This window comes from Dasypus novemcinctus, chromosome 4, assembly GCF_030445035.2.
Source record: "Dasypus novemcinctus isolate mDasNov1 chromosome 4, mDasNov1.1.hap2, whole genome shotgun sequence".
NCBI classification, from domain to species: domain Eukaryota; kingdom Metazoa; phylum Chordata; class Mammalia; order Cingulata; family Dasypodidae; genus Dasypus; species Dasypus novemcinctus.
In genome coordinates this window covers 156,943,333-157,015,421 of record NC_080676.1, presented here as the reverse complement: position 1 = coordinate 157,015,421, position 72,089 = coordinate 156,943,333, and the positions used below count along the sequence as shown (strand labels likewise).

General features: G+C 39.3%; 2 protein-coding genes across 4 annotated transcripts in view; both read right to left on the bottom strand.

Moving 5' to 3' along the window:
* The window catches only part of CHAF1B (chromatin assembly factor 1 subunit B), a 24,492-nt gene extending 19,679 nt beyond the window's left edge, over positions 1-4,813 (bottom strand). Inside the window, exons 1-5 of the mRNA XM_004474489.3 lie at positions 4,730-4,813; positions 4,033-4,211; positions 3,272-3,404; positions 1,619-1,736; positions 1,139-1,242 (exon numbers count right to left, since the gene is read on the bottom strand). Of these exons, the coding sequence (XP_004474546.1) occupies positions 1,139-1,242; positions 1,619-1,736; positions 3,272-3,404; positions 4,033-4,158 (481 nt within the window). The 5' untranslated portion in view covers positions 4,159-4,211; positions 4,730-4,813. The remainder of the gene's footprint in view (positions 1-1,138; positions 1,243-1,618; positions 1,737-3,271; positions 3,405-4,032; positions 4,212-4,729) is intronic.
* A 14,050-nt stretch (positions 4,814-18,863) lies between these two features.
* Positions 18,864-66,046, bottom strand: MORC3 (MORC family CW-type zinc finger 3). Of its 3 annotated transcripts, none has more exons than XR_011648719.1 (17): positions 65,894-66,013; positions 56,931-57,003; positions 56,037-56,169; positions 54,929-55,143; positions 53,107-53,254; positions 52,190-52,340; positions 50,164-50,292; positions 49,859-49,978; positions 48,790-48,887; positions 37,656-37,760; positions 35,645-35,767; positions 35,463-35,537; positions 34,882-34,927; positions 33,740-33,906; positions 25,066-25,954; positions 23,079-23,901; positions 18,864-20,367 (listed from the first exon to the last, which is right to left on the bottom strand). XR_011648719.1 is itself a non-coding variant. In XM_071214958.1 (17 exons), exons 1-17 carry the CDS (start codon positions 65,930-65,932, stop codon positions 20,214-20,216), a joined length of 2,823 nt encoding a protein of 940 aa, XP_071071059.1. In that variant the 5' UTR covers positions 65,933-66,046; the 3' UTR covers positions 18,864-20,213. The 3 variants fall into 3 exon arrangements, 2 of the variants coding, with proteins under 2 accessions (XP_071071059.1, XP_071071058.1); XM_071214958.1 differs by having other exon boundaries at positions 23,079-23,236; positions 65,894-66,046; XM_071214957.1 differs by lacking the exon at positions 65,894-66,013 and adding an exon at positions 65,148-65,798 and having other exon boundaries at positions 23,079-23,236.
* Between the last annotated feature and the right edge of the window lie 6,043 nt (positions 66,047-72,089).

Here is a 72,089-nt window from a genome sequence, read left to right as displayed (position 1 = left end):
TCCGCCATCCTTCCCCTGCTCCTGCAAGCAACTCCTGCCCCAGGGCCTGTGCATCTGCTGTTCCCACAGACTGGAAGCACCGCCTCACCCCAAATCTTCTCATGGCTTGCTCCCAGACTTCATCCAGGTCTCTGTTCAAATGCCACATGGTTACAGCTTTCCTGACCACCCCGCACTGTCTATCCATTTCACTGCTCCTATCACTACCTGAGACATTGTCTGAGGATCCCACTAGATACAGCCCTTTTTGTGTTATGTTTCCAGCACCTGCCATAGCACCCAGCTCATTGGCAATGTTCAAAGTCATTACAATTGGCTTAAGGAGGGTGTTGGCTGGACAATCCAAAAGGAAGATGAAATTACCCAGGACAATGGCTAGAGGTGGGGTGGAGAGGATGACAGTGACACCGGCCCTCCATCTTGCCAGAATGTTGGGGGCTGTTTAGGAAGTGCATAATAGAGACAAGGTGGGGTAGAGGTTGCTTAGCTGGATGGCATGGAACAAAAAAGAGGAGTGGATGAAAATGGACCGATGCAGTGCTGAGGAGAGGAGAAAGCTAACTTCTTTTCCAGACTCCTGACCAGGGCACTTGGGTGATGGGAGAGAATTAGCAGCCTTCAAGGAGTCTGGGAGAAAAAGCAAGATTTAGTCAAGTCTAAACAAGGAATTACCACGTACTGGCTTTTGGCATTTCACTTCTAATGTTTCTATGGCTCCTCAGCTGCAGAAGAGGTTCTTAAAAAAGCGGTGGAAAGGCCCTTTGCTCTCAGAGGCTCTCCCTGGTCTCCTAAAACACCTGACCCCAGCTACCCCACCAATGGCACTCAGGACTCTGTTAGTGATAACGGCTTGTTAATCCTCCCGAGATCATGAGCTCAGTGGAGGCAGAGACCAGGCCAGTCCTGCTCACATGTGGATCCCCACGCACTTGCCATCCACCTTGCTTCAATGCCCTGTAACTCACAACACCACTGCCGGCCTTGTACATTCTGACTCGGGCCCTGAAAAATTAGTTGGGTCCCTACCCTGTAGAGCCAGCCACTTATTTTAGCTCACTAAAGAAGTTTTTTCTTCTGGACTTTAAAACTAAAGCAGTTAAAGTTATGAAACACTTGGAATATTCCTTCCCCCAGTTACCTTTACTAACATCCCAGATGATAGCTGTGTTATCCACAGAGGCGGTAGCCATCAAATTCCCATCAGTTGCCCAGCAGATATCATATACATCTTCTAAGTGGCCCCTGGAATCCAAATGAAAGAGGAAAAGAGGCAATTATTGTCTCAAGGAGAGAAATGCTATCACAAACCTGAAGGCACACTCAGGAGCCATGCATTAAACATTTTAGAAATCACCACTGAAATAAATTAGCCACACCTATAATCAACTACTTTCAAGGCTGTTTCCACATCTTAAAATTGATTTCATTTAAGGAATATTTTACATCAGAAACCAAGAAAATTTGTGTTAGTTATGGTTTTCATCCTTTGAAACTATTCTCTGATGATACTTTTGCATACATGAAAGTTAAAATTAAGATAGAAACATCAAATGCACGTGCAGGCTCAAGCCCTAAGCACACAGGGCTCAATCACCCCACAGACCCTCGGGGGGCTTACCTCAGGGTTTTTACAACAGTCCAATTCTCCTTATTCAGCTGAGCCTCATCCTCATCCTGAAAAACAATCTGTTCTGGCTCCTTGTTATCATTCACCTTCCACAACAGAATGACAGCATCTGTGAAATGATCCAATTGAAGATAAACCATAGTCTATTGCAAGGTTGTTCGTTTGGGCTTTTAGGGTATTAAACTGCATTTCTGTCATTTGATAGACATCATGGTCACAGTAACTTACTTCTAAGAATGTGGACAGGAAAAATAGGTTTGTCTCCTGAACTAGAACTAAGAAATCAAAGTCATACCTGATCAGAATACAAAGTCACCTGAAACAGAAGGGTTCCCAGGCCAGCAGAGCACCACTGCAAGTTAACTGACTACGAAAACAAATCTAGGGCAAAATCTATAAAGGGTTGAATAGGTGAAGAAAAAAAAAAAAAAGCCTCCAATGCAAGGGTTAGCAAATCATTCCTAGCTGTGTAACCTGAAGCAAGTCACTTAACATCTTGATGCCTCAGTTCCCCCACCTGTAAAATAGGGTACTAATAGTATACCTGCCTCACTGGGCTGTGGTTAGAAGCAGGTGAGCTAATATGCACAAAGCATGTACAAGACAAGGCCTGGTACACGGCAAGCCCCCCAGAAGCCTTAGCTATTAACTCCTTCTGCACACATCAGACACCTTCGCCTGTCATCAATCCTCTGAATCTTCTAACTCCCCACATCCTGCCTCCATGCTCACGCCATAACCTTCTCATTATGCTTTGGCTTCCCATTTAGGAGCGCCCACAGGAGGAGAGAGAATGAGCCAGTTAGTGGACAGATGTCTTCTCATTCTGAATAAAGTGGGATCCCGGTTGTATACCTGGGTCTGGTGAACTTAGATGAGAGATCGGTGCTTCCATGTGCTGACTAAAAGCAGCTTTCAGGCTTTCGGGGCTGAGGGACTTTGCAAAATGCATGCTGGCCTGTGCAGTCTCACAGGAGACAGCCTCTGGTCCTGTCCACCTTTCCCCTACACACACACAGGCACAGCAAACACACTCTGGACATCAAGGCGCTGAAGCCAAGACCCAACCACATCTCTTTTCCTCCATCTACGAATAAAAACTAACATTTTTTTATTTTTTTTACTAATTTTAAGGCTGTTTTAATGTGAAGCATGATAAAAAGACAATTTTTCTGTATAGCTTTATCCCATTTAAACACAAGCAGAAAATTTGAATCACTCTATTCCCTTCAAATACATCTCACAGGGCCATTTTAAAGATAGTCTAAGTCAATTAGTTAATTACTTAATTAATCACACAGAGACACAGAACTGACTCTGTTCACTACAGACACCAAACTAGCAATCAAACCTAGCCAGAACGGTCGCCTTGGGACTTAGGGAGAACTGCACACATCTTTCCTCCTTATAACCAGCCCAAAGGGCACAAGTGGGAAAGGAACCATTTTCAGACCCGTCTTCTCAGGTTAAGCATGCTGTCCCCTCACTCTGACACTCTTCCCAGAATCTTATTTTACTAAACTAAGTGATAGCTTGAAGGGAAAAAGTCACCTCTAAAATAAAAAGTATATCCAGCTCAACTCTATTTGACATGAGACATATAGATATCTGGTTTCTACAGAGTTTCTGCAATACAATACTCACCATCTCCACCCGACGCTAAAATTTCCCCATTTGGAGAAAAACGCACAACGTTGACGGCTTTGGTATGACGAGCAAGATTGGACAAAAACTCCACAATGGCCTTTCCATCGGGTCCTTTCTCTACTTTCCAGATCTGTTTGTATCAAAATATTCATTCAGGAAAACATACACTGAGCAGCTACCATATTGTACATGCTAAAACAGTAACAGCCTACTGTTTTGAAAGGTAAAATGAAGGAACCCCTCTTGTCTGAAACATAAACCAAGAGCACCATTGCCTGCTGTCTTCTTCCTACCTCTTTCTAGTGCCAACTGTTTCCCAAAAGGAAGCTGGCTTGGGATTCTAAAATAACGGGGATCCAGTTAGATCAACCTAGGGAACTTTATTCAAGTTAGAAAGTGGTTCTCTTGCTTTCCTTGTTCACTCAAAGCCCTGAGAATTTATTCTTCTGGGCTAGATGGCCAAGTAGTTTGTTTGTCAACAGCAATTGTTTTGTTTTGTGGTAACGTATATACACATGGGTAACTTATTTCCCATTTTAACCATTTTTAAATGGTTTAAGTGGTATTCCCTTCACAGTGCTGTGCTGTGTCACCGCCAGCCATTACCAAGGCTTTTTCACAACAACCTCCCGCCAGCACCTCTTCCCCCGCCCCAAGTCAACGCTAAGCCACTTCCTATGGACATTATTAAATAAAATTATGAAGGCGGCTGCTTCGGGGAGGGTCTCCCTGGGTTTTCTAGCTCCGCCCCAATTCACCCGCACTGCGGTGTCCACGCCCGCGGACGCCAGCCTGTGGGTCCTGCCGGCCGCCCCGGGCTGGAAGTCCAGGCTGTACACCGGCTCCTTGTTGTGCCACGCTATTTCACACGTGATGACTTTCATCCTCCCGGGCCTCGAAGGGCAAGGGAATTCCTCGCGCAGCGTTCTTCTTCCCGCTGGAAAACACCGAATCAGAGCCCTGGAGCGGCCGACAGCACGTCCGGGGCGCCTCCTCCGACCCAGGAAGCCGGCGGACGCTGGAAAAGCACGCGATGGCGGCGGGGGCGATCCTGCTGACCTCGGAGCGGGCACCTGGGGAGGCCCACTGCAGGCCCGGGGGAGCGGCGTGAAGCCCCCGGGCTCGGGCAAGTGCGGGTCCCAGGCGAGCTGCGCCCCCCGCCCCGCTCGGTGGGGATCGGGGCGCTGGACAGCCAGGGGCGAAGCTGCAGGGGAAGAAGCCGGGGTCGCGGGGCGAGGGAGAGGGGACCCCCTTCTCAGAGCCGGCGCTGGGCCCGGGCGGCAGAGGCGGGGCCTGGCGGGAGGAGGCCGCGCCGGGGCCTGGGCGGCACCGGGCGTCCGAACGCCGCGCCGCCTCGAGCCACGCCGGCCCCCGCGGGTGAGCCGCCCCGCGGCGAGCACCTCTCCTCCCCCGGCGGACGGCAGAACCTGGGGGCCCGCAGGGCGGGAGCCGTACCTGTGGGAAGCGCTCAGCCAGCGGCGCCGCCGCCTCCAGCCGCCGCGCGCCTTTTCCCGCGCGCCGCAGGCCCCGCCCCCGGGTGGGCGGGACTCCCTGGCGCCCCGCCCCGTTGCCGGGTCCCGGCCCCACCAAGCCCCGCCCCGCCCAGGCCGCGAAAGCTGGTCCCGCGCTGCCCAGCTCCTCCCCTCCAGGCCGAGGCAGGGGCGGATGAATGGGTGAGTTAGTTCCTCGATTCACTCGTCCAATCACGTATTCCCCTGTTAATTTATCCTTTTAGCAAACAGTTGCTGAGCGCCTGCTGTAAGACTCTAAGCTGGCGCTGGATACCCAGCGGAGAGCGGACGCCGTCGCCGACGGGCCCTCAGGGTATTAACAGTCTGGTAAAAGGAAAAGAAGGGCCCCGCACCCCCAATGCCACAGGCAGGACGGGTGGGGAAACTATAAGTGCGGGTCTGCCCAAGGCGCGCAAATTGCAGAGAATATATGAGACATGTACACTGCAGCAGGCACCATCCTAGTCTCTGGAGTTTCAAACAATAAAAAAGAAACTCGGGGGAGCAGATGTGACTCAAGCAGTTGAGTGCCACCCTCCCACATGAGAGGTGCCGGGTTGTGTACTTGCTAAAGAAGACAAACAAACAAGGAGCAGACAATGAGGAAAAAACGAGCAGACCAGCAGCCAACAATGAGCAAAAACAAGCGAACAAAAGAGGGAGCCATCTGAAGGGGGAAAAAAAAAAAAAGAAACTCCGTCTTCGTGTTATAATAAAAGATAAAATGAAAAAGAGGGTGAAAGGAGCGAAGTTATTTTGGATTTGAAGGCTTCGAGGAAGCTTGAAGAGAAGGTGGCATTTAAAGCGGGCTTTGGGGGATAGGATTTGGGATGAGCAGCTCTGGTAAATGGGGATTTCAAGCTAAACCAACTCCAGTAGGGGCAGCAGAAACACAAGGGGAGAGTTGTGGAGGATGGATGGGGCAGTGATCTGGCCTTGGCATGTGAAGGAGCAGTTCATATGGACATCTGGATTTCAGCAGCAATTTTAATTCTCATTCTAAATTAATTAGAATCCTGGTTGTGTGCATGAGTCTGGTGAGCTTGACCAAGACCTGGCTGGCCCTGACATGGACCTGCTCTCCATGTGCTGGCTAAAGGCAGGTTTCTGGGCCTAGGCGTGCCAAGAGCCTTTGCAACTTCACAGGAGACTGCCTGCGGACCTTCCTCAGGTGACTTCCCGCTCCTCACCTTTCACAGACAGACACACACACACTCTGGAAATCATAGTACTGAACTCAGTCAGGATTCTTTTCTCCTTCTGCAAACAAAAACTGAAACATGTTTTTTCTATATTGGCTTCCAGAACGTCTTGGAGAGTTCAAAGCTGTGGGGTTGTTTAGTACCTAGGGCAGAATTGGTTCACATTTTGTACTTATTAGCAGATGTAGTTAAAATCACTTTTCAAAAACAGAATTTAATAATTTAAGGTGTGACCATAAATCAATCAGAAGCAGAGATAGATGCAGCAGGCCTTTGAAATGGGATAATTTTCCAAATGAGACTTAATTTATCTTTGGGTTTCCTACTGATGTGGGCTATGGGTGGGAGGCTCTTTGTCTCTTCAGAGATAACCTAAGCTGTCTGTAACTTGGGGGTGTTAGATAGTAAGAGGCTGCAGTCCTGCCCTTGGTGACCATGGCAACTATTCCAGTCCCAGGAAACAGTTTCACAATGCAAGGTGTATAAACTTTAAGTATTCAGGGGAAATGCAAACCAAATATGCTAAAAGCTTATCTAGAATGTATGAAGTCCATTCTAAAAGCCTACCTAAGATGAGGAAGATATATGCTAATTCAAGCCTATTGAGAACTGAAACAAAAGGGCCATTTAACCTTTCCTCTCTGTATAAAAGAAACTTGAAAGTCTTGTTCCCGGGCTCGGGTTTGCAACAGGAAGCTCCTGAGTCCCGCCGGCCATCAATAAACTATTTTTCCTTCTCAAAATCATTCCTGAGTCCTGGCCTCTCTACATGCAAATAATTGAACCTCTCTCAAATTCTACAACGCTACAAGGCCAGGAGATGCATAGCATTTATTTGATAAAAGGAACATACTTGGAGGTTCATCCAAGAAGCCAATTCTTCATGGCATTTTTAGGAAAAGGAAGTGATAACAGCACACTGATAACACTCTGTCCCATCTACAGTGTCTCAAATGCCTCCATCACTGAGTCATTCTGAAAGATACTCCACCAAAGGAGTGAAAAACGTCACAAAAACAAAGGGCAACCGCCCATTTAGAAAAAGAAAATTAGGGAAGTGGACTTGGCCCAATGGATAGGGCATCTGCCTACCACATGGGAGGTCCGGAGTTCAAACCCCAGGCCTCCTAGACCCAGTGGTGAGCTGGCCCATGCGCAGTGCTAATGCGCGCAAGGAGTGCCCTGCCATGCAGGGGTGTCCCCTGCAAAGGGGAGCCGCACGCACAAGGAGTGCGCCCCATAAGGAGAGCCACCCAGCGCAAAAGAAAGTGCAGCCTGCCTGGGAATGGCGCCGCCCACTCAGATAGCTGATGCAACAAGATGATGCAACAAAAAGAAACACAGATTCCCGGTGCCACTGATAAGGATATAGAAGTGGTCACAGAAGAACACACAGCAAATGGACACAGAGAGCAGACAACTGGGGGGGGGGGGGGTGGCAAGTAGAAGGGGAGTAAAAATAAATATAAAAAAAGTAAAAAAGAAAAAGAAAATTAATTACAAACCCACATTTTCTTCAAGTTGATCTTGGTTAAGATCATAGTACAAAGCAAGAGCCACAGCTTTCAAGCATTTCACAGGAACCGCATTTCACAGGAACCCCATAAGAGATTAGGAAGACTGATGACTTTGAATATAAATTTAATCACTAGCAAGGTTGGGGTAAAAGTCCTTTTGGATCAGGTTCATATTTATTCTGTATCTTATTACCATGAAATTGAGTCCCAGCTACTTTGCAAAAAATTCTGTGGTTCTAAAAGGCTCATTGTTATCTATTACACAACAAAACACTGAACCTTGAACCTAAAATTGTTTTACATGTTTGAAATGGGAAATTGCATTTCCTCACAACTCATTAGAATGTATGCATTGGAAATTAATTTACTTAATTTTAATGCAAACTCAGTTCTATAATGATGAATGCCTTCTCTATGACTACGTTCATTTTATTTATTAAGAGGCTTAGATTTACTTTTTGGTCCAGAAACAATGAAGACTTTTGTCTCTTTGGTCTGGATTCTCTCCCTCCTAGCCAGTTTATAAAAATTAACTTTGGAACCAGAAATTTCATTTTAAAAAGCATTATATATATTTTTTCCTCTCAGCCTAAGTGATACTAATGACATTCCTTTTGTGAGGCATGGCCAATGTCCAAAAGGTCAATGAATACATGGAAAGCACTAAGCCAGTGTGTCTCTCACTGTTTATGAGAAACTGTATATAAATACAATTTAATCTATTATGGATTTTCTGAAAGGTAGATTGTTTGAGTAGTGTTACTCGCCAGAGTAATACAGGGTTTTAGCTTCTATGAAGCAGTAAGTCAAGCAAAATATGCCATAAAAAAAGGCAAAAACTGTCAAGTGGTACACATAAAAAAAGAAATTAAAATGGCCAATAAAACATATATGTTCATCCTGAGGCAAAGAAACACCACGTGCCATTTTTAATGTATTAGATTAGCAAAAATAAGCTTAATGGAGAGTTAGAGAAAAAACATTTTCATACTCATTACTCATCAGTGCAAATTCCTGCAACCATTTTTGGATGCAAAAATGAAAAGTTAGAATATACACTTGAGATAACAATATTCACTGCAAGGAATTTGCACACTGGACATACTTGTAAAAGTGTGTATTTCTTAATTTTCACAGCAGCGTTTTCTGTAGTAACTAAAGAGAAATGAGGCACCAATTATATGATGTACCATTATTGTGAAAAATTAAAAGAAATATATAATCCAATATTAATATAAATTGAATGCATATATATGAATGCGTTATTTGTATTATACAGTCAATGTTTTCTGGAATGGCATATAAAAAACAATAGTAGATACCGGTTTAGGGAGGCAGTGGAGGAAGTAAGCCTTAATTTTCACTTTATACCATTTTGTTCCATTTCCATTCCTAACTCGGGCACTGACTCTGAGAGAGAGAGAGAGAAAGATTTGAGTTTGACAGTTGTCAAACAAGAGAAAGCAATAGTTCAATAGTTCTCAGCCCTGATGGTGCTCTGGAATTACCTGGTGTGCTTTAACATATACTGACACCTGGATCCAACCCCCAGAATTTGATTTAATTTTACACGGTGCAGTCACAGGCACTGGGATTTTGAAAACTCTCCAGGTGGTTCTAATACACAGCCAGTAATGGATGCTTAAATTATTCCTTGAGGACAGACATGACCCCTGTGTGGTAACAAGAACCAAGCATCTGGACTTCCATTAGACGAAAATGGCAGCAAATGATGCTTTGGGGAGCCATTCCTTAAAAAATCTTGGACAAGCTAGCAAAATCTGGCAAAGCCATCTTCCTCAGGACTGGAAAACAAAGGATTGCAGTAACCAGGCAAGTGCAGAATCAAGAAAACACAAGTTTAAAATGGTAGGAGATACCAACACCAAAGTGCCTTTGTCAACCCTTCCATGCCCTCCCAGGGGTGTGGAACTAGCCTGCACTCCCATAATGGGTCTCTAGCCTCATCCAGAGGGAACAGGGTAGCTTTTAAGGGCATCCTGCCGTTCTAGTGGGTCGGTGTCAATCTCTCAGTGGTGGCCTGAAAGACTGAACCAAGAAACTCCTCTCTGGCTCCCTCTCCCAAAACCTGTCCTACAGGCAGAAGCAGCTTACTGACAGCTAGGGCAGTGTGAATCAGAGCTGCCTGGAGCAAACATTTGCCTGCTTTAAATCAAACAGCAGAGTGCCCAGGAGGAAGAGAAAGTCTGTTTTTGTAGAGCAGAGGAGACATTTGAATTCCTGTAAACAGGAAATTCCTAGGGCCTGGAGCAAACACAAGCTCCGGACAGAAGGCAGGTTCAGAAAAGATGGAGGAGAGCCTGCACACAGCATTCATCACGGGCTGGTCTTCCTGATAGGAGGGCTAACCTCTGAAGGAGAGCACCAGCCAAGGCAGAGCCAATTTGCAGACTATAAAGATGTTTTTTGCTTTAGTTTCTTTGTGCTTGTTAGCTCCTGGCACTCAAGGAAATCTCTTGTCATATCACTGGCTGGACATGGACTTAAAGAACAGATGAGGCAGGTTAGTACAGGGAAACGAGAAGACGAGCCACAACATGGCCGAAAATCAGCATGGCTGTGATACCCGACTTAGACCTTGACCTGGACGTCCCAGTTGGGACTCCTTCCCAGCTAATGGGAGGCCCCAGATATTCCAAACAGACTCACCATTGGCCCCCACCATTGGTGGGGTAACCAATAACAGCTGGAGCCCTCCCCTTATCACTAGCAAGGGGAGGAATAATTAATAACTTAAAAGGTGACCACACAAGCTAAAGCCTGCTCTCTCTGCCTAGAGAAGCTCCCATCACATGTCAGTGTGTGTTTGTCTTTCTCTCCCATTTCTCAACAAATTCTGTTCATTTCCCCCATTTTCCAATAAGTTCTTTTTACTGGCCTAACTAAACTGGCATGTTTTTAAATTCTTTTATGCAAAATAGCCAAGAACCTAAAGGAATCCAACACTTCCCCACTTCATTTGGTGAACCAGCCAGGATGAAGCAGGGTAGTAAGATAGGGAATAGATGGATCTGGAACCTGGCAGAGTTCATGTGGACACCTGGAACCCCCAAGAAGGCTGCTGGAGGAACTCCACCCCCTGGGATTCTGCTACCTAGAACAAAGACTTCTTCCTGGGAACAAAAAAAAGTCCCGGATGCTCTCTAGAAACTTTATCATTGGGTCCTCACTAAGGAATTGACTGGTGGGGTAATCAATCCAAACAGCAAACAGCTGGAGCCCCCTCCCTTTCCATTAGCAAGGAGGTGGAATAATTACCAATTTAAAAGCAAACTACGAGGTGTGACCTCTCACTCTCTCTTACCCTGCTCTTTTGCCTGCTGAGCTGTCCTGCCCTGTGTGTGCCACTGTCGCCATTTTTCCTCCAACACGAGGCCACGCAGGTAAAACTGGGGACTTATACTGTATAACGGGGAATTGTAGCTTGTAAATTAGCCCTTTTCATCCCTTTTCACTTCCTCACTAGCTGGGACCCCTGCTCTGTTATTTTCTGTTATTGTCTCCCATTTCTCTTCCCTCCCTACCTGAATAAATTACTGGTCTAACTCACCCGGCATGCTGTTGAAATTCATTTCTCCAGCATAGCCAAGAACCTAGATAGAATCTGGTAACAAGGAGACAGAAAGATAACTGGTGCTCCCCAACCCCCACCTGAGACTGGTGAGTTTTAAGGCCTGTGTGTCCTCCCACTTAAAAGAGGGTTCCTGAATAGGCTCCCACAGGACATAAACTCGGTTTTTCCAGACTTCGGCTTCACGCCGTGTAAATCCAAGAAAGTTCTAGGTGGCAGGTGAAACCATCCTTGAGACCTGACTGGACATGTGGCCTAAGTCCAGCAGGAGTCTACCGGGAACTTACTAGGTCCTCTTTGTGAGTTTCGAATGGCTTTCACCCATTGTTATCATTTCCTTAGGCCGTTAGTTAACTCCTCTTAATTAGAATTGCCTTTAATCTTCCAACTATTGCTGTCCTCATTTTGGGCCTGTGAGATGCTTTAGAGTGTCTTAGAAACTAAAAATGCATTTTTTAGGCATGAACCCCACCCTTGGTAGTGACCTGGGATTGGGGGGGGGGGGTACACGACACACCTGAGGCTGCTTGTCAGCAAGTCACATGACAATTAGTCTCTAGTTGTTTTTTGTTTTGTTTTTAATGGGCTTTTAATGTCAGGTTTAATGGTAGAACTTGGGCCTGGGAGGCGCCATGGGATGAACTCGCTTGTGGTTAACTCCTAAGACCTCTGCAAATTTCCAGGATGCTGGTTTGGTAAGCAATCTGTTCAGTCAGGTCTAGCAGAGGGATGCCCCAGACTGACAAATGCGTATTATCCTCCTTTAGGATAATGGGCAGCTCTTTCATCATTCCAGCAGACTCCCCATTGGGGTGCCTTCTCAGAAACTGGGATGATCTACCTACTGATGGTCTAAAAAGAAAGAGGCTAATCTTATCTTTTCCTGCCACACTACATGGCATAGCCGCAGTATGGGACCTTGAACTCCAGTTAAACCTGTGTAAGAGAAGAGCAGGCAGACAGATCTGAGGGCCAAAGACCACGCAGTCATGTCTTAAAGAGATGAGGAAATGGAGGAAATGCATTCTACTGACTAAGCCTCTCCCCTGTAGAATAAGGAACCTCCTCATGCGCCATCAATTAAGATTAAAATGTTCCTAACTATTCCTAGCTCCCTGCCTTTTCCTTTGTAACACTCCAATCCTTACAGCAACAAAAGCCCTCCCAAGGCTTCACCCCACCCCTTGCCAGGAGGTTAACTAATGAGAAGCAGCCCCAAATCATGTCCCATCAGGAAAAGGGATTCTCTGGACCCCTTACCTCCACACTTGCTAGCTGCCCAGGGACTTTCCTGGAGGAACAAAGCTAGAGGGTCCTGCACAAGGTTTCTGCAGTGGACAGGCACTGGGAGCTTTGCATCTAGGTGATTCTAAAGGTCTTTCCCTAAACTAACTATGTAAAACTCTTCTGTTCTTATCTGTGCTTGCTTTAACTTTTGTTAGTCTGCTCGTTCCTAGGAACTCCACATATCAGATTTGGGGATCACCTTTACAAACTGGGTAACAGTGAAAGGTAACCTAAAAATGAGTCTTTAAAGGTCAATACTGTCTTACAATTGATTTAACGTAAAAACCACATGGAATTGGTTCAACAGTTGGAAAAGCAGAAAAACTCAGCCCAGTTGTTACTAATAACATTGTTTTAGTTGCTTAGTTAATGGAAGTGCCCAAATTGTTTTTAAATGGAAACTTACCAGAAACTGTAAATGAGTTAAGATCTACTACACTAATGAAAGAAGTTGTTGATGTGGGAGGAGTGGGGGATGGAGGGGAGTGGGGTATATGGGAACCTCTTGTATTTTTTAAAGTAACATTTTATGTGATCTATGTATCTTTAAAAAAAAAAAAAACGGTGACAGAAAAAAAAGAGTTAAGATCATTAGATAGATGCCTTCGTATTATAAAACAGCAGGATATCTGAGATTACTATAACTGGGTGGATTTAGACTAGACCTATCACTGTAAGGGTAATCTTAGACTAATTTACCTTTGGTTATGGTGACTTCAGGCCTAGCTTGTACTTGCTACAGTAATGGTAAATATGAACTGAACTTACCTTTGCATATGGTTATTTTGAGTCTAGCTTCTCCCCTAAACCAACTAGAGTGATCATTCTAAACCGAGTCTGCCTTTATGGTTACTTCAGGTCTAGCCACACCCTTGCTCTGGCTTCTAGTTCACCTCTCCCTTAGACTTCAGTTATTGTGATTATTATAAACCGTGTTTGTTTTTGTTTATGATTACTTCAGGTCTAGCTTCACCCCTTGCCTTTGCTTATGGTTATTGCATGTTATTTGTTATTTCATGACAACTTTTGCCTCCTAAGGCTCAGGGGAAAGCAAATGAGACAACTCTGTCTCCTGTCCTTCCACTGAAATTAGTGAAATCTTGTGCCTCAAGATGTTTGCTGCCTGGTGGAATTCTCAACCCTTAGGGTTGAACGTCCACACTTCTAGTCCAGTGGCCAAGGACTGGGGAGGGGGGACTCGCACCTCAAGTGTTGATGTTCCTAAAAGCAGCAAGTCATGAGAAAAACCAGGTTTCCCTGAGACTTCAGTGATATCAGTGAGTATACACTGAAATTAGTGTTTCTCATCCAAGGCTTGTCAAAGTCAAAATGGGAAATAAGCAAAGCTCTGAAGTAAAGAAAAAGGTTGTAAATTATATTTTAAAGCATTGGGAACAATTTGGTTATATACCAGTCATTAAAAGGAACAAAATTCTTATGCAAAACTGCATGGTCATAGTGCAAACTGGATTAATTAGAAATAGCCTTCAAAGAAATCTTTTAAATGTCATTTTATTTTTAAAAAGATTTATTTTATTTTCTTTCTCTCCCCTCCCCGCCCTCAGCTATCTGTTCTGTGTCTATTTGCTGTGTGTTCCTCTTTGTCCGCTCCTGTTGTCAGCAGCACGGGAATCCGTTTCTTTTTGTTGCGCCATCTTGCTGTGTCAGCTCTCCGTGTGTGCGGCGCCATTCCTGGGCAGGCTGCAGTTTCTTTTGTCTTGGGCGGCTCTCTTTACGGGGTGTACTCCTTGAGCAGAGGGCACTCCTGCGTGGCACAGCACTCCTTGCACACATCAGCACTGCGTGTGGGCCAGCTCCTCACGGGTCAAGGAGGCCCGGGGTTTGAACTGTGGACCTCCCATGTGGTAGGCGGACGCCCTATCCATTGTGCCAAGTCTGCTTCCCTTAAATGTTAAAGTTAAACTTATTTTGTAAAAGAATGAATATTTTAAGTAACTTTAGTGAGCTGTGTTTTTGTGTCTAACTCTCTATTTGTGTCTGTCAATTTGCTGTGTATCTTGATACATTTGTGAAGCAGGCTAGTAAGACGGAATCAATAATAGATCTGGAACATGCAAGAAGTCCACATGGACATCAATAACCCCAAGATGGCTGCTGGAAGACCTTCCCCAAGGTTCTGCCACTCAGAAGTTGTCCTCGGAAGCCAGGAAAAGCCCGGATATTCCCCAAGGACTTTATCATTGGATCCTCCTGGGAGATTGATGAGAGAAATAAACAATCAACGGTAAACAGCTGGAACCTCCCCTGCCAATAGCAAAGGGGTGGTATAATCAACAGTTCAAAAAGGCAGGCACCAGGGTCAGAGTTCTTACTGGTGGACTGGTCCCTGCCCTCTGCGCACACTGCTTGCTGTTTTTCCTCTGCCATGTGGCCATGCAAGTAAAACTTTGGGCATTTACAACCTATAATGGGGAACTGTAGTCTGTAAACCAACCCTCTTTATCACTTTCAACCCCTTCCTCTTCACCTGGGACCCATGGTCTGTTATTTTCTCTCATTTCTTGTCCCTCCTTGCCTGAATAAATTACTGGCCCAACTCACAGGACATGCTCTTGAAATTCATTTCTGCAGCACAGTCAAGAACCTAAATAAAATCCGGTAACACTGGGATGGTAATATCAAACTAACAAGTGAAAATTCTTAAGAGTTCTACTCAAATTGTTAACAATTTATGATTACATATGTAAGTAAGTATTCCAGGAGCAAAAATTAGGCTAAGCAGGATGGAAAGGTCATATAGAAATCTGAATTTAGAAACTACTGGGAATGGGGTAAAGATTTTCCTAAACTCTGACCTACCCAGCCCCCAGGGCCTTCTCTGTGCAAAAGCTCTGAGGGAGGGGCTAGGTGTGGCAGATTAAAATCTATCTTCTAGGCTGGGGAATTAATCAGTTTGCCCTTAATTCTTCAATTTAAACCCTATACCAGCCTCAAAATAAGGGTGATTAATATTCCAATTGTCAAATTGTAATAAGTAAAGGAAAAGTCCTTGAAAATGATGGAAAGATTTTTTTCTGAATTATGATTAAAACAAATTAAACCTTTATAATATACTCCAGAACCTAGCAATCAGTATGCTTTTAAGATTATTCAGTTTTAGAATTTTATTAAAGAAATGAGATTTTAGCCTTCCGTAAAGGAAGGAAAAAGAACATTTTTTGCATAAACTGTAACTGTTTCAATTTTATTTAGTTTGGGTGTGATCTCCCTAGGTTTAAAGGATAACCACTAAATAAATGAACATTATATGTATTAAATCTTTAAGATTATGAAAGTTGTAAGTTCATGTTTAATAAAAGTAAAGAAGGAAATGTAGGAAAGCAGCTGTGGCTCAATCGACTGGGCTCCTGTCTACCATATGGGATACGACCAGGGCCTCCTTGTGAAGGCAAACTGGTCTGAACCCACAAAGAGCTAGTGCAGCAAGATGATGCAACCAAGGGAGACAAGCAGACACAGAAGAATGGACAGCAGAAAGCAAGCAAGCCATAAGGGGGGGGGAGAGTAATAAATAATAAAATCTTAAAAAATGTGGATCTGCCCTCAGATGGATAAAGTAAATGTCATTGGTTGCTAATTGTAATTTAATAAGCTTGTTTTTTATTTTAATAAAGATACTTAGATTACATAAAAAATGTAGGGGATTCCCATATGCCCCATTCCCTACCCCTCCCACACTTTACCACATTTAACATCCTTCATTAGTGTGGCACTTTTGTTATAACTAATGAACACATACCATACTGTCACAAAGTGTGGATTATAGTTTAAACTCTCCTGCACAATTTTAAGTTACGACAAGATATATAATGGCCTGTATCTATCATAGCAACATCATTCAGGACAATTGCAATGTTCTGAAAATGCCCCCACATCACACCTATTCTTCCCTCTCCCTCCCCTCAGAAACTCTTGTGGCCACTGTCCACATCAATGATAAAAACTCTTCCACTGCTAGAATAACAGTTAAGTCTATAGTAGAAAAACAGTAAGCAAGCCTACTCTAGTCCATCGTTCGTTCCCCAATCTTGAAGATTCTGGGATGGTGATACCCACTCCACATCTAACTGAGAGGGAAGGGGCTTTTAATAAGCTTGTTGAAAGGTAAAGTAACTTCCAGTTATAAGAATATTGTGAAAGCATCTTCTAACTAAAGCATTTGAATGGCTAATTCCAGGAAGCCATTATTAATTAGAAACCGAGATAATAACAAAAAGTAACTTCATAACAAGGAAACATGTCAGAGGCCACACCTCAGTCTGCATGTTAAAGTGGTGGTAAGGAAAGATAATCTTGATTCCATTGAGAATCTTTAATTTTCATAAAATATTGGAGAAAGTAGTTTCTCCTATACTGCTAAAATACCTATTAACACTGTAATGGTAAAGGAAGGTGTAGAAGTAAAAAAGTACTAAAGAACTAAGTTCATTTGATAGGTTATACGTTGCATTGGAAGTGTTTATTGGCAAACTTTTATACATTCACACCAGGCTTTCAGTACACTGCATATTGTCTCTCCATTTGAGTTATTGGCTGGGTTGGTCACTGACCCCTAAAACAATCTACCACACATCTCTGAACTGCTCTGAAAGTGGATGGAGAATACATGGCAGGTTCAGATTCCTGCAGCAGCCAGCAATGGCTCAATATTGTCAGATGTACAATGGATACTGTCTCCAGACTGTTTCATAGTGCCAAAGGGCGCTATGTATCAAGCCAGCAAAACACTGGGGCCTTACCTTCCTAGTCTCTCTCTAAAATCAACTGTGCTGCAGCATGCTGGCTGTGCGAAGGATATACTAAGTGGAATAACTACCACCAAAGTTCTGTGAGTAGAACTTAAACAAATATAATTGGAATTATGGCCTGCTCCCATAGAGAAACAGCATGTATGGTACTAGCAAACCTGGAGCTTAGATCTATTATATGCAGCTCGAAGTGTATTTAACTTTCTCTCCCATTTTTCAACAAGCTCTGCTCTTCCTCCCCTCCCCATTTTCCAATAAATTCTTTTTACTGGCTTAACTAAACTGGCATGTTCTTAAATTCTTTTATGCAAATAGCCAAGAACCTAAAGGAATCCAACACTTTCCTTGCTTCACAGACAGCTCAGTGACTAAATCTCAGAGTTAATTCTTTAAGATATTAAAGTGTACAGTTGCCACACAAATGATTACAAAAGATACAAGAAATGATGGCCCATCCAAAGGAATAAGATAAAAACCCAGAAACTGTCAAGGAAGATGATCAGGCTTTCAACATATTGGGATAAAGACAATGTACTTGAATGTGCTTACAAGGGGGAAATTTTCAGCTGTATTTATGTTAGTAGAATAAAAACTTTTTTAAAGATACATAGGACTGTATAACATAGTAAACCTTAATGTAAATGATGGACTCCTCAAATTAATAGTGTAATTGTAATAGCTAATAGTAAAATTTTAATAATTCTGTCTCACCAACTGTAACACAAGTATAACACTAATACAAAGCACTGAAAGCAGGGAAAACTGTTTAGGGGGGGAATGGGAATACTGTTTTCTGTATAATTTTTCCATAAACCTACAACTTCTCTAATTGAAAAAAAAAAAAAAGAATCAAGCGTTTGAGGTCATGGTAGTGCCGAAGCAGTACCTGCCCACAGGAGGAATTTGAGACCTAATGGAAGTACATGGGATATGCCACATTGCTTGCTCTCATGTGTGACCACATGGTGAATTTTCACAAAGATTTTGTAACCTGAGATGATTAAATCAGGTGGTTTGTCAGGGTTATGGACTATTTGGTTTATTATTTGGTTTTCAAGTAATAAATGTTTAAAAACATTGTTCTTCCCCACGCTAGCCTTTACAAATTTAACTTCAGAAAAAAAAAGAAGTCCCTACCTAAATATTGTGCATACCACAAAAGCCCACATCTTCCTCTGCTACAGTTTTTTGCTAACCACACTATAAAGTCTCATTTCTAGGTAGCATTTTCTTAAAGGATTAAACATACATGTAAGTACTTCCAAAGAATCAATTTACAAGCAAGTGTTTCTTACTAATTCTATGATTAATTTTCCTATTAAGCCAGCTAACAGCCATATAAAAAACCTATCTTTGCAAAAGTATAGAAGCTCCAGGAAAAAAAAATCTATATAAATTTAAATATTCATATATCTTAGACATGCTCTAAACAGCTGTCATTTAGGCAAAGTTTCATTAGATGGAATGATTTATACAAAGAAAAATTTTTCTTGAGTGTAAAATTAAAACTGCACATATATGCAGACAGACAGACATGTACACAAACTCTCAAGAAAGAGCAGTTTAACCTTAGAGTCTTGAAGCAGCCAATCTTTAAAAAATAATTTATAATTAGTAAAGAAAAATAAGCTCAACTTTTGAGTCTTATGGACACAATTTTAGTTTTCCAAAGATAATTTGGGTTAATAAAGAATACTTTAAGAGTAATATCTGAAAATTAGCCATCATATATATTTTTATTACAAGACATTTTAAAATTTGGGTAGGTACAATTGTGACAAAAACCCAGCTTCGTACAAAAAATACACTTTCAGTTACTTTATCAAGCAAATAAAAACAATCTTCATTTATTTGCTTTTTCCAGAAGTTAATATACAGTAAAAATTAGTTATGTACGTGACAGACATGTAATTAAGCATATAATGAAAATGAACAAGTACTGAAAGTTCAGAAACAAAAGTAAAAATAAATAGCAATGATAAACATTTGAAAAAAATAATGCACATTTTAGTAGTGGAAAATATGATTCTTAATCATATATACATAGTTATATTTAATAGAAAGCCTTCTTTTTAAAATTGCACAAAACATGGGCCCAATAAAGCATGTTTTATGATATGTAATACTATAAATTCTAGGGCAGTTTGTTGCTTTAACTCCATTATATAAAACATTTAGATCTGTAATAGAATAAAATGTATGTAATATTGTTTGAGAAAGACTGTCTTCCTCAACTCACATTAACCTGTAGTAATCCTACAAAAGGCTGTACAGGAAATTTCACAAAAAGAAATATTAAGCAATTATTGTGCCCACTCTATGCTGACCAAGCAGCCAAAAATGGGCTTCAAAGTAAACTTGGTGGTATATTTAATATTTTCAATACATTTTGTTTTTATACTAAAAGACCATTTCTTTGTTCTATAAAAAGCACTACGTGTTTAACCATGATTGGCAATCTCAGAACAAGAAAAATCCTGGCAAATGGAGTCAGTCTCTGCTTATCTTATTTGCATGAATCAAATTATTTCAAGAGATAGGAATTTATAGAAAAGAAACATTAATACTCAAATCACTTACAATTAGACTCTTACTGGGAGTGTTATTACATTTTTTAAAATCCTGTAGCTTTAAACTTTTTTGTAAGAAAACCAAAGGTAACATTTCCGTTTGTATTATGGCACAGCCCTCCATTCAGAGAAAAATACACTTTGGGAAACCAGAAAAGATTGCACAAAGGTTAGGGGCACCTGAAAACCTCTTGATGAAAAACACTTAAGTCCTTTAGGGCAATAAAAAAATATGTGCAGACTTAATTACAAATATTTACATTTTAAAACAGAATCTTGAATTAAATATTCTGCTGCTCAATACCAACAGAATTCACAGGTATTTAAAAAGATATGATAATGTGTCCATGATATTTGTGGCCACACCCGAATGCATAGAATATAGTAAAGATTATGTTTCTCAGTTTGTTACCTATCATTGTCTATATTTTGAAATCTGTACAACCAAAAGGAGTGAGCAAATATTTTTATTATCTCACATAAAATAAATTTTAAGTACTACTGATTTCACTCATTTGTTCAACAACTTGTCCTAAAATCTCATCAACTACATCAACATCATAATTTACTTGCTGAAGATCTAGGTCAGGTACAATCATGGCCAGCAGTTGTCCTACGTTAACTCGAAGAGATCGAAGTTTGAGGCTGCAAATATAAATATTAAACTTATTATTTACATAGAACTTATAATTAAACTGAAACAGTAAGACAATCTCTTTAGAATCATATACAATTAAACTAAAAGTAAAGTAAAGGTTTGCCTTGAGAACTGGATTTAATATGAATTTGATTGATTGGATTCTAGCCTAAATACTAAGTAACGTTTCATATTAGTGGCTCTGTTTGGTTCCTACCAATGCATTTTTAATTAACAGAGAAAACACTGACTAATAAAATAAATAAATTAAAGGATATTTGCAACTTAAAATATCACCTGCAAAATAGTAGTGATATACTACAAAGAACATTGGTCTAAGAATAAGAATGCATCTCTGCATTTTTGCATCTATTCAGGAAAGAAATGGAATTTTCTTTCCTAAAATACTAAGCTATCCATTGTTTTATGAGGGGAAAACAGTTCTGTGGTCAAACAAGCTTACAAACTTTTGCGTTAAATAATGTTAAACAAGATTTTAAAAAATTAGATGACTTCTCTGAACTTATTATGCTAACATTCACTGAATATCCATCCTACCATGCATTTTTAAGGAAAAATATTTTGCTGAAAACACTGGGAAACCCTGGATTAGATGATCATTTTTATTCCTTCTATGTTTATTTACATGTATCTGAATTATCAGCACTTCATCTTTCTACTAGATTTTCTTTGTCATAACTAATATCTTTATCTACATAATAATTACACAAATAACTTTTACAACTCTCTTATCCACCCTTTCCATTGTCTTTTGATTGTCCCTGGCTGCTCCCTCCTACTGCCATTTCAAGGGTTCATATTTTTAGAGTCTAGAACAAAACTGTCTAACAGAAATAATGCAAGTTATATATCCAATTTAAAAAATATTCTAGTAGCCACATTAAAGTTAAAAAGGACAGAGGGATTTAATTTTTGTAATATATCTTATTTAATCCAGTGTCACCATATCTTTTCATTAAGTGATCAAAATAAAAAACTTTATTAATGAGGTGTTTTACATGCATTTCTCACCCTAGGGTTTTAAAACTGTATTTTATACTTACAGCACATCTCAATTCAGACTAGCCACATTTCAACTATCACATGTGGCTAGTGACTATCATACTGGAAAGTTCCAGTCTACAAGATCACCAGGTACTCAAAGCTCATCTGGGAAATTGTTTAAAATAGTTTCTAATAAATTGCACTGGATCCCAAGGATCTATATTTCTATAAGCACTACAGACGTTTGTGGGTCTCCATTTGAGAAAACACCAGCCAAGACTTTTGATCACTGCCCTTCATGCTTACATAGGACTGCTCTATTCCTTTTATTTCCATAAACAGATTTCACAAAATCCTTCAATAATTGAAGCCAGAAGACAAAGTCATAAAATTAATATGTCAGGTGAGGATGGCAGTAGACATGTCTAAACAACGGTATCTTTTAGGACTTAAATGCTATCATATTAGCTGGTCTAACTGCACAATTTTTGCTCTCAATGACTATGCAACAACACTCTGAATGGTAAGCAACCAAAAGACCAAAAGCAACCAACACTGCCATCTCCTTACCTGTACTCCCCCACTATCTAAAACAAATCACAACAGAACCCCCAAGACAATTTTAGATCCTACTGAGATAATGGCAACCATTCATTTACTGCTTTTTTATTTTAACAGAATCAAGAACTTCCTGATAACCCCTTGTACAATGACAACTAGTATTCTGTGATTTCCTAGAAGTTAAGATTGTGGAAAGCATGCCGTGAAACAAAACAGAAACAAAAAATATAAAAATGTAGACTGTGCAAAGTTAATAAATTGTCCTAGGGATCCAACTATATTCCACTATATTTTTTTATTTAAAAATATTCTGCTTTAATTGAAGCTCTTGCTCCACTTCTTTATAAGTTTTACGTATACAACTTATATTCTAAATATAAGCAATTTCTAAGATGGTCAGAAGTACTCATTCTTCTGAAAGTCTAAAATTATGCCAAAATAAAAAAAATTGTTTTAAAAATGGAATCATTCCTACTGTACATATTAATTAGGAAACTGAACATAAGGCCGATTTGGGCCCTAGAGTCAGACCCAAATATGTGGCCGGGGACAAATTATGTAACTTCTCTTGGCCTTAAAGTCATCATTTATAAAACTGAATAATAGTAATTCTTCTTTCACAGACTGTTGAGAAACATAAGATAACATATCTAATGTACAATCAATGCACATTAAAAGAATTATTAATGTTGCATTACCAATGCATTACAGAAATGTTCAAATATAAAATTGAAATAACAAAAACAAAAGATATGGTGCCAAGTACAAAAATAAAAGAAAAACAAACCAGACAGAAAAAGTAAGTCACATGTAAGCGTCTCTTATCTTTCAGCCTTGGCCAAATTCAACCTATTTTTCAAGATCCTGTTGAACTTTCAGTTTTTCCCAACACTATTCCAAACCCCTTTGACTGAACAAGTGCTTTATTCCTTCTAAATTCCTACTTCACTTAAATTAGACCTCAGCTGTTAGCTCCTTGAAGGATGATGTGTTACTTCCTCTGTATCACTTTGTCCATGAAAACACTGGGATCACAGAAGACAACCTAACTTCTTTTGATAAAAGAGTATCTATTTGATGCATGCTAGCAGATAAAATAAATATTGCACTAACTGAAATTGTAGCCCTAGCAAAATGCCTCATTTAATATTACCTTTCCCCATCAGTATAATTTACAGACTCCTCAATGTTACTTGAAGTTGAAACATCTGTTCCTATCTGCTGATTTGTAGATTTTAATTGTTCAATTTCAGTTTTGAGTTCTTCACACTGTAAACGGATTTGAGATTTTTCCATTTCCAGTAATTCAACCTGACAAAAATATAAATGAATTAATTTCATAATTATAAAATTTTAAAATATTAATATCAAAGTGCAAATTTAAGCTAAGAAATTTAGAGAAGCTGCTTGATGAAATTTATCAATATAAAAAATGTTGTATAAACAAAACAAAAAACCCCACAAGTTTTCTAAAAACAAAGTGTCATTTGCTTATAATTTCATCTCTACATCTTTTACATTGAAAGAATACAAAATCTTAATTACCACTTATCCAAATATAAGTGGTACCTGAAAACTAAAAAAAAAAAAAAAAAAAAAAATCAAGGGAAGCAGATGTGGCTCAAGTGACAGAGCTTCCGCCTACCATATGTGAGGACCAGGGTTTGATCCCTGGGGCCTCCTGGTGAAAAAGAGGAAAAAGCGTGCCTGCATGGGCAAGTCAGTGCCCATGTGAGTGCCTGCGTAGTGAGGTGGTGAGCATAGGTGCCCGCACAGTGAGCGAGTGCCTACACAAGTGTTCACGTAGTGAGCCAATGCCCATGCAAGTGAGTCAAGCAGCAAGATAATGACACAACAAAAGAGAGGCAAGAGGAGAGTCAAGGTGAAGCACAGCAGAAACCAGGAACTGAGGTAGCGCAATTGACAGGGAACCTCTCTCCACATCAGGAGTCTCCAGGATCGAATGCCAGTGAATCCTAGAGGAGAGAAAATGAGAAGAGAAGACAACACAGACAGCAAAAACAGCAGGGTGGGAGGAGGAGAAGGGAGGGGAAATAAATAAATAAATAAACCTAAAAAAAAAAAAGTGAAAAAATAAAAATTGCCAAATTATAAATGCCATCACAGTGGTTTTCATTTCTTGCACATTTACCAGCTTTAAAGTTATAACAATGAGCTTATACTGATTTGTATGTATTTTGTCATCTAGCTCCTAAGCCAATATTTTAAGATGAGTGTTTGAGCAGTTATGTAAGCAGTATTTCTGACAGCATAATACTGTAACAGAAGTACATTGGGATTTCAAGTTCTTTTCAGCAGGGAAACCCTTATTTTAAGCACCACATAAAAATGATAGATAAAAACGTAAAAAAAAAAAAAAAAGGTATTTAGTTGAATTTGAAGTAAGGACATGTGCAGGAGCTCCTATTTGTGTCCTGTTATCTTTCTTCTCAGTAAAAGAATGCTTGAATAAAGACTATATTCCCCAGACACCCACATTAGCCAAGACGACTCAGTTCTAACAATGAGAAGCAGTTTCCAGGAAGCATCTTTAAGGAACTGCATCCTATCTGTTTCCTGCTGCTTGGAATATAGATAAGATGGCTGAATCCAAAGAGCCTTATCAGAACACTACTGCACGGTAAGAAGCAAAGCAACCGTGTAATAGAAGCCTGTGTTTCTGATGACCATGGAACTGCCACTGTAACTCAGATATAAAATTAATCCTAACTAATAGAGGGTACATCTATAAAATGACAATACCACCACCTACATTGTATGGTTATTTTAAGGCTTATTATTAATAACAGATGTTAAGTTCCTACCATATTAAATAACTGGCTATCTCAATGGGGTGATATTGGTAGTTTGAGCAGAACAATTCTTCCTTGTATAGCACTGAACTGTACCATCCATTAAATTCCAGTAATGCCCATCTCCTTAAGACATTTTAAGAGCCAAAAATGCCCCTACACATTTCCATGTGCCCCTAGGACCAATCCCAAAATGAAAATTAGTGGAATAACAGATACTCACTAAATGGAAATAAGAAGTGAGAAGTATTCCAATACAGCAATTACCAGTTTAAGGTTTGCATACCCCTTAACACCATTATCTTAATATTAGATGACAGAACTCACCTCACTTTTATACTGATCCCTCTCAATAGTGCATTTGTCCAGTTGTCTAAATACATCATCAAGCTGCACAGCCATTTCGTCCATTTCACTTTTACTCTCATTATTGGAACACTGACTACATTCAGACTTTACATGTTGCAAAGCACTGTACTGTTTCTGCAGCCTCTGTATTTCTTCTAAAGCTTGCTGATACTGAGATGCCATATGGTCTGGACTTTCAGATTTGCCATTAATACCTTCAAGTAAAAACACAGCATCAGTTTCAGTAGACTGATGGCAAGTTTCCTTCTTCACGAATTTGTCATTCATCTCTAGTATCCTCTGCTGTAATACTTTCACTTGGTCAGTAAGCATATGACACTGTCTTTTATAATTTTCTTTTTCTTGGGTAACTAGAAGTAGCTCATTTCTCAGTTCATTTAACTGGCAGCCAGCATCACCTATACATTTATCAAAGGTCTCCTGGGTTTCATGTATTCTCGCTTCAGCTTCTACACAGGAGGGGAGTGTGGCTGCATCATTTCTTGCATCTATCTCATCTTCAATAGTTTCTTCCTTTTTAACAACTAAACTTGGTACTTCAGTCTGTGTGGCTGCAGTAGTTCCCTGATCACATCTGGACAACAGGGTGCTTATTGAACTAGTCTGGCCACAAGGCTCCTTATCATCCACAAGCTCCACCTGAATACCACTTTGCTCTAAGTGGATTTGCTCTGATTTCGCTTCAATATCATGATCTACTGCAGGTTTGGGAGTACTGTTTTCTTCTAAGATGATGACATCTTCATCATCATCATCTTTATAAGCTGAATTTTCAAACGCTTGATTCGTCAATCTCCGATTCTTTACATTCAAAATTGAGGAACGAGAAGGAAGTCTCCGTTTTAGGCTAAAATAAAATTAAATATAAAACATAAGCTTAGAAAATATTAATACGGAGAGAACAGATGATCTTGCAGGAATCATCTGAACAAATACACTATATTTACATTCTTATCACTATCTTAAAATTGTAAGACATTCCCAGGCTCACTTTTTCAAGAATGACACATTGTAAGCTTCTGAACAATAATTTACTGAAGTAGAGATTTTCTCCTTTTACAGATAGCAAAACAACTGACTGAGATCTCTTCAAAGTGACACATCTTCATTTGCTGTCTCTCAGTATAGACAGGTCCAAAACAGAATCTGACTTCCCTAGTGCCACCATCTCTCCTAGCCCTTCTCTGTATCCTCAGCGAATGGCATAGCAATTCCCATTTGTCCAGGATACCTTTTATCAACATTCAGTGAACAAAGGTGAGCCACAAAGTAAACGAGCAATGCTTACCCTTTCATATAAAACAATTCCTCCTTAAGTACAGATTGCCTCATATTTTTTATTTGCTTAAGTTTTCTGGGTATTTATCAACAGTTGATTACTTTTCTTCCCCACTTGGAGGGAAATCTGCATTAGTTTGTTCTTTAGGCCTTTTGTGTTAGACTTTGGTGCCTGGAATTTATATTCTCCTCTTTCCGGGATTACTCATATTCATGGGGTACAACCTCCAATAGCATTTCAAGAAAGAGTACACAGGACACAAAAACCTCAAGCTTTGCATGTTGAATCTTTATTCCCCTCTCAAGTTTACTGCTGGCTTAGTTATTATCTAGATCTGTCAAACTAGTTATATGGTTCTCCTCTGTTGGTATTTTAATCATCTTTCCTTTTCTGTCTTTCAATTGTTGAATTTTTTGTTCTACATTCTAGAAGATTAACTGGTTCATCATGCCCCTCACCCCACGATAAATTTCATATTGTTTTCTTCTACTTCCTTTGTTTCAGTTTATCATCCCATGTTGGATATCACACACCTGGTATTCCACAGCAGTTTAAATTTAAGAGCAAAACTGATTAGAAGCTGTCTAAGGATAGGCTTGTGATTCAAATGGTACTCAAACTGTCATTATTATCTACAGCTTTTCTCTTGGTCCACCAGTTCCTCAAAATTGGGGTCCCTCAATCTCCTATAGGAGTGAGTGGACAGGTGGATCAAAGTCTGACTGCCAGTCACATGAGAACCCAGTTAGGAAGGAAGCTGAGAATACTCACCATTCAGTATACAAACTTTCCCTTATTCCTTCTATTTTCAAAACAGTGGCTCACCCCCATCTTCAGCAGTAAAAAATGCTCCAAGAAGTAAATTTCCTATCTTCTAGCAGAGGAGGAAAAAGGGCAAGTTGGGAAGTGGTCTAGGGACCTTCTTTTCCTTAAATGAGTTTTCACACAAGCCTGTTGCTTTCATCCCTTATCCTTCACTTTCAGAAGCACCTGATGCTTCAAAGTTTGGAGACTTACTAGGCATCTATGGAGTTACTCAGTTTCTTTCTCATCAACATCCCACCCTACTCCAGAAAGCTTATGTTTCAGCTTTGTCTGGTCTGCTCTATCAATTATTTCTTATTTATCTACTCTGCCCTGTTTAATGGGGAGTGCCCCTAATATTTTTTCTTACCAGGTCAATTCCTAATTATCTTTCTCAAAACTTAAGTTTAGGCAACAACTACCCACAGACTTTGGCTTCATAAATTTGAGAATAATGTAGGTTTTAGAAATTGTTTAATGAAAAATTTTCCCTTTTTAGTCTCCCATTTTGATAAAAGAGCAGTTTTTAAAAATAATTCCCTATCTTTTGTCTGCAAACTATAAAACCATCTTAGGAAAAGCCAAGATATTAAGACCTGTAAAAATAATTAAAGTTCTTAGTTACGTAGCAATATAACCCCAAAATGGGTCCCCAAAACTAAAGGCTATAAACAGAAACTTCTCAGTTATATACTCCTTGATTTATATAAACACCAAGTAGTTATTTCAAAACTTTTTATAGGTCAAAAAACCCTTTGAGAATTTTATGAAGGCTACAAACCCTCTCAGAAAATACATATATCCACAGAAAATAAAAATTGCAGTATTATTCCTGAACCTGTTTTCCCAGGTTAAACAACTAAACTAAATTGAGACGCCAGCTTATCAGCCTTTAGCAAATAGAACAAGACTTAGAACAATGCTGTCCAGAAAAACTTTCTGCAGTAATAGGAATGTTCCATAGCTGCACTATCCAATATGGTAGTCACCACCTACATGTCGCTACTGTACATTTGAAATGTGGCTAATGTGACTAAAGAACTGAGTTTTTAATTTAATTTTAATTAATTTAAATAGTGGCTAGGATAGATCAAGTCTAGAGCAGTTTCTCAACTTTGCTTGTAGTGATTCATTTAGTGGATTATGAATCAATCTGCTGGGCCATTTTTCAAAGTGGAATATAAATTATCAGAGTGCACAACATGTGTAACATGTAGTAAGACTGTCACAGATGGCAAGGATTCTATTTTATGAAACTTGTTTCATTATTTCTGACATATCAGAATTTTGTATTTACTCATGTATGATATAAAAATATATTTCTTATCATTAATAAGATAAATGATTGAAAGTCATTGGTTTTGAGAATCTATGTTTAGGTTCAAGTTTAATGTTTATAACGGGGTTATTTTAGTGTCACCATTACCAAACTCTTAGACTTTTCTCAATAGCATAAAATGAACGATCAGTTCACCAATAACCAGTCTTGGTATCTATTCATCAGTTGAGCATCTGTTTTTTGGGTAATTTATACCTCTTCTATACAATGCTCTAAAAAGAAAGAAAATTACAACTGGGACTTTCTAACAACTAGGAAATTTGGTGATAAGAAGATGCTAATTGGACATGCACAGCTACCACAAAGAAGGGACCACAGTCCAACACCCTTCACAAATCACCTTTGTTTATGCGGTCACTGACCACCTCTCAGCTCAGCTATGGGATCTCTTATTCAAAACAGGGCACTCTTTAAGACTTAGCCAAGGGTGAAAAGTAAAGAGAGTCTAGAGATCTACTTAGAAAATACATGGAAGCTAAATTTTGTCTTAAAAAATATATGGAAGCTGTTAGAATATTCACTAAGGTGCCTTTCAGCCCCCCACTGTTAACAGATATTCCTTGAAAAAAGATTCCAACTAAATCTGAGAAAGAAGTGAGATAAAGTTCAACAGGTTTTGCTGTAGAATTTCTCAGAATCTTTAATATTCTGAGCACTGATATGATATGTCCAAGATGGGGATACAGTTTACAGCAGTAGTTCTCAAACTTTTTGGCCTCAGAATACCTTTACACTCTTTAAACTTACTGAACCACAAGAAGCTGTATCTATTAACATTTATTACTTTAAAAATTAAAACAAAATTTTAAAATATTTATCTGTAATTTTATTTTCCAAAATAGAAAGGACATACTATATATATGAATAAATTTTATGAAAAGTACCTACCTTATCTTAATCAGATGCCTACATATCAGCAAAAAATTACAAGCCAAACTAAGAAAATAGAAGACATCAGGAAAAGGAATACTTCAGAGCCTCAGAAGAGACACAGATTTGAGAGAATGAATCAGCAAGATGCAACACAAATTTCCAAAATCAAATTAATGAGTTGAAAGACAATATGGCAAAGAGAAATGACATTAAGAAGACATTGAGGAAACACAAAAAAGAACTTGAAATCCTGAAAAGAAAAGTAACAGAGCTCATGGAAATGAAAGACACAATGAGTGAGATAAACACATTTGGGGAAAAAAAAACACCACCACATTTGACGCATACAACAGCAGACTCAAAATGATAGATGAAAGAATAAGTGATACCGAAGACAGAACAGCTAAAATTGGAGAAAAGAATGGAAAAGATGGAACAAGGGCTCAGAGAGTTGAATGGCAACACAAAACACAATCACATACATGTCACGGGAGTTCCAGAAGGAGAAGAGAAGGGAAAAGGGGCAGAAAGAGTATTTGAAGAAACCATAGCTGAAAATTTCCCAATTCTCATGAAAGAAATGAACTTACATGTCCAAGAAGTATACTGAATCCCAATCAGAATAAATATGAATAGACCTACTCAAGACACATACTACTCAGAATGTCAAATGTCAAATATAAAGAGATAATTTTCAGAGTAGCAAGGGAGAAGTAAACCATCACATACAAGAGACGTCCAGTAAGACTTAGTGCAGATTTCTCTTCAGAAACCATGGAGGCGAGAAGACAGTGGTATGACACAATTAGAATACTGAAAGAGAAAAGGTACCAGCCGAGAATTCTTTATCCAGCAAAACTGTCCTTCAAATATGAAGGTGAGTATTAAATATTCACAAAAAAACAGAGTTTGCAAAAAAGAATGCACCCTTGCAGGAAATATTGAAGGAAGCCTTAGAACCTGAAAGAAAAAGACAGTAGAGACAGGCTTGGAGGAGCATACAGAAGAAAGAATAGCAGAAAGGATAACCAAAAGAGTAAAAAGACAAACAAAAAGAAGATATAACATATGAAAACCAAAGAATAAAATGGAGAAAGTAAATAGTGTTTGTTTTTTTTTCAAAGATTTATCTATCCATCCATTTCTCTTCCTCCCCGCTCCCCCCCCTCCCACCCCGGCTGTCTGCCCTCTGCCCATCCGCTGCATCTTCCTCTTTGTCCACCCCTGCTGCTGCCAGTGGCACCGGAATCCGTGCCCCCCTCTGCTGCATCATCTTGCCGCGTCAGCTTCCTGCATGGGCGGTGCCACCCCTAGGCAGGCTGCACACTCTTCCATGCTGGGCGGCTCCCCCTATGGGGCACACTCCCTGCGCACAGGACTCCCCACGTGGGGGACACCCCTGTGTGACACGGCACTCCCTGCACACATCAGCACTGCACATGGGCCGGTTCCACACAGGTCAAGGAGGCCCAGGGTCCAAAGCGTGGACCTCCCATGTGGCAGACGGACGCCCCAACCACTGGACCAAGTCCGCCTCCCAGTAAATAGTGTTTTTACAGTAATATCATTGAATGAAAATGGATTAAACTCTCCAATTGGAAGATAAAGGCTGACAGAATGGATAAAAAACATGAGCCATCCATATGCTGCCTACAAGAAACTCACCTTAGACCCAGGTATACAAACCGGCTGAAAGTGAAAGGCTGGAAAAAGATACTCCATGATGTACATAGTACCAAAAAAGAACAGGGGTAGCTATACTAATATCAGACGAAACAGATTTTAAATGCAAAAAAGTGATGAGACACAGAAAGCCATTATACATTAATAAAAGGGAAAATCCACCAGGAAGATATAACAGTCATAAATATGTATGCACCTAACCAGGGCGTCCCAAAATATAAGAAACAAACTGGGAAAACAATAGCTGTTGGAGACTTCAACACCCTACTCACACCATTAGATAGAACTAGACAAGATCAACAAGGAAACAGAGAACATTAACAGTATGATAGAGTTAGACCTAAAAGACATATACGGAACGCTGCATCCAAACTCAGTGGGTTATACATTCTTCTCAAGTGCCCAGGATCTTTTCTCTAGGATAGATCACACGTTAGATAAATAAATATAAAAAGACTGAAATTATACAAAGTACCTTCTCAGATCATAATGAAACAAAACTGGAAATCAGTAATAGACAGGAAAAAAGTAAAATCACAAATGTGTGGAGGCTGAACAACACATTTCTAAATAATCAGTGGGTCAAAGAAGTAATTGCAGGGAAGTGGACTTGGCCCAGTGGTTAGGGCGTCCGCCTACCACGTGGGAGATCCGCAGTTCAAACCCCGGGCCTCCTTGACCTATGTGGAGCTGGCCCACACGTAGTGCTGATGCACGCAAGGAGTGCCCTGCCACGCAGGGGTGTCCCCGCATAGAGGAGCCCCACACGCAAGGAGTGTACCCTGTAAGGAGAGCTGCCCAGTGCGAAAGAAAGTTCAGCCTGCCCAAGAATGGCGCCGCACACATGGAGAGCTGACAAAATAAGATGACGCAACAAAATGACACAGATTCCCGTGCCGCTGACAACAACAGAAGCAAACAAAGAAGAACACGCAGCAAACAGTCACAGAGAACAGACAACTGGGGGGGTGGGGAGGGGAGAGAAATAAATAAATAAATCTTTTTTTAAAAAAAGAAGAAATTGCAAGTGAAATCAGTAAATTATATTAAGACAAATGAAAATGAGAACAACATATCAAAACTTACAGAATACAGCAAAGGCAGACTTAAGAGGGAAATTTATAGCCCTAAATGCCTATATTAAAAAAGAAAGAGCTAAACTCAAAGATTTAACTGAACAACTAGAGAAACTAGAACAGAAAACCAATCACAAAGCAAGCAGAAGGAAAGAAAGAATAAAGATTAGAGCAGAAATAAGTGAAATTGAGAACAAAAATACAAGAGAAAATCAACAAAACCAAAAGTGGGTTCTTTAAGATTCATAAAATTGACAAGACCCTAGCTAGACTAACAAAGAAAACAGAAAGAAGAGGCAAATAAATACATCAGAATTGAAAGGGTGGGGACTTAAAACTGACCACACAGAAATAAAAAGAATCATAAGAGGATGTTATGAGAAACTGTATGTCAACAAACTAGACACCCTAGATGAAATGGACAAATTCCTAGAAATGCACAACCACCAACCTACAGTGACACTACAAGAAATACATGAACTGAACAAACCAATCACATTTAAGGTGACTGAATCCATCATCAAAAATCTCCAAGCAAAGAAAAGTCCTGGATACATGGCTTCACAGATGAATTCTACCAAGCATTTCAAAAAGAATTAACATCAATCCTGTTTAAACTCTTCCAAAAAATTGAAGAGGAGGGAAAATTACCCAACACATTTTATGAAACCAACATCATCATGCTAATACCAAAGCCGGATAAAGATAACTACCAGAAAAGAAAATTACAGACCCATCAATCTCTCTAATGAACATAGATGTAAAAATTCTCAACAAAATACTTGCAAATCGAATCCACCAGCATATCAAAAGACTTATACATCACAACCAAGTGGGATTTATTCCTGATATGCAAGGCTGGATCAACCATAAGAAAATCAACGTACTACACCATATTAACAAATTAAAGGAAAAAAACACATACTCTCATCTCAATCGATGAAGAAAAGACATCCGACAAAATCCAGCATTCCTTTTTGATAAAAACACCTCAAAAGACAGGAATAGAAGGAAAATTCCTCAATATGGTAAACGGCACATATGAAAAACCCAGAGCCAACATCATAGTCAATGGGGAAAGGTTCAAAGACTGGGAACAAGACAAGGATGCCCACTGTTACCACTGTTATTCAATATTGTACTAGAAGTTCTAGCTAGGGCAATTAGACAAGAAAAAAAATTAAAGGCATCCAAATAGGTAAAGAGGAAATAAAACTTTGCAGAAGACCCAATCCTGTACTTTTTAGTACATTTTAGTATTAAACTGTTAATTATTTCGTATTTTTTTGTTATTCAAATCACCTTAAACATAGGAATTTTAATACCAAATAGAAGTTCAAAGAGGTGACAAATAATTTGATCAAACTCTATAATGAATACAATTAACAAAATTTTTAAACTATAAATAGTGGCAGTAGTGGATTGTAGTTAAGTTTAGACAATAAATGCAAATTAACTGTCCTTAAGGCTTAACATTCATGCAAAGGATAAATCCTAGAACTGCATTACTGCCATCAAAGTATCAAGTAAATGCTGTTTAATATTCCCCAAATGGAAAAACACCTCTTAGCCTCTGACCTGTTGCCCTCAGGTTCAGACTGTGGTGAAACTCGATTATTATTTATAATTCTTGCTGCATAAGTATTTGCCACTTCTGAAAGATGTCCTCTTGAAACGCTTTCCTTCACAGGAGAAAAGCTTTGGCTTGATACAGGAGTTGTCCGAAACAACAGTTCAGCATTAATCTGTTGGAGGGAAAAATTATCTTTAAGCAATTATTTTAATGTGACATGTTCAAAATGCAAGAAAACTATCTTCTCTTTTTCCCCTTACACCAGAGATTTGAGAACTATTCCAAACAAGTAAATTCCTTGTGGAGGGAGTGACAAACAATGGGACAACAGGCAAAATTCAACCTGTTAGCCAAGAATAATTTTACATTTTAAAATATTGTAAATAAAACAAACAACAAAATAAAGGTATACTGAAAACTATGTAGCCTACAAAACCTAACATATTTATTATTACCTGGCTCTTTACAGAAAAGGTTTGCTAACCCCTGTTATTTTATTGAGATAAAAATTAAAATTTATTTTTCAAAAATAGAGATAAAAGATAAAGTCATAAAGATATTACATTACCTTTTAAAACCAAAGTAAGCACACTATTTTGTTCCCCACTTTTCACCCCAAACCCCCAGCTTTATGAAAAAAATTTTTTCAATGAAATTATAAGCAAGCAGACACATCTGCAACAAATCAAAACTTCTTATACCAGAAGTACAACTACATATACCTGTATCTTGCATAAGCTTCGCAGCCCCACTAAGCATTAAAACATACAGGAAGAGCCAGGGAAAGCAGTAGTCAACCCATGGAAATTAAAACACAGTAGCTTTTGTCCAGGTTACCACTACAGCATGGCTCCCAGGGTGTTCCTGGGAATTTTTCCTTGACTGTCTATCTAACAATCGGACTCTCTTTCCTCAGAAGATGCGTAACCAAACAATAAAATTGAATTCAAAAATTCATTTTGAATGAAGTTGAGTTGGAAGTTAGGGTTCGGAAGGGCAAGGAGGGCTACAGGAAGAGGAGAAAGTGACCTGAATGAGTAAGATTTCTTCAATTTGTTATGCCAAGTCCTATGCTTTGAAATTCACGATTTGTTAACTAACCACTACCCAAAGTAAGAAAGATATATAAAATGGAAGGTTTAATTACCCGAGGGATCATTTCCGGTTGTCTGATCCTGAATTTTTCCTTGTCTCTTCAAAAGAAATACGAAAAATGAACGTATTTAAATTTACTTCATTATTATAATTCATTCTTGTTTATCTATGACATACTTGACATTTCACTACCAAGTTGCTCAGATATGTTCAGTGAACCTTGTTTCAATTTCATTATAATCAATGGTCAATTTTGAGGTAAGGAAATATTTTCACCTTTTACCTGAGTAACTCAGGGATTACTCCCCACAGGCATTATTCTCAGACCTTTGAACTGGAATACCACATAGGCTTCTGATATTTTTTACTCCCAATTCTGCTGCTGGATTTATCTTCCAGGGGACATTATTAATCAAAACAATCTGAAAGGTTCTTGATGCCTTCAGCCTTCAGTGTATGGCACATTAGCTAACTTTCACATAGCTGACTATCGTTACTCAGCTTATCTAACCCACCCTTGTTTTTTCAATATTCCCATCCACACATCTAGTTAAGTTGAATAACCCACTATTCAGGAACTCTCTGTTCCTGATTTGGGCATTTTTCCCCATTATATACTAATACAACACTCACTTCTTTTTGTATGTTTTTTCATAAGTGGGATGCATTAAATCTTCATCTTCAGGTTCTTCTGGAACATCGCAATTTCTAGTCAGAAAAATCACATGGGAATAACACGTCACCAGCGCCTGTTCATGCACCTTGAACAAGTACTTTCTGCCTTTCCAAAAAGGGTACTACCAACTATATGGTACCTGAACTGTGGGTCAGGGTTATTGGAGCAATACCATTTTTCTGGAAGTTGATCTATCCCGTCTGGTAATTTTCGCCATTTTAGACAGGAATCACACTGAACCCACGTCTGATCAGGACGTTTCCTACAACAAAACAAGAACAAAATAATTAGCAAGGAAATATGGATGACTCTAAGTTCTTCATTAGATTTTCTAAATTTCTTAATTCCTCCCCTGAAATTCTGTAACATGACTATTTTTGTTGTCCAGCAATTTAAATTTTTTTAAAGCAACAATTTTGGTTACCTTCAAAAGGACAAAAGGTCACAGGCCAATTGGAACCAAACTATTCAGATGTCTTATTTAATATAAGCATACTTTTAAATTTGTTCTATAATAATGAGGACTCAAACAACTTAATATTTCAAACACACTGCTATGGAATTTAGTTCTGTGATGTCAAGATGTTTAAGAAAATATCTCAAAATACCTTGTTGTGAAAGTTAGCTCTGCAAAGTCAAATCTAGTAATTTATTAGCATAGTAAATCACCCAAGTTCAATAAATAAAGTTGTCTTAATAGAACTCAAGCTATTTTAACAATTGAATTATTACGTTTTTATGCTGTACTATAGCATATTCTTAAATAATCCTGTGAGGAAATTATGTACACATTTTACATATGAAGACTTTACCCTAATGCCAGGAACCCTAAATCCTTTCTTCATCCTTGCAGAAATTTTCTTTGCTTGTAGAAGTAACGTGTATATTCATACTTTAAAAAACACAATGAAATGTTTATATATTGAGCTGCATCTTTTTTGTTTTCCATTTATATCTTGGATATCTTTCCATATCACTATGTACAGAGAGTACCTAATATTTATTTATTTTTTTAAAGGTTAGCTTTTTTTAAAAGTTATTTATTTCTCTCCCCTTCCCCACCCCCCCTCCTGAGTCATCTGCTCTGTGTCCATTAGCTGTGTATTCTTCTGTGTCTTCTTGTATTCTGGTCAGCGGCACCCAGAATCTGTGTCTTGTTTTTTTGTGTGTGTGTGTCATCTTGCTGCGTCAGCTCTTCATGTGTGCGGTACCACTCCTGGGCAGGCCGCACTTTTTTCAAGTTGGGTGGCTCTCCTTGCGCATGGGGCTCCCCTACATGGGGGACAACCCTGCATGGCACAGCACTCCTTGCACACATCAGCACTGTGCATGGGCCAGCTTATCACATAGGCCAGGAGGCCCTGGGTTTGAACCTTGGACCTCCCATGTGGTAGGTGGATGCCCCATCCATTGGGCCATATCCAGTTCCCAGTACCTAATGTTTCTAAGACTGTTTCTGTGTGGTATGTATGTTACTAAGTGCTTTCAGACATCACATCATTTACTTCTTAGGACAACTCTAGGAGATAAGTACTATTTATTGTATGGTTTTAGAAAAGATGAGAAATTTACAGATGAGAAAGCGGAAACTTAGGCCAATTGACATGTTCAATGTCATATAGCTACTTAAGCAGGAGAATTAGACTTTGAAGTCTGGCTTTAGACCCATGATCCTATGAGCCTACTATTAGAATATATCAGTGTTTTTCAAACTATGGCAACCCATTAGTGGATCATGAAATCAATTTAAGGGGTCAAGACTAGCACTAAAAAAACACAAACACATTATCAACATGAATCACATATGTGGGTAAATACTGTTTCATGAAACCTACATACATGCATACGCACATTTACTTTGGGGTGTGCCGATTCATGCTGAAGAATGTATAGGTTACAGTTTCAGAGATGTATTCACCAAATGCAATGAATGTCTCATGATGATGGAGGAGATTGTTGTTAGAGGGGGAGGAGTGGGGTGAGGGGGGTGGGGGGGAGACCTCATATTTTTTGAATGTAGTATTAAAAAAAAAGACAAAAAAATATAATAGGTTACAGTCATGTGTGCAGAACACTGTAAACAATTACTATACCCACGGATAGCACATCTTGATAAAGAAATGAGTTCATATTTTTCTAAAAGTACTTACTGTATATCTTCAACTGGCAAATTTAGAGGATACTCGGCATTTTTCTTCACTTTCATTTCATTCCAGTAATCATTAAGCTTGTCTCCTAGTGCTATTATAGTGAGCCTTAAAAAGGTAAATTATAAAATCAATTCAAGAGAAAATGATAAAGATTAAGTAATTTAGAATACAAGAAAAAGCATAAATAACCTAATAATGATCATATGAACATTGTGGTGGAAAAAAAAAATCCAACATTTAATAAAGAATACTGAAGAACCAAAATCAGGACCTTCATAAGTTCCTTGACTATCCAGGATTATTTGGGAAATAAAGACACAAAATAGTGCTACTTTGGTTTCTCTGTTAAGAAAGTGTGTTGCAGGGAAACGGACTTTGGCCCAGTGGTTAGGGCGTCCGTCTACCATATGGGAGGTCCGTGGTTCAAATCCCGGGCCTCCTTGACCCGTGTGGAGCTGGCCATGCGCAGTGCTGATGCGCGCAATGAGTGCCGTGCCACGCAAGGGTGTCCCCCGCGTAGGGGAGCCCCCACGCGCAAGGAGTGCGCCCGTGAGGAGAGCCGCCCGGCGTGAAAAGAAAGTGCAGCCTGCCCAGGAATGGCGCCGCCCACACTTCCCGTGCTGCTGACGGCAACAGAAGCGGACAAAGAAACAAAAGCAGACAAAGAAACAAGACGCAACAAATAGACACCAAGAACAGACAACCAGGGGAGGGGGGGAAATTAAATAAATAAATAAATCTTAAAAAAAAAAAAAAAGAAAGTGTGTTGCAGACCATTTACTGGGATGGTTTTAAGCTACCTACATTTCAAACTGAACCAGTAAACTTAAATGCTTCAATTCAAACTAGAACTCAGACTTTTGGTTTATAAAAGTGAACAATCATTACCAGCAAGTATATTTCAAAAGGGCTTCTGCTCCACAATTAGAGTTTGGCTTCTGCTCCACAATTTGAGTTCGACTTCTTTCACAGTAAGATTTTAATAAAAAGCAAATAAATGGGCTACTGAGATAAATGGGACTAAGGCCACAATTAAGCGTGTATTAATGCACAGTAGGTGCATTACCTACTGTGCCAGGAACCAAGTACACAGACTACAAGACATTGTCACCATAACATGCGAAATTTGAAAGAAAGCTTTCAAAAGTCAAGACTTCCAGTTTTATAGATTAACTCTAACCTACCCCCCACCCCACCCCCGCCGCCGGCTCTCACAGGTCACCTCCTACTTTAGTTCTCACTCCAGGGTGTCCCACCATCAACATGGAAACATCTAAGTTAGAAATCACCTCCCTGCCAAATATGTTTCTCTCTTCACATCATTTTTTTCATTCTATCTGATCTCTGTCCTCTCAACTCTATTTCTCAATCCATGAAAGTATACCCTCACCTGTGAAGCATATGCCTAGGAGCTGGGGAAATGCTGGATCAGAGGGATATGCAGATTCAGCTTTACTCCATACTATCAAGTAATTTTAAAAAATGGTAATTTTCATGCCCACCAGCAATGTATGAGAGGGTCCAACTGCCCTTCATCTTGCCAACCTTTGCCAGGTCATTTTTACTTTAGATAATTTTTTCATTTTTGCCCATTATACTTAACATTTTTGCATTCTGCTGAAAAAAAATCTGCCAAAAGGTCATGAAAATGTTTTCCTTTTCTTTTTTTGCCTTTCTCACTTAGATCTAAAATTCACCTGAGATTGATTTTTTCCTTATTTTGTGATGTAGGTAGGTAGCTTAGGTTCATTTTTATCCAAATGAAAGTAACTGACCTATCAGTTTTGGAAAGATGATCCTTTTCCCAACTAAACCAATATAACCTGTCATATTAGATGACCATAGGTATATAAAAATGAATTCATTTTTGGCTTCCCTATTCTATTTTATTGGACTCTCCTTACACAAAAATCACACTTTCTTAAGTTATTACATCTTTATAAATAATTGTTGATGTCCAGTATCCAAGTCTTGTTTTGTTATTTTTTAATGATTGTCTGAGCTATCTTTAGTCCTCTGATTTCCACTTAGAATAAGCTTACAACACACATCTGCTGGGTTGGTCTTTTTTTTTCTTTTTTAACTGAAACTGCATTTAAACTATTCATCTATTTGAGGATAAACTGACATTTTATAATACTCAGCCTTCCAATCCACACATTCGGTAAATTCACTTATTTAGATTACTTTCTATAAAATTTTATAGTTTTCAGTATGGTGGTCTTTGCAAATTTTCATTATATTTACTCTTAAGTGGTTGATGATTTTTACTTTATGCTAAGGTAAATGATGTGTCTTAAATTTCCTTTTTTTGTTGTTGCTGGTTTATAGAAATAAAATGGACTACTCAATACTTCTTATCTAGCAAACTTAGAATACATATTTAGTAACTGGTTCCCTTATTAATTCTAGTTTGTAGACTATTTTGGACTTTCTATACATTTTATATTATTGTCACCTACAGGTAACATTTTATCTCTTCATTTCTAACCCCCATACCTTTTCTTTCTTTCTCCTGCTTATTGTACTGGTTATTTCTCTTCTAGAACAATGGCTCATAGCTGATACCCTTCTCATTCCCAGTATTGGGGGAAAATTATCAATAATTCACCATTAGGAAAGATGCTTGCTGCTAATTTTCAATAAATACTTTTTACTATTTAATTTGCCCTTCTATTCATGGTTTTTCAGGTATATTTTTAAAAAATTACGAGTCTTGAAATTTATCAAGTGCTTTTTCTGCACTTATGAAGACGACCATAAGAATATTCCCCTTCTAAATATGATGAATTATATTGACTGATTTTTGACCATTAAAATTGCCCATGCTACTTGGAATATACCAATTGGTCTAATGTATTGTTTCTTTTTATGTGTCATTGGATATACACTTGCTATTAATAAAGATCTTTATGTACATGTCTATGAGACTGATGTGTAAAGTTCCTTTCTTATAATACACTTGTCAGATTTTATTACCAAATTTATAAGGCCTTATAAAATAAGTTGGAAATACTCCCCTTAGGAGTTTGTATAAGACTTATAACATTTAAGTTTGATTTTAACAATATGGGGGAAGGTTTCTAAAAATTGATTCATTTCAACAGAATTTTTCCATATAATCTAAAACAGTAAAAAACTGTCCACATAATCCTCTTAACAGTTTGTCTGTAGGGTGTATAATGTCCCTATTTTCACATCTGATCTTGATGATCTGTGTTTTCTCTTTTTCCTTTATCAGCCCTTCCAGATGCTTACAGTTTATTAATCTTATCAACAAAATTCTGGCTTTATTATGCCAGTTATCACTGTATCATCTCTTAGCTTCAAATCCAGGCTTCTTTGATTTGTGTTGTTATAGTGGAGTTTGAGCCTGTACCATTTTATCCTTGACAGGTCTGAGGAAAGTTAAGCTGCGTCAATAGGAGGCAATGGAAAGAACCTGCAAGGGGAGTGCAGCAAGTGGCATTTACTTTAGGTTTTGGTAATCAGCAGTTGTAATTAGGTAGAAAACCCAAGCGGCCTCTCAGAGGAGTGCCATGTGTACCCTCAGGCCAAGGAGTCCTACCGGTAAGTTTACTTGCTCCAGCATCCCACAACCTCCAGCAACAGAGAGTACCTCCTAGCAACCAGATCTAGCCTACATCATCAGAAAAAGGCAGATCTTCTCTGCAAACTGACCTGCTCCCACCCACCCACTCTGGCAACAGCAGGCCATGTCTACAGATCAGCACTGACCCATGCCTCCTGGCAATTTCTTGCCACCAGTAGGCAGCTTGATCCTGAGGCTGCCATGCCCACCACAACGAGGTCTGGATCCCTGACTCTGGGGAGAAGGGAACCATGTTCTAGAACTTAGTTCCATTCCTGTCCACACTTTTAAAACCTAAAGAATATAGCTGTTCTTTCACATCTGCTAATTCTGGACCCCTTAGAGCCTTCTTTTACCCTTTCAGTAGTTAATCACCCTCTACTATGCAAAGTTTACAATTCCTTATATTAAATTACCCCTTTTCAAATAATAGAAGTAGCTTCTGTCCCTGGATTGAACCCTGAATGATATATTGATTTTCTCTGATTTATATCTGTCCCCTAATTCATCGACTTTGCTCTTACCTTTATTATTTCCTTCCCCTTTGTTTGGTTTGTTCTATATATAAGAAGACTACAGCAAATACCTTTGCGTTTATCACAAAAGATGTTCATTTTGGAAATGTTTATATTTCTATAACAAGTAAATTTACAAGTAAAACTGATGGTCAAATTTTTTCTATGGCTTCTAATCACTTCTACCCAAGGAGCATAGGACACAATAATCTTAAAATTCTCACCCAAGAACAAACGTTTAGGATTTTATGATTGTACAAAAAAAAAAAAAATTTGATGAGAAAGCAGGAACTTGTCCTATAAATCTTTGAACCTCAGACTTCATGAGGAAAGGAAGGGAAGATAGTACTACTTGTAGAGTAGAATACAATAACTGGCATGGAAGAAGGTAGTTAAGGATTGTGGGGAGATGGTGTTGGATTAGGTAGAAAATGCTCAGAGCTCTCACAAAAACAACAGAAAAAGAACCAAAAGTTGCCTGAGGGACCTGTTTGGGGGTCAGGAGACCAGGACAGAGCTTCATAATTTGCAGGAGAGTGATGGACAGAGAGACCAAGGGGCCAAAACAACAAACTCTGAGTTACTAAACCTTCCGGCTGTTGGGAAGGGCTCCCCTCCCTGACCCAAGATGTTCAGCGAGGGTAAAACCCTGGCTCATTTCAGCTGCCTGAAAGGGGAGCAGACATATCCCTCCCTCTCAGTCATTAGAAGGGAGATGGGATGGGGAGTCGGAGGACTTTTCTTCAGTGAATTCAGCCAGCTAAGCCCACTCTGAATCACATCTCTGGCCAGACAAAAACAAAGGAAAACCAAGAGAGATATACCTCTGTGGACAGGTGTGTCAACGAGCTCCATCTGCTTGCCAGTCTGGAAATAATATGGACAAAAACTACTTTTAGAGTTCTCTTCACCCTATCCCTGGGAGAAAGGCTATGCCCCATTATTTAGTCCCTGGCATGACTCTGATAACTTAAGCTGGGCAATTTTGAAGACTCAGGATAAGATGAATGAAGTATCAAAGAGCTGTGAAAAAATAACAGGCAAGAGAGAGAAATTGGCCACCAGAGTAAATTCACCAACATATCAGATGCCTAGACATCAACAAAAAATTAAAAGCCATACTAGGAAACTAGGAAGAGATGGCCCAGGCAAAGGAACAAACCAAATATACTGAAGAGATTCAGAATTTAAGACAATTAATCAACGATAATCACACAACTCTCCTAAATCAACTCAGGGAACTGAAAGAAAATATGACTAAAGAAATAAAGGATAATAAGACACTGAGTAAGCATAAAGAACAATTTGAAAGTCTGCAAAGAAAAGTAATAGACCTTATGGGAATAAAAGACACAATGGATGAGATAAACAGTACATTAAAGGGAAGCGGACTTGGCCCAATGGATGGGGCATACACCTACCACATGGGAGGTCCACGGCTCAAACCCCAGGTCTCCTTGACCCGTGTGGAGCTGGCCCATGCGCAGTGCTGATGTGCATAGGGAGTGTCCTGACACACAAGGGTGTCCTCCGCGTAGGGAAGCCCCACGTGCAAGGAGTGCGCCCTGTAAGGAGAGCTGCCCAGCGCAAAAGAAAGTGCAGCCTGCACAAGAATGGCACCGCACACATGGAGACCTGACACAGCAAAATGACGCAACAAAAAAAAGAAATACAGATTCCTGGTGCCACTGATAAGGATAGAAGCGGTCACAGAAGAACACACAACAAATGGATACAGAGAGCAGACAAGTGGAGAGGGTAGGGAAGGGGAGAATGGGAGAGAAAGAAAGAAAGAAATCTTTAAAAAAAAAAATACATTAGAGGCACATAAGAGCAGATTTGAACTGCTTGAAGACAGAATTAGTGATTTTGAAGACAGAACATCTGAACTGGAAAACACAGAACAGAAAGAGAATGAAAAAAATGGAATAGGGTCCAAAAATATCAATATATAAGAAGGACAACACAGAATGAACACGAATAGACCTATCCCAAAACACCTACTATTCAGAATAACAAATATCAATCAGAGAAAAAGATAAGATTGTGAAAGCAGCAAAAGAAAAACAAAGCATCACATATAACAGAAACTCGATAAGATTGAGTGCCAATCTCTCATCAGAAACTATGGAGGAGAGAAGAAAGTGGTATGATGTATTGAAAGTATTGAAAGAAAAAAAACGCCAACCAAGAATTCTGTATCTGGTAAAGCTGTCCTTCAAAAAGGAAGGGGAGTTCAAAGTCTTCACAGACAAACAAAAACTGATAGAATATGTTACCAAAAGACCAGAATTATGAGAGATACCAAAGGGAGTTCTGCAGCCGGAAAGGAAAAAATAAAACTAAAAGACTTGGAGAAGAATGTAGAGGAATATTATGAGAAAGGGTTTAAAAGATAAATTACAGTACAGTATAAAAACAGAAAGTCAAAGGTCAAAACGGATGAAGTTAGTAATGCCTTTACAATTATAACATTGACTGTTAAAAGCCTGAACTTCCCAATCAAAAGACACAGACTGACAGAATGGATTAAAAAATTAGCCATCTATATGTTGTCTACAAGAGACTCAACTCAGGCATAAGGACACAACCAGGTTAAAAGTGAAAGATTGAAAAAAGGTATTCCATGCTAACAGTAATCAAAAAAAGAGCTGGAGTATTGATACTAATATCAGACAAAATAGATTTTAAATGCAAAACTGTCATAAGGGATAAAGGTCATTATATATTAATAAAAGGGACAATTCAACAAAAAGAAATAACTATTCTAAGTATGTATGTACCTAAACTAAGTGCCCCAAGATACATGAGACACACTGGCAAAGCTGAAGGGGGAAAATAGATGCCTCTACCATAAGAGTTGGAGACTTCAGTACACCACTCTCAGTACTGGATAGAACATTTGGATAGAGGGTAAATAAAGAAACAGAGAACCTAATAATATGATAAATGAACTAGACTTAACAGACATTTACAGAGCCTTGCACCCCAAACAGCAGGATACACATTCTTTTCAAGTGCTCAGGGATCCTTCTCCAAGATAGACTATATGTTGGGTCACAAGACAAGTCTTAATACATTTTAAAAGACTGAAATTATATAAAACATTTCTCTGATCGTTAACGGAATAAAGCTAGAAATAATAATGGACAGAAAAGGGGAAAATTCATCAATATATGGAGATTAAAGACCATACTCTTAAATAATCAATGGACCAAAGAAGAAATTGCAAGAGAATTCAACAAACATCTTGAGACAAATGAAAATGAGAACGCAACGTATCAAAACCTATGGGACGCTGCAAAGGCAGTGCTGAGAGGGGAATTTATAGTCCGCATGCTTACATTAAAAAAGACCTAAAATTAATGATCTAACTGCACACCTGGAAGAACTAGAAAAAGAACAGCAAACTAATCCCAAACCAAGCCAAAGGAAAGAAATAGTAAAGATCAAAGCAAAAATAAATGAAATCGAGAACAAAAAAACAAAAGAGAGAATCAAAAAAACTAAAAGTTGGTTCTTTGAGAAAATTGCTAGATAGAGCAATTAGGTTCTTGGAGAAAATCAGCTATACTGACAAAAAAAAAAAAGACACAAATAAAATCAGATATAAGAGGGTGGACATTACCACTGACCCCATAGGAATAAAAGAGATCATAAAACGATATTATCAACAACTATATGTCAAAAACTAGGAAATGTAGATAAGACGGACAAATTTCCAAACACCCAACAACTATCTACACTAATTTTAGAAGAAATAGAAGACCTCAACAAACCAAACACAAGTGAAAAGACTGAAACAGTCGTCAAAAACCTCCCAAAGATGAATAGCCCAGGACCAGATGGCTTCACAGGTGAATTCTACCAATCATTCAAAGATGAACTAATACCAATCTTGCTGACACTCTTCCAAAAAAATGAATAGGAAAGAACACTACCAAACTCACTCTATGGAGTCAACATCAACCTAATACCAAAATCAGAAAAATATAGTATAAAAAAAGAAAATTACAGACCAAATAGAGCTCATGAATACTGATGCAAAAATCCTCAACAAAATACTTGCAAACAGAATCCAAAAGCACATTAAAAGAATTATACACCACAATCTAGTAGATTTTACCCCAGGTATATATGGGTGGTACAACACAAGAAAATCAGTTAACGTTAATAAACCACATTGATAAACTGAAGGAAAAAAACCACATGATCCTCCTGATTGATGCAGAAAGGGCACTGTGACAAAATACAGCACCCTTTCTTGATAAAAACACTCCAAAAGAGGAATAGAAGGAAGCTTTCTCAATACAGGAAAGAGCATATACGAAATACCTGCGAGTCTTGTACTCAATGGTGAAAGACTGAAAGTTTTCCCACTGAGATCAGGAACAAAACAAGGATGTCCACTGTCACCATTATTATTCAATATGGTCCTAGAAGTTCTAGATAGAGCAAATAGGCTAGACAAAGAAATAAAAGGTACCCAAATAGAAAAGGAAGAAGTAAGCCTTTCACTATATGCTGATGACATGATCCTATATCTAGGAAATCCTGAAAAATGCACAACAAAACTACTAGAATTAATAGATAAGTTCAGCCAAGTGGCAGGGTACAAGGTTAATACAAAAAATCAATAGCATTTCTATACCCTACTGATGTCAATCTGAGGAGGAAATCAGGGGGAAAAAATTCCATTTATAATAGCAACTAAAACAATCAAATATTTAGGAATAAACTTAACCAAGGACAGACAGGACCTGTTACCAGAGAACTACAAAACATTGCTAAAAGAAATGAAAGAAGACAAATAAATGGAAGGACATTTTGTGTTCTCAAATTGGAAGGCTAAATATTGTTAAGACATCAATTCTACCCAAACCAATTTACAGATTAACTGCAATCCCAATAAAATTCCCTACTGTCTTTTTTGCAGTAATCAAAAAGCCAATAATCAAATTTATTTGGAAGGGTAAGGGGCCCCAAATAGCCAAAACTGTCCTTAAAAAGAAGAACAAAGTTGAAGAACTCTCACTTCCTGACTTCAAAACATATTACCTAGCTACAGTGGTAAAAACAGCATGGTACTGGCATAAGGACATATTGACCAATGGAACCAACTTAAGAACTCAGAAACTGACCCTCACATCTACAGTCAAGTGATTTTTGACAAGGCTGTTAAGCCTACCTAGCTGGGCCTGAACAGTCAATTCAACAAATGGTGCTGGGAGAATTGGATAGCAATATCCAAAAGAAAGAAAGAAGACCCCTATCTTATATCTTATACCAAAATTAACTCAAAAGGGATCAAAGACTTAAATATAAAAACAACCCACCATAAAACTCCTGGAAGAAAATGTATGCAAGCATCTTCAGGATCTTGTGGTAGGTGGTAGTTTCTTAAACCTTACACCCAAAGTACGAGCAACAAAAGAAAAAATAGATAAATTCAACACTTTTGCACCTCAAAGGACTTTGTCAAAAGAGAGAAAAGGCAGTCAACTCAATGGGAGAAAATATTTGGCAATCACATATCTGATAAGGGTTTAATATCCATGATATATAAGGAGATCATGCAACTCAACAATAGAAAGACAAAGTATCCGCTTAAAAAATGGGCAAAAGACTTCAAAAGACAACTTTGCAAAGATAAAATATAAATGGCAAAGAAACACATGAAAAAATGTTCAACTCTAAAAATTAGGGAAATACAAATCAAAACTACAGTGAGATATCATGTCACACCTATTTGACTGACCACTATTAAAAAGTCAGAAAATTGTAAAGGTTGGTGAGGATGTGGAGAGATAGGAATGCTTATTCACTGTTGATGGGAAAGTAGAATGGAACAGCCACTGTGGAGGACGGTTTGGCAGTTCTTAAGAAGTTGAATATAGACTTGCCGTGGGACACAGCAATACCACTACTAGGTATATACCCAGAAGAACTGAGAGCAGTGACACGAAGAGATGTCTTCATGTTCACAGCAGCATTATTCGCAATAGCCAAAAGCTGGAAATAACTCAAGTTATATCCATCAACCAATGAATGGATAAACAAACTGTGTAGTATACACACAGTTGAATATTATATGGTGGGAAGAAGAAATGAAATCGTGAAACATATGACAACATGGATGAACCTGGAGGACATTATGCTGAGTGAAGCAAGCTAGACACAAAAGAACAAATATTGTATGAATGCCCTATTATAAACTAAATATATTATGTGAAATATAACTACATTATGTGAAATATATGAATACGGGTAGAATTGCATATATAAGACAGTTTTTCTTTGAAGCTGAACAAATGTACATTAATACTACAAATGTTAATATCAGAACAAATAAAACAGATTATACTAAGTGAAAGAGACCAGAGTACTACATATTGTATGACTCTATTTATATGAAATTAACTATATATCAATTTATCATTTATAAAGATAAAATGAGATGAGTGGTTATGTATTTCTGAGGCCTTCCTAAGGCTAAGGGATGTGGAGTCTTTCTGGAGACAAGAAATTGTTCTAAAATTTTAGAGATGATAAATGTAAAACACTGTGATTATACTAAAAGCCACTGATTATATACTTTGGATCAAATAACCAGAAACACCAGCTATGTACAGTGGGGAAAGCATAAAGAGATTGAGAGGTGAGGAATTTTCTTGTTGTTTTATTATTATTGATTGTTTTATTATTTGTTGTTTATTATTATTATTTATATTATAAATAGTGAAAATGCTCTAATAATGAGTAAAGTGATGAATGCACAACTTTGTAATTATACCAAATACCACTGATTGTACACTTTGGATGAACTGTATTCTTTATTAATATGTATAAAAAAATTGGTTTGTTTAAAAAAAAAGAATTAAATGTGAAGGATTTGGAACAACAACAAAAAAGATGGTGTAGTGCCTTCATAATTAAAACATAAAAATAAGTACAAAATTCAACCTAGAAAAAGCTACAAAAGTATTTCCAAAATAAAATAAAACAATAGTATAAATGGGTAACATACCTATACTCATTAGTATAGTCAAAATCTTGTTTATTATGAGTTGGCTTTAGGAAATTACATTCTATAATTCCAACTACTCCAACGCCCATGTTGTTTGCCTAAAAATTAAAATGAAATCAGCATTTTAAGCATAAAACATGACACACAAAATAATTAACCTTACACAAAGATTTACAATTTATATAAAACATTTTCTAATACTTTATCACATATAAATCTTTTAAGTATCCAACAAAATTCAGACTGAAAAACAGTATCTGACAGGTGATTTGCTTTTCTGGGAGTTAATTCCTAAGTATATTAGGACATTCCTCAAAAGCCACTTTAATCATTAACAAGTATCCATTTAGAGACTATTAACATTCAATTTTATACATTAGAAAAATGACCACCTCTACTAGGAGGCAATTTCTTAGGGAGCAGAAACCACAACTAAATTATTTTTATATCCATAGTGCCATGCAGAGGATCTTGCACATAATATTCCATAAGTATACTAGATAAAAGTTGTTCACCCAAAGTTACACATCTAGTTTCTAATGGATATAGAATCAAAGTTACTTTTTAAATCCTGCTAAAAAACCGAACTCAATATATATGAGCCATAGTCTGATTATTCTGACAGATTAACTAGTATATTTTGTGCATAGAGAAAAATAAGGTAGAATATTTAACTTATAGAAGAAAATTTTCATAAACGTAACTATGAACCAAACTATGTAACCCGGACCTTAATTAAAAATCGTTAGTGGTTCCTCATCTCATACCATTTTTAAACCACTGTAATAACAATGTTCCTTCAGGGTATAGTTTTTATCCACCTTCCTCATCCTATCATCCTGTCTCTCCCATTTCTCTGTCCAATACATATGGTCCAGTCATAGCAAATTACTCCCTTTATTATGTCATACTCTTGAGAAGCCTCCAATGCTTTACCAATGTTATTAGAAAAAGACTGACATTTAAAAATCATAGGCAGAAAGCACAGTGAAATTATTTCACATTTGATCCTATTAACATATTCTAACTATTGCAAAAGATACATTTTCTTTTCAAATATAAAGCTTACCCTTAATTGACATCCAACTTTTTCATAAGCTTTGATGAGTCGATTTCTGTGATACATCATTATCCCATAATGATCTTTATTTCTGCAGTTGAATCCAAAAGTAATTCTCACCGTTTTAGTCTTAAAATGTTAAGGAAAATGCTTAACACAACACCCTTCATATCATCTTATTTCATGATTTAATTAGTCCAAACGCACATAAAGAAAGGAAATGTTGGAGATGATTAGAATCCCTATCAGGAAAAGAGGGGTAGGGGGAATAAGCTTGACTAACGAATTTCTACATGGCATCATGAAAAGGATACTAAAAATTTGGGTCGATAAACATCACGTTCAATGTAGGCAAGACTCTTTGAAACTAGTTGTGTCTTCACTTTCTGCCCACGTAAGATGATCTGCATTCTTGGCTTTAGATATAATATACTGCAGTAAGCCTGCAAAGAGACACAACAATATCTGTCCTTTCTGAACAATTACCGACAAGTCTGCTCAATATTACTTTTATTTAAATAGAAAGCTACAAAATTGTCTTGCTAAAGAACGCGTTATCTCTTCAATAAAATAATACAGACTATAAAGCTGCGTTATTCTGACTCAATTACTTTTCATTAAAAATAAGCAATACATAGTGGCCATGTTGCAAACAAAAAGACAGAACTAAAAAAAAAAAGCAAACAAAATGATGTTGCAGAAAACAATCTACTGACTTAAGATGGTGATATGTCATTAAGTGAAAAAGTTACAAAATAATGTATATAGTATGATCTCATTTTAATTTAAAAAAGGTACATATACACAAAAACGACTATTTTCTAATTTTTCTCTGTCAAATACATATATCAGTGCTATAATTTAAAAAGCAGTAATAAAGTTTAGCTGGGCAAAAATAACATGTAAATCAAATATAAATGAAAGGGCACATTTCTTTAAGCTTTACAAGGAAAAAAACTTCAAATGATACACCAATACTTCAGCAGAGTAGACCACCTCAAGCTTTTTCATAACTGGGTTGTCAACAACCAGCAGTCATCAAAATTGTTTTCAGTCTTAAATGCATGAAAACTTAGACACTTTCGCAGCCTGACCAAACTTAAGTGTCCTAAAATATGTTCAAATATGCTCTACTGTGCCTGTCCCCTAGTTATCAGAAAACTTGGAATGAAATGCATTGAATAATTCAAAAGGGACAGATGTAACCTTACTGACAGAACTAAAATTTGAACACTTTTCTTTTCTGATTCCTGATTTCAAAAGAAATGTTTTCCCACTTCTAAAATTCATTAATAATATTTTAAAATATTCTACCGTACAGTATACTTAAAACACACCCTCTGCTCTAGCTGCCTCTACATCTGTTTCATATTTGAGCTAGGACATCAAAGAATAACGCATTGGGGTACATCAAGGAATAGTAAATATCTGTCATTATAATTGGAAGGAGCTCAGAAAAATTAGCATGGCAAACTTCATATACAGCTTGGTGATATGAAATAATTTTAGCACATAATATAGAGTGGAAAATTAGTATTACATGTCATAGTGACTAAGAATCTTAATATCCTTATAATCATCATGGTAGGCATGTTATCTATTTTAAATATTTTTAAATTTAAAAAGAACACATGGGATTTGGTGTTTTGTGATTAAACATAACCATCATAGAATATAATAATTTCAGGATTCCTGATTCAAGCAATCTAATGGCATAGCAAAAAACTGCAGCCACTGGGACGTAGATATGGCTCAACTGACAGAGCGTCCGCCTACCATATAGGAGGTCCAGGGTTCGAACCCAGGACCTCCTGGCCTGTGTGGTAAGCTGGTCCATGCGCAGTGCTACCGCGCAAGGAATGCCATGCCACGCAGGGGTGTCCCATGCTCAAGGAGTGCGCTCCACAAGGAGAAAAGCACAGCCTGCCCAGGAGTGGTGCTGCAAACACAGAGAGCTGAAGCAGCAAGATGACACGATAAAGAGACACAGAACCTGGTGTCGCCTGACAAGAATGCAACTGGACACAAAAGAACAGTGAACGGACACAGAGCAGACAGCTGGGGGGAAGGGGAGAGAAATAAAAATAAATCTTAAAAAAAAAAAAAAAGCAAAAAAAACTACAAGTACTATTAAACCTGAAAACCTAGTAATTAAAAGAAGTTTTTCTAAGCAAATAAAACCACCAGGGCACTCATGAAAAGTTTAATAAGTTGGTTAACTGAGATACTTTCATTCACATATCCCTGGCAGCATTTACAATATAAGGGAATAACATAACTCTACTAATAGTTCCATTATTGATGTTTTTCTCATTTCCACAAATGGGTCTGAATACCTACCCTCAGGGAATAGTCACTTTCCGGTGCAATTTGGTCCATCCTTTCTTGCTTCTTGTACCCTTTCTTCCCTGTTGTCTCATCTAAATCCTCAGGGATTCTGATGTCATATTTATCCTTATCAAAATCAAACTCTGTTGCACCATTTTTGTAGCTGTAGAAATAATTTTTTAAGGAGTTAAAACTGTTAACTTCAAGCAAGATAAGCAAAACCAGTAAGTAGCTTTAAAAAAAATAAAAATACACCCCAAAAACCTTCCAAAAAACCCAAAGCATATCATAGTAAGAGGACAAAATCAAGACAATTTTTAAAAAAGGAATTCAAGGAGGTAAGAAATACAAGTTTTAAAGTTTTTAGGCTTCTCACTATGCTTTATTCCTGTGCTTCAATGTCTTAGATCTTTTATTATTACACATTAATCCTAGATTTAAGAATTTTTATTTGCAAAGGATTTTATCCTCACAAGGATAAAGGATTACAAATTTTAGCAACATAAACATCTCACCTATATTACTTTTCTCATCAAAAGTTAAATCAGTATTTAGCTGTAAGTAAAGGACAAAAGGGACAAAGATTTCTCAACCAGACTTTCACACAATGAAAACATTAGCAGGACTTTTGTCTTCCCTTTCTTTTTTTTTTTTTTTTTTTAAGGGTTAGGGGGTGGAAAACTGGGAGAGAATAAATTGCTTATGGAGACTGAATGGCAGGGATAGAAATTTATTTCTAGGAATATGAAAATATCAATTGAAGCCAAAATGGACTATCTAAAACAACCTTTAAAAAGACATTAACTATGTCACAAGGAGTCCCTGTCTCAATGTATTTCAACTCTTTAACAATGGGTGGATATAATGAAACCATTCCCACATATGCACTTTACTTCCCAAATGGCCAACTACCTGAAGTCTACATTTACCTTCTAAGATTCCAAATGATGATCCTTGTTCCCTTCTTACCCATAATAGCTTCAAGTTCTGCCAGTAACTTCTGTTCCGTAGAAAACAAAGAATGTTCCAGAATTGCAGCAAGACTTGCTTTTGATTCTACTAAATTAATCATCTGTCGTATATCCTAAGTTAAAGACTTAGAACATCAACATACTTTTCAGTTATGATAAGGAAACCAACCCTAATAAATTTAAATAACAGGAAAACTACTCCCTAAATTTTTTTCTAAGTTTTTAAACGGCAGATAAATTTCAAATGAACACCAATCAGGATTAAGAATGTGTGAATTTATTACTATTCCTGTGACAGTTTGAGATTATTTTATGAATCCCAAAAAAAGAAAGATTATGTTTATAAACTAATCTATTCCTCTGGGTGTGATACCCTTTGATTATATTAAATTCAATTCAGGGGCCTTCGATTTGATTGCCTGTTAAGATTGCTTTTAAGGGAAACGGATGTGGTTCAAGCAACTGGACTCCCATCCACCATATGGGAAGGTCCAGGGTTCCATTTCCAGGGCCTCCTGATGAAAGGTGAGCTGGCCTGCGTGGCGTACTAGCCCACATGGAGAACTGGCACAGCAAGATGATGCAACAAAGAGACCCAGAGGAGAGACAAAAAGAGACGCAGCAGGCCAGGGAGATGAGGTGGCACGAGAGATTGGGCATCTCTCTTCCACTCCAGAAGGTCCTAGGATCAGTTCCCAGTGCCACCTAAGGAGAAGACAAGCAAATACAGAAGAACATAACAGAGAGCAGACAGCAAGCGCAAAAACAACGAAGGGCAGGGGAGAGGGAGGGGGAATACATAAAATAAATCTTTAAAAAAAGATTGCTTTTAGGGGTTTTTGATTCGACCATGTCAGTAAGGCATGACTCCTTGGTGGGTCTGATATAAACAGATTCACACAGACAGACACACACCCACAGGAAGAGAGAGCTCTCTGTCATTTTTGATCCAGTCATGTGATAGAAAGGAGACCGCTCAAACAGCTGAGCCCCCCAGGGAGAAACAGGTCATTTTGCCTGACAGCTTACAGCTGAAATCAGAAAGCCAGCAGAATGGCTGAGACTGATATAGAAGGCCCAGAAAAAAAACAAGCCTAATGCCAGGAAAGAAAAGCAGCCCTAAGAGGAAGGCCCTATGCCAGTCTGCAGCAGAAATTGGAAAGAAAGCAGAGCAGCTGAGCCTGAGAGACGAAGCTCAGGGGGGCGGAGAATGAAACCTCGCAGATTGGTGGCCATCTTGCTTTACCACATGGCAACACTCTGGGATCAACAGTAACCGACTTTGGTGAGAAAGCATCTCTGCTGATGCTGACTTGGCCTTTGAACTGTAAGCTTTTACCCACAAATAAATCCCTATTATGAAAGCCAAAAGCTTTCTGGTACTTTGCATTGGCACCCCTTTGGTGGACTAATACAATTTCTAATTCAACAGTTTCAAATATTTTCATGTGTTTATATACAGAAGGCATTTCCCTAAACACATCTTGTTTTGCATGGTCATTAGTGAAATTTTCAACCCAGACTACAGAAGTCTTGTTAGTCCATAATAAGCCTAATAAGCTATGGGAAGGTTAACACATGTAAAGAATTTCCACGGCACAATTCTAAGAGGGAACAGAGAGGGATAATTGCTGAGCCTCAGAGGTAGGGTAAAGGCAGTGGACAGGGAACAGAATTGTAATGGTGTGATGAAAAAAAACAATAATTTGGAAGGATTTTATGGTTCAGTATGTCTCTCCAGAGTTTTTCCACAGTTTCCACTTCAAACTCAAAAGGATATGGTGTCTGTTGAAAGACACTATTGGAACAACAACATGCTCTGCTCCTATAGCTTCCAAGTAGGTCTGAGACAAGAAGCCCACGCTCATGCTTTCTCCATTTTTGGTAAATACGATTGCATCTTTACCCAAACGCATAGAACCTGACTTGAAGCCATTCCCATATAATCCAACAGGGACATGACCATTCATGGTGACTTTGTCACTGAAGCCAAAGCTAAAAAGAAAAGAATTTTAAATAAATAACTGAATATAATCTTAAAAAAAAAAAAAATTCAACAAGTATAATACCAAGTTAAAAGTCTAGAACTGAACTAGCTGTATAATCTTAGGCAAATTACTTTCAGTCTAATTTGATGTGTTTCTGTTTCCCCATCTCTAAAATGAAGGAAACAGAATCTACATCAGAGGGGCATAAGGACTACACGTGCTAAGACAGTAACTGGCACACCCTGATCAACAGCTGAATTTTAATTTGGGCACTTAGGACTTGAGATTTTATCTTATGAATCTCCTCCCTGAACAATTCTCGTTCTCAGCGTGCCTTCCGTCATGTGATTATTGACGTTGTCAATTTGACTTTCTGGAATACTTGAGGGACAGTACAAAGGCCTCTGCTTCCAAATTCTCCCCTTCACCCTGCAGTCATACTATATATCTTAGTTTCCATTTCAGGCACATGTGGCTTCAAAGGGACTTCTTGGTCGGTAACCCTATAGTCTAAGGCCTTTATGACTATTTTATGCTGCCTCCTTATCCTCCAAATCCCTTTAAAATAGGTACCCTCCAAAATAGGTGGCAAGTTCTATTGGAAATATAGATTAAAATTAACTTAGATAAAAGCATAAATAATTGCTACCAGTGTACTACAACTCTAAAGGAACAGTGAAAATTTAAATAAGTCAGACATGGGGTGGGGCAAAAAGAATGGTGAGACCTGCCTAACAGCCTAATAATAGTAGGAATCAATGGGGAAGATTCTTAGAGGAGATTACACTGTGAGTAAAGGATTTTGCTTTTAAAAAACCAAAGGGCAGTAAGTGTAACACATGAAACCTTTTGATCTTGTATAAAATATAATTTTAAGGAGTGTGACACATTTTTACATACCTTAGCATTTTATGTAATTTATCTGAAGTCATACCATTCCCATTATCAGTGAATGTCAAGCATATATAATCATTTATCACTGTCTTGTCAATCCATATTTGTTTAGCATTCACATCAGGATCATAAGCATTATCTGGAAAACAAAAGTTTTATTGAGAAATTTTTAATAACTATTTCATAAATGATGGTCTTTAATACAACACTTAAGATTTAATCCACCACAAAGAGTACCATAACTTTCAGCACTATATATGTATAAACAATCCCAGGTGGGATAAACTTCTCTGGGATGCCAAAAAAAAATTATTATAGCAGAGTCACACCCTTCCTTGACTATAAAGAGTCCAAAGTATATCTAAGAATATAATTTTCCCTTATAATCTGTATCCCATACATGTACCTAATTTTTTGAAAATGTTCACTTGCATTAAATTATCTAAGGAAAAAACATGAACCATAATGAAAATCTGGTTACCGTACAACCTTGCTTCTTTTCTCATGTTCACTAAAACTGAAAATACAATCCTATATATTGATCATCATCCTATCTTCTGGAGGAAGCAAGAATTTAACCTATCAGCACAAATCTAACATAATACTAATTCTCCTATTTACTAGAATGAAATATATGAAATCTACTCTGTATGTTTTACATACTTTTGTGCTATTAAAACATATAATTCTCATTTTTTTTACAATGGGAATATTTCTTTTATAAGCATAAGTTTGAGTAGTGATTAACTGACATTCATTTGAAAAGGCTATGCTTGGTTATCTTTACCAATAATGTTATACAAGATGCATTTGTGTTTTCTTAAAAAAGTACATCTGTATTTTACTTTTCCAATATTACAGGTGCAAGCAAGAGGTAAGGGAAATAAGATATTTACATACCTATTAACTCAGCAACTGCACTGAATGGCCAAGTGTGACTAGTAGAATTTGTATGTAAAAACTTCGGGCAAAGCTGAAACAAACGAATGATTCATGTAAATTAGTCCAGGTTTAATTTTTGAGAACAGAAATCAATGTAATTTTTCTGTCCCTGTGTTAAATAATCTAAGATAAAGCAAAAATAAACCTAACTGCTTACTCGAGGACATATCTGGAAAATATATACTAGAAGATACAAGGCTGCGTAACCATTAAACAGCATACTCATCAAGATTTGTTTCAAAACCCTAGCCTTCCTGGGAAAATGCAGCTGAATAGCTGAAAGCAATCTAAAAAAGAAAAGCAATAATTGAGGAATTTCACTGTCTGACCTTGAAACATATTTATAAAACTATAGTGGTCAAAATAGTATGGTATTGGCATAAAGAAAGACACATGGATCAATGGAATAGAATTGAGAATCCAGAAATAAACCCTGACCTCTTCGGCCAACTGGTTTTCAACAAACCTACCAAAGCCATGTTAACAGGACAAGAGTCTCTTCAACAAGTGCTGGGAGAACTGGATATCCATAACCAAAAGAATGAAAGAGGACCCCTATCTCACTCCCTACACAACTCAAAATGGATCAAAGACCTAAATGTGGAAAGCCAGAACCACAGAAATGTAGGGAAACATCTTAAAGACTTTCTGGTAGTTGGTGGTTTCTTGGACCTTAAAACCAAAGCAAGCAACAAAAGAAAAAATAAATAAATGGGCCTCCTCAAAATTAAACACTTTTGCACTTCAAATACTTTGTCAAAAGGGTGAAAAGGGAGACAACTCAATGGGAGAAAGTATTTGGAAATCACATATCCAGTAAGGGTTTAATATAATATCCAAGATATACAGGGAGATGTTACAACTCAACAATAAAAACACAAACGACCCAATTAAAAAATGTGCAAAAGACATTTGTCCAAAGAAGAAATACAAATTGCAAGAAAAAAAATACACAAGAAAAAATGTTTGTCACTAGCAATTAGGGAAATGCAAATCAAAACTACAATGATATATCATTCATACCTATTAAAATGGGCACTATTAAAAAGACAAAGAACTACAAGCCTTGGAGAGGATGTGGAGAGACAGGAACACTTATTCACTGTTGGTGGGAAGGCAGAAAGGTACAGTCATTGCAGAGGACTGTTTGGCAGTTCCTAAAAAAGTTGAATTAGACTTGCAATACCACTGGGTATATACCCAGAAGAACTGAGAGCACTGACACATATACCTGCACACCAATGTTCAAAGCAATGCTATTCATGATTGCCAAAGACTGGAAACAAGCCAGGTGTCCATCAACCAATGAATGGATAAACAAACTGTGTCACACAATGGACTATTATTCAGCTGTAAGAAGAAATGAAATCATAAAGCATATGACAACATGGATGAACCTGGAGGGCTTTGTCAAGTGAAGGAAGTCAGACACAAAAGGACAAATATTTTATGACTGCACTACCATGAACTAAAAACATTGTGAAATCTCATTAAGTTAATAACCTGAATATGGGTCACCAGAAAATAGAACGAGGTTAGAGAATGGAAAGCGGAGGTTACCTTGGGCACAACTGGTAAAAAAAAAAAAAAATTCTGTGTGTTAATCTCTGGAAATGAATTTTGGAATGAATAGAAAAGGTGAAAGCCCAATATGATGTCTGTAACCAGCAATACTATTTATTATGTGGGTATGAAAGGGGTTTAAAGGGAAAGTCTAAGGTTATGATATTACTAAAAGGGAAGCTAAAAAAATATAACTATATAGCACAAAAAACCCACATGTGAAATATGAATGAAAGTGCATATCTTTGAAAATGAACAAATGTTAACACCACAAGATGCTAGTATCAGACCAAAAAAACCATAACGCTAAGTGCAAGAAACCAGACAGAAAGAACTATATATCGTATGATTCTATTTACTTAAAATGTAAACATAAATTAAGATAAAGTTAGATTAGTGGTTATGTAGGGCTGGTGAAGGACTGGTAAGGGGTCTGGAGTTTTTATTTTTGGAGTAATGAAATTGTTCTAAAATATTCTGAGGTGATGAATGCACAACATTGTGATTATACTAAAAGCCACTGATTATACACTTTGGATAGACTGTGTGATGTATGAAAATATCTCAATAAAACTACTTAATAAATAAGTAATTGTGCAAGAATAGCCAGAAAGAGCTGCTATGTACAGCAGGGGAAGCAGAATGAGATCAAGGGATGAAAAGTTTTCTTGTTTATTATTATTACTGAAATAATGAAAATGCTTTAATGATGATTGAGGGGATGAATAAACTCCTATGTGATTATACCAAATGCCACTGATGATACACTTTGGATGAATTATATGCTTTATTAATATGTACCAATAAAACTGGATTTGTTTCAAAAAACAAATAAAAAACACCCTAGCCTTCCTTGTGTCTACCAACCCAAAAGGATGGTGTCATAAATTGTCCATTCTAGTTTCCCATCTTGCAAGACCTACCTTAAAAGTACCCAGCCAAAGCCCTAAGTCCTGTAATAGCCCTTGCTAATTTCCCCAGTTTGAGACCCAACTAAGACTGGCAAGGAGCTATTTTTCCTATTATGTTAGGCCTAAAAAAGTTAGCTTTGTTTGAACAACTGGCTTTTCAGGTGGTCTTTTGGGGAGTTAATATTTGACATTTTGACTTCACTCTGAGTTCATTTATGGTTGGAGTTGGGGTAAAGGAATAGTGTACATCTACAAACCCTTCAAACAATGTCAAACAAAAGTTCAAACTCAAAGAAACTTCTTGGTTTCAATGATTTTATGTTTGATTTTAGTCATGGTAATACAGTATGGAAGACTATGCCAATCAACCTAATGCTACAGGAGACTCTAAACTCCTGAGCAATGTAGACACCAAATACATAGAAATGTAAAAATGGTTTTAAAAGACTTAGGCTTGAAAATATAAATATGCAGAGAATTCCCATGCACTGGAGTTTGGTCTGTGTTCCTTTTGAAAAGATTCTCTCATAGTCAGGGAAAAAAAGGAAAGGGGTGCACTTTTTTTATTAAGTGTTTTTCCCCTTCCCCCTCCCCCACCCTGCTTGTTTTTGCTGTCTGTGTCCATTACCTGCGTGATCTTTTATATCTATATCTCTTTTGGTCTTCTCATGTGTCTCCTCTAGGATTCACCTGGATTCAATCCTGGGGACCTCTGATATGGAGAGAGGTGCCCTGTCAATTGCACCACCTCAGTTCCTGGTCTCTCCTGTGCTTCACCTGGACTCTCCCCTTGTCTCTCTTTTGTTGTGTCATCATCTTGCTGTGTGGGCACTCCGCTCACCGCGTGGGCACTGGCTCGCCGCACAGGCACTTGGCTCACCACGCAGACACTCATGCAAGCACTCGACGTGCTGCACAGGCACTCGTGTGGGCACTGGCTCTCCACACAGTCATGCTTTCTCTTCTTTTTTATCAGGAGGCCCCAGGGATTGAACCCAGGTCCTCCCATATGGTAGGCAGAGGCCATATCACTTGAGCCACATCTGCTTCCCATTTATTAAGTGTTATGTGTGAAGAGTCCTAGAAATATGATTATACTACAATTCATGACAACAACATTTGTAGTGCTCAGCTGCTGCCACAAGGTGTCAGAAAGAGGTCTACTTTTCTCAGTCTGCACTTGATTTTAGACAATCCTCAAGCATTAGTTTACAAATAGGTTTAAGTAAACGTGAAAAATGGTATCCTGTAGAAGACTAGTCTTCAGACTGGAGTACATGTAATTGAGTCATTCTAAGGCAAAAGTCACAAAGACAGCTTAGTGAAAATCAATTTTCAGATGTTCATCTTGCACAGTCTTTCTAAAATTAATCTAGCTGAGAATGTACCAGCAGACAGTCATCAAGATGTTCCTGTCCCTTCCCTTTTCCCTTGCATAATCACCATTCTACCATTGATCTGAATGGCATATTCCTTACCCATTCTGAATCTTATTGTGCATGGCCTCAGGGTGTAAAATCCTCTGGCTAACAAGTAGAAAAATATTAACTGGCTATCATAAACCCTTAGAGTTTCCCATCTTTATCTATTTTATATATTTCTGTTAGGTGTGAAATCTGGAATATCCAGGGGTATTTTGGAGTGGTGGCAGAGGACACAGACTGCATGGGAGGCAGTGGGGGGGGGGGGCAGCAGACAGGAGCCACGCAGGCGAGATAAGGGGCTCTAGCAGTATGACCCATGACCCATGCATGGCCCCCCCACTGGACTTAAGAGAAACAAGTGAGACTGAGTGCTGGGTGCACGGAGAAGATACCAGGGAAGGAACCAGGGACCTCATACATGAGAAGCAGGTGCTCAACCACTAAGCTAAACCTGCTCCCCTAGCCTTTATCAGTACACAATTTCCAGGAACAAACAAAACACCGATGATCAATAACACCCACACCAAAAAGCACAGAGTATATACAACTGCAAGCAAAACAGCACCTGCCATCTGCTCCATAAGGTCTAATCCCCTCTCGATATGAAGGACGGTGAGCATCACCATCTCAAATCCTCAAGATTGAGGAATTAACAAATATATGGGGGAGAGGGGAAATGTAACCATGGAACAAATTAGACTTGTTATTATTTTAGTAACAGAAAGAAGTTGTAACACTGATATAAAGATAGGTTCTGAGGGATAGGGTAGGGAAGAATAGGTGGAACATGGGGCACTTTTAGGGCATTGGAATTGTTCTCCATGATTTTGCAAGGATGTATGCAGGCCATTATATGTTTTGTCAAAACCTACAAAACTGTACAGTGCAGAGTATAAACCATAATATAAACTACTGACCATGGTTAGTACAATGCCTGGCTATCTGTTCACCAACTGTAACAAATGTATCATACTCATGTATGGTATTATTAATAGAGGAAAATGTGAAGGGGCAGATGGGTATAAGGGAATCCCCTATATTTTTCAATGTAACTTTTCTGTAACCTAAAACTTCTTTTTTTTTTTAAAAAAAGAATGGGGTATTTTAGTACAAGGGATCCTCTGAATTCAGAATGTGGTAATAGGAATGTCATTTTTCATTTAATGACTTCACCCTATACACTGACCCCCAAATTGACAAAGTACACACTGACCTTAAGGAGGAAACTCATGAAAGCAAAGCAAAGGTGGTAACAGTAAAATACAATTAATACTAAACAGTGGCTTTCCATGCATTTCAACATAAATTTTTTCAGCCTTTCTTAATACTCATCCCCAGAATATGTCATAAGCCAGAAAGAAAAGAACCCTAGAACCTTTGAAAGCTGTGTAAGAATATATATATATATATATATATATATATCCAGAACCTAGAAAACAGTATTCCATGTAAAAGGAAATATGAAATATCCAGAATACAGAGACAGAACACACAACACAGAATGGCGATTGTCAGGGGTTGATGGGAGGGAGGAATGGGAAGTAACAGTTTAAGGAATATGGGGTTTCCTTTTGGGTCTATAAAAACCTTTTGGAACTAGATAGTGGTAGTGGTTGCACAGCACAGTGAATGTACTCACTGCCAATGAATTGTTCACTTCAAAAGGGTAATTTTACATTACGTGTTATTTCACCTCAATAAAAACATTTAAGTGTTTTAGTTATTTTAAATATACGCATTTTATGATGTAACAATTCCATTCTTGAAGATCTACAGATAGTGACATATTTGGGGTGCCCCTCCCCATGGCTGGCTCCTTCCTATCTGATCATCCAACTTCAACACCAAAGGACTAGCATTACTCATGTATGAACATCCTGCAGTTAAATTATTGTCAAATAAATAAGACAGGCTGAAGGACTTGAGGCCCAGTTGGGGCTATGTGCCCAAAACAATAAAGAGACTCTATTAAACAATGAAGGGTATCTTTAAAATTCTCAGAGAAAATCACTTCCAAACTAGAATTATCCCAGCAAATTATAAGTCAAGAAGATCAAGTATAGCATAAACATATACTCAAGAAATGACATCAAAAATTGTTTTTGCCCATGTACCCTTTTCTTCAGAAGCTCTATCGAAGGAAGTGCTCTATACCAGTAACAATGAAAACAGCAAATATTTATGGAGTGCTTATGGCATGTTCAAAGGACATTCACATGTATTTGTTCATTTAATTTTTAAAACAACCTTCAAAATGGTAAGATTATTATTCACACTCTTCAGATTGGAACCACTAGCACAAAAAAGTCAAGCAACTTGCCCGAGGTCATCCAGCCAGTTGGTTTTGGTTGGGATTTGCAGGCAGGCAGGCTGGCTCTGGAAGCCAGGCTCTATTGATTACTCAAATACAGTGCTTGTCAAGGGAGTTAACCCAAAAGGAGGAATATGTGAGATGCAGACATTCGATAAGGGGAAGGAAATTTCCATAAAATTTCAACTGGGAAGTCCTCAAATTTCAATTGAGCCAATGAAACTGAGTATGTGTGAACACATCTGGAGGAGTTCCCAGATCTTTCAAAGTCTGGATGAAACAGTGATCGGTACAGTGAAAAATTAAGCAAACAAAAAACAAATCATTATTACCTTCAGGAAAAACAAAAAGCTAAACAGAGGAGAAAATATCTTAGTACACTAGTTGGCTCATTTGTGAATACCGGTAATAAAAAACCATATAGTAATTCATTAATAACCGCATCAAAGGTAATGTAAGCAATGGAAGGATGGAAGGATGGAGCATGGGAGTAGATGAAAAGTGTGTGTGCGTATGAGTTTGTCAGTTAAATCCTTATCTTCCACAGGAGGACTTCTGGAAAAGCAACAAATAAATGGTGGAAGTGAGTTATGTAGAAATACGGAGTAAAAATTTTTAAAAACTGTTGTCAGTCTGCATTCCATCCTGGGATCCTCTGACCTCCTAAATGATGGCTTAAAGTGTGCATATGTTAAGGTTCACTGTGTTTGAAAGTTCTAAGGTTTTTGAGAAATGCATAAGCTAATTTTCAGACTCTTTCCTAACACATCTGAGAGCCATACACAAACAAATAAGGATGGCTGTGTTCTAATAAAACTTGAAGAAAATTGAAATTTATATTTCACATAATTTTCCTATGACACAAAATATTAAAAACGTGAAAATCATTCTTAGTTCCCAGGACATACAAAAACAGGCAGCAGGCCGGATTTGGACTATGGGCTGGTTTGCCAATCCCTGTCCTAAATTAAAGCAAGGACTAGCAGAGATATGCAGAATTTGCAGGTGGGAATTTCTAGCAGAGGGATTCCAAAGAGGCCATCTTACCCACCAAACAAAGACACAGCCTATGGATACCTGCTACATTCAGAGAATGTACATTCTGAAGACCGTTCTGACCCTGATCTCTGTTTCTTCTCTCACCTCAACTCTGAAGAGCCAGAGACAACTATATGAAAGGGGGTGGGGAAATGAAGACAAGAGAATCAAAGAAAACAAGGAGTGAAGAAACCAACCCATTCCTTTGTCCTTCTACAGGTTTCTGAGCCTAAACTTGGCCCAAGCTGGGAGATGAGGGAGAAAGGGGCATAGCTTTATACTGAATAAGAAATTTTAAACTAGAGGAGGCCAGGCCTTACAATACTTGAGGCTAACTGGGAAAGCATTAGGGCCTTCAGAGATTCACCCTGGTGGTGGTGGTGGTGGAACAATACACAAACAATGTTTGACGCCAGTGGTTAAGAAAAATAAAACTGCTCTCTATTCAAACTCCTAAGACTATTTCACATTCAATAAACCAGTTATATAACCATAGGATCTGTATGCAAAATATGCAAAGAACTCTTATAATCACTAAGGAACCATCCTCCCCCAAAACAAAAACAAGAGAAAATGCACAAAGGATACGAATAGGCACGGAGCACACTCCCCCCCCCCACCAAACCTGAAGGGGTAGTGTGAATGATGCTCAACTTCACAAAAAATCGAAGAAACGAGAAGTAAAACCGGAAACAATTTCCCATCCAAAGTGTGTCAAAGCCAAGTGTGGGTAAGAATTGGCTAAATGTTAAGTAAATTAAAGAAAAGAAGTCCCAGATCAATGCATCATGCAATCAATGGTTGTAAACGTTGGAGGTGTGCCGACCTGAAGAAGTTACCACCACTTGAATTTTAAATTTAAAGCAGCCGCCATTCTTTGGCAATGGACCTCCTCGTCCATTTTCCCATCAGAACACCATCCACTCACCACAGAATAAAACTTTTCTACGATAATCCGCTGACAAAGCCACTCCCACATGAGAGGACGTGCCGCGTAAAAGAGTCAAATTGTGTGACCGCTCCCTACGATTTCGACTTGTAGCGACAGGAGATGCTGAAAGATTTCCAAAAACTCAAACGCCCTGACACTGAAGCTACGGAGGGGAAACCCGAGAGCTCAGGGAATAGCGATTTGGGCCCGGAGGGCTTCAGCCGGAGGGGAGTGGCAGGAATTTAAACCACTTAGGAAGACCCTCCCCGGCTCCGCGCACCCCGCGGCGGGCCCCTGGGTCAACGCTACAGGCATTTTGGCTGCCTCCCTCAGCACCCAGGCAGAGGTCAGAGGCCCCGGAGCCCGAGGGGCAGGAGGGTCGGCCGCTGAGGCCTCGCCCTCCGACGACAGCCGCGAGGCAGCGGGGAGGAACCGGGAGGAGGGGCCGCGGTCCGGCACGCCCCAAAGCCGCGGGGGCAAAACAGTAACCGAACCCAGAGCAAAGAGCAGGCAGCCTCGCCCGCGCCGCCCCACTCCGGCCCTGCCCGCCGCCGAGCTGTCCGCGCCGCTGTGGGTTCGGCCGAGGAGCTCCGCCGACGGGAGCGAGATGGCCGCCCCCTCCCCGGCCCCAGCCTGCCGCGTCGGGCCAACGAGTCGCCGCCGCCTACTGCCGGCCCCCCCTCGCTTGCCCGCCTGCCCGCCCTCCTGGGACACGGCCCGCTCCACCCCTCGCGGCTGCTCACCGCGCTGAGGCGGATCCCGCTGGGTGACTGCGTCGCCATCTTGAGCGAGCTACAAAGCCAGGACCGGCCTCTGCCGCAACCCGACTGGGAGGCGGCTGAGGCGACAGTGGGGCCGCGGCCCCGCCCACTTCCGGGGCGGGGCGTCCCGGCCCCGCCCACCCACTTCCGCCTCGAGGCAAAGCAGCTTAGTGACTCTGGGGTAAGGTAAAGTGCGCCGCTGGCTAAAGCGGAGAGAGTGAGTCCGAGCGCTGGCGCCTGCGGACGTAGGGCGCATGCGTGAAGTTCCTGCCGCCGCGCTTTAACGCCGCCCGAGGGTTGAGGGTTCTCAGTTTGAAGCCCCGAGCGGTGGCGGTCCGTGAAGGTGAACTCGAGGGGTTTAACTTGACTGAACGTGACTTGCACTGAAAAAAAGCTATCCCATGTCCACCAGCGTCAGTGATTTCAAATCTGATTAACAAAATAAAGACAAATTATTTTGTAATGTTTGAATTTATCCTGAACATTACCAACCTTTATCCTGATGAAAAGAGTCCTTTCGTTCATTCATATTTATTAGTGTTGACTTGAACCCAACATTAGGCTAAGTGAATAGGATATACAAATGAAAAAGGCAAAGGCTGTCAAACACTGCAGATAAAGGCTTGAAAAGTGTGAACAAGTTTTTTTTTTTTAAATTGCATTTTTGTGATTGCAAAAGTAATACTTTTTGTAAAAGTCCAAATAATACAGAAATGTAAAACATTAAATTTACCTCCCAGCCCCTCCTCCAAAGCATGTTAACAATTTGATATATAGACTTCCTATATTCTAAATACTGTTTACAGAATGGAACAATACACACCCTTCTGTAACTTGCTTTTTGATCTTAATATATGCTTAATTTGAGACCTGTATGTAAGAAAAGAATTTAATTTTCACAAAAAGGGAAACCGGAGCCGCTCTGCGATGAGGGAGGGAGAGAAAGGGGTTCTAGCAGCTTTGGCGTGCCAAGAATTTGAAAAGCGGTGCAGAGGCTGTGCTGGATGAAGGGGAGAGAGACCATTCTCTATCTCATGAAAGCTCAAACTCCAGACCCAGAAACTAAATCTGAAAAAGGTAAAACCCTGGGCCCTCTATTGAGCCTTCTTCTCCACTATGTTTCCCCTCCCCTCCCAGAGCAGGAACTGGTGGATTCAGAAGATCCAATGGAACCCAACCCAGGTCCCAGGGAGCCAGAGGGCCAATTGGTGCCCACTGCCCCACCAGTTATGACCCACCATCAGTTAAGGGAAGAACTGGAACAATGTAAGAAGGATATACAGAACTTTCCCTTTTCCAAGGCCTTCAAAGAAAAGAGGGTGAGGGAACATAATCCCATTGAGCCTCTTTACCCCTTGAGAGAGGTGCCAATTGGGCCAGGAGAGATGGGTTATGTAACTGCCCCACTCTCAAGTACGGAAGTCAGAAACTTTAAGGAGATGAAGTCATTAAGCAAGATCCAGTGGGGCTAGCTGAGCAAGCAGATCAATTCCTGGGTCCAAGTCTATATACGTGGTCTGAACTTACGTCTATAATGAGTATCCTCTTTACAGGAGAAGAAAGGGGAATGGTGAGGAGGGCGGCTATGAAGGAGTGGGAGAGGCAGTACCCACCCAGACAAGGGGTAATGGCAAGCAGAGCAAAAGTTCCCTAATGTAGACCCTAACTGGGATAACAATGATCAGGACGAGAGAGCACAAATGATGGATCTTAGAGACCTCATTAATCAGGGAATAAAACTGGCCATGCCTAAATCCCAAAATTTAATGAGGCCTTTGAGGTGAATCAATAAAAAGATGAGACTCCCTCTGCTTACCTGCAAAGATTGAGGGACCAGGTGAGGAAATACTCAGGAATGGATCTTGATGGCCCTGTCACTCAGGGAATGCTAAAGGTCAGTTATGTAAAGGGTTCTTGGCCTGACATTCAGAAAAAGATCCAGAAAATAGATGGATGGATAGATAAATCACTGCAAGAGCTACTGAGAGTCTTAGAAAGTGTTTGTGAGAAGGGAGGGGGAAAGCCAGAGTCATGATGAGCACAGTTGTCCACATGGTCCAGAAAATATTAAAGTAAAGCAGGTGAAGGCAGGCAGAGACGAGAAAGGGGAGCAGGCTGCACTAGCCTGGATAAAGGGGTTAAGAGAGTGCAGAACTCAGCAGGGTGTTATCACTGTGGGAAACCTGGTCATTTTAAGAGGGAGTGTCCAAATTTAAAGAAAGAAGGTTTGGTCACACCCCTGATAAATTTTGAGGACTAGAGGGGTCAGAGGCTCCTAATATCAAGAGCCCACTGGGAGTCTCTAGTAAATCTAAAGGTGGGCCCATATCAAAAGCAAATTAAATTTTTGGTGGACACTGGAGCAGCTCGATCTTCCGGGAACCACCTCCTGGCCGGAACCAAACTCTCTGGCAGTTCCCTCACAGTCTCAGGGGTAAAAGGGGAGGGATTTAAAGTTCCCATTCTTGAGCCTACTGGTATTCTTTGGAAAGATAATGAAACTCTGAGCCCTCTGTTGTACATCCCAGAAGCTGGGAGTAATTTGTTGGGAAGGGACCTGATAATACCCAAGCAGCTAGAGTTGGGAGTGAGGGATGGACAGATATAAGTGATTTTAGCCCTACTTACTGAAGAAGATGAAAAGGATATCAAGGAGGAAGTACGGGTGAAGGAAAAGAACAGGGGTTTTGCGGGCTCCCCCTATTAAGATCAAATGAAGAAGGAAGGGGAAGTTGTCAGAAACAATATCCCATTCCCCTAAAAGGGAGACAGGGACTTCAGCCCAGCATTGAGGGTCTTATTTGAGATGGACTCTTTTTTTTTCTTTTTCTTTATTTCTTCCCCCTTCCCCTCTCTGTTGTCTGCTCTCCGTGTCCATTCACTGTGTGTTCTTCTGTGTCTGTTGTATTCTCATTAGGAAGCTCCAGGAACCAATCCTGGGACCTTCCGGAGCGGAAGAGTGATCATTCTCTTGTTCCATGTCAGCTCCCTAGTTCACTGCATCTCATAATGTCTCTTCTCTGTGTCTTCTCTGTGCTGTGTCAGCTCCCCATATGGGCGGCTCCACTCCTGGGAGGTCTGCCCTCCTACATGGGGCTGCACTCCTTGCGTAGGGGCACTCCTTGTGCAGGGGCACCCTGTGTGGGTTGACAGTCCTTGTGCATGGCAGCACTCCATGTGGGCCAGCTCGCCACATGGGCCAGGAGGCCCTGGGTATCGAACCCTGGACCTCCTTTATGGTAGGTGGAAGCTCTATCTGTTGAGCCATATCTGCTTCCCCTGAGATGGCCTCTTAGAAACCTGTATGTCTCCCTTTAATTCTCCTATCTTACCTGTCCAAAAATCGGACGGTAGTTGAAGGATGGTGCAGGACCTAAGGGCCATTAACCAAATTGTCCAGGTTGGGCACACTGTAGTCCCTAACACTTACACCCTCCTCAGTAAGATCCCCTATCATCATAAATGGTTTAGTGTAGTCGATCTAAGGAGGCCTTCTGGGCTTGTCCCCTTGACCCAGAGAGTAGAGATTTGTTGGCATTTGAATGGGTGCATCCCTTCACCAGAAGGAGGCAGCAGTACCCCAGGGCTTTACAGAATCCCCCATCCTCTTTGGGCAAGAACCAGAGAAACCATTGGAGAAATTTTCAATTCCATCTGAAATAATCCTTTTACAATATGTAGATGATCTGCCAGTATCAGGTGAAGACAGACAAGTGGTGGCCCAAACCACAAAGAACCTATTGAACTTCTTGGGAGATCAAGGGTTAAGGGTATCGAAGAGTAAATTACAATTTGTAGAAAGGGAAGTCAAGTACCTGGGCCATCTCTTCAGTGAGGGAAAGAGGAAGATAAATCCAGAGAGAATTCAGGCTATAATTGAATTATTTCTTCCCTGGACAAAAAGAGAACTAAGGAAATTCTTGGGATTGGTAGGGTATTGTAGACTATGGATAGACTCTTATGCATCCCAAACTAAGGGGTTATATCAAAAATTGTTGGAGGAAGAGCCTGACAAATTAAGATGGAAAGAATGGGAAATAGAGGCCTTAGAGGGCCTCAAACAGGCACTGGTGTTCTAGCCCTCCCTTCCCTTGAGAAACCATTTCATCTGTTTGTTAAAGTAGATAGAGAGACAGCCTTAGGGGTTCTGACCCAAATCTGGGGAGGTCAAAGGAGACTTGTAGCTTTCCTTTCCAAAATCCTGGATCCTGGATCCTGTCTCCAGGGGATGGCCCAGATGCGTTCCAGCTGTGGTGACAACTGCTCTCCTGGTAGAAGAGAACAGGAAGCCAACTTTCAGAGGAGACTTAGTTGTTAGCACCCCTCATCAGGTCAGAACTATTCTGTCTCAGAAAGCGGGAAGGTGTTTGATGGATTCCCGAATTCTGAAGATTGAGGCTATCCTAATGGAAAAAGATGACGGCCTAAACCTGGCCTCCTTCCTTTGGAAGGGGTCTGACCAAATGGAGGCTCCTGAGCATGACTGTGTAGACCTGACTGAGTATCAGACTAGAGTCCAATCTGACCTCAGGGACCTTCCCCTGCACTCCGGAGAAAAATTATTTATAGACTGGTCCTTCAGGGTCCTAGAAGGAAGGACACACAGTGGCTATGCAATTGTGGATGGACTAACTTGTGGGGTGAAAGAAGCTGGCCGATTGCCCAATGACTGGTCAGCTCAAACTTGCGAACTGTATGCATTAAATCAAGCCCTCAACTTATTAGAGGAAAAGGATGGTACAGTTTACACTGACTCCAAGTTTGCCTATGGGGCAGTCCACACCTTTGGAAAATTTTGGGAAGAGAGAGGATTGATTGACAGCCAAGGAAAAGGGTTAGTCCATGGAGAATTAATAAAACAAGTATTGACCAATCTACTTTTACCCAGGGAAATATCAGTGGTGCATATAAACTGACATCAGAAAGGTCATACGTTTGAAGCAAAGGGCAAGAGGTTAGCAGATGAGGAGGCCAGGGAAGCCTCCCTTAGTTCCCCTTTGAAGTTGATGATCCTGATACCCTCCTTCCTGAAGTGTTTGGGCTCCCTCCTTTCTCTGAAAAGAAAGTGAAAGAACTGGAGCAGTTAAGAGTGACCCTAGGGAAACGGACTTTGGCCCAGTGGTTAGGGCGTCCGTCTACCACATGGGAGGTCCGCCGTTCAAGCCCCGGGCCTCCTTGACCCGTGTGGAGCTGGCCCATGCGCAGTGCTGATACGTGCAAGGAGTGCCCTGCCACGCAGGGGTGTCCCCCGCGTAGGGGAGCCCCACGCGCAAGGAGTGCACCCATAAGGAGAGCCGCCCAGCGCGAAAGAAAGAGCAGCCTGCCCAGGAATGGCGCCGCGCACACTTCCCGTGCTGCTGACGACAACAGAAGCGGACAAAGAAACAAGACGCAGCAAAAAGACAGAGAAAACAGACAACCGGGGGAGGGGAGGGGAATTAAATAAATAAAAATAAATCTTTAAAAAAAAAAAGAGTGGCCCTAGATGATCAAGGGAGGTGGCTTCTCCCGGATGGCAGGCAAATGTAGAATAAACAAGTGATGAGAGAGGTATTAGCAGTCTTACACCAAGGGAGTCATTGGGGGGCACAGGCCATGTGTGATCTGGTTCTCAAATATTTTGGAGATTATCATGTGGGCCTTTATACTGTAGGTAAACAAATAAGTGAACGATGTAATAATTTTTCCCAAAAGGTTAATAAGTCTTAAGGAAGCAAGAACAAGGGGGACGGGAGCCAGGCTTCAAACCATTCCAGAGTATTCAGGTTCATTACACTGAAATGTCCCTGTATTAATCAGGGTTCTCTAGGGAAACAGAATCAAGAAGAGATATCTGTCAATAGCATGCGATTTTATAAGTCTCTCACGCAGCCGTGGGGATGCACAAGTCCAGGTTCCGCAGGCAGGCTGCAACTAGGGGCTCCAAGGAAAGTCCAGTGAGAGTTCTTGACAAGTTCTAGGAGATGTTGGCTGTCCAAAGATGAGCTGGGAAATTCTCACTCAATGCTGGAATCACTTCCCCTTTTAGGGCATTCAACTGATTGGATAAAGCATCACTCATTGCTGATGGCCATCTCCCTGATTAATGTAATTGTAATCAGCTATCTACGATTTACCATTGCAGTAAAGTCAATGATGACTGAAGTCCATAAATGCCATTGTATTACAGTTAGCCCAG

Coding starts and splice junctions, on each gene's coding strand:
- MORC3 (XM_071214957.1), bottom strand. CDS start 65,198: ATGTGGGAGTGGCTTTGTCAGCGGATTATCGTAGAAAAGTTTTATTCT. Junction 57,004..65,147: donor TAGAAAAGTTTTATTCTGTG/GTGAGTGGATGG, acceptor CGTTTGTTTCAG/CTTTGCCCGAAGTTTTTACA. Junction 48,888..49,858: donor AAGTTGGATGTCAATTAAGG/GTAAGCTTTATA, acceptor TTTAATTTTTAG/GCAAACAACATGGGCGTTGG.